This window comes from Podarcis tiliguerta, assembly GCF_965153285.1.
Source record: "Podarcis tiliguerta genome assembly, chromosome: 8".
NCBI lineage: Eukaryota > Metazoa > Chordata > Lepidosauria > Squamata > Lacertidae > Podarcis > Podarcis tiliguerta.
Window position 1 is genome coordinate 58,254,771 of NC_139541.1, and position 68,439 is coordinate 58,323,209.

Genomic DNA, 68,439 nt, shown 5'->3' on the forward strand with positions numbered 1-68,439 from the left:
CTGTTGGCATGAACGGTATCGTATTTGTGGGGAGAATAGGCCCAATAATGCTTCTATTGCTTTTCTGCTTCTGTATACCCTGCTTAATGCAATGCCTGCAACATATGATGAAAAAGATGATGTCTCGCATGATGGGACCTCGCGTGATTGCTGTAATGAGAGAATATAGACCCCTACCCCAGAACGAATCTAAGTAATAGATTGTTCAAAAGAAGAGGACGGAGTAAAGGGAGATGGGAAAGGTTTCTCTCAATATTTTATTCTGTTGCTCTCAAATATTATCTACACATAGTAAATTCCTGCACTCTGCTAGGATGGTTACACAAGCTCAAACCCAAAAATGCAGTTATTTGCAAAGTCTAAATCAGACAGGTCAGGAGGCCGTTTCCTGTCTAACCAGCTATCTGAAACTGCTGATGCTAGTTACAGGTCAGAAGGTCGTTTCCTGCCTAGCCAAAAACTGCTGTCAACTAAAAACCACTAGCAAGATGTTTCCTGCTTTGCTTCTGCTTTAAGTAATGCAAGATAAGAAGAGATACGAAGGGAATGCTTAGCTAGCGAACACGTGTACAAGGAGGTGGGAGGGAGTGCTTGGCTTAGCAGAAAGACAGGAATATCTAGCAAGCAATAAAATGTGTTAAGCAAGCAATATTTGCTAGCCGATTGGGGAAGTCTGGGGGTATAAGAAAGTCTGCTGAAGTGTCTTGCTTTACAGCCAGTGTATTTCTAGGAACTAACCAGCAGGCTGTCTCTGAGTACAGACCTTGACTCTGTGCTCAGATCTCAATAAACTCTTTTTCTCCAAAGAAGATTTTGCTTTCCTGGTACTTTTGTTCCCTCCGAGGTCCAGGGGATGGCGTGGCTAATGGATCCCTAGGTAAATAAGGCTTCATTTCCGGCTCAAAGCTTTCTTATCAAAATGCCCTTTACTACATGGTTATTAAGGGCAAGTTAGTTTTTCCTTTGTTTGGTCATTTTATATATGGTACTGTCTGCTTCCTGGGACAGTACCACTTCAGACTGCAAGTGTAAATCATATTTTAAAAAAATCCTACACATAGAAAACTAGAATTTCAGGGAGTCTGCTTCAGCTAAGAGCCTGACAGGCTTGCTTTCTATAAATTAGGCATCTTATTATGTGTAATACGGGGGAAGATGAAAACTGATGACCCCCCACCCCACCCCCATCTGAAGTGCTACAGTCCAATCCATGATTTCCACATGCATCAGAATGAGGAGCTAGAATGGACTGCTCCACTTCATACTGTAGATGAGGGGCGAGGGGCGCTTTTGTGAAAGCTCCCCATGTCAAAAACTATGCAGACAGAAAAGCAACACAAGTCTGGGTTAGAACCATGTCCCCTGATGCATTAATTTCTAAGAGAAGTTGTTTGTGTGTGTTTTAAAACGGGATAGGTGTAAACCCCCATCTTTCGCCTGAAGTAGCATGTCCCTTCTACCAACAATCTGATGCACACAGAGGAAGAGCTCTCCATTTCCGGATGTGTATTTTAGCTTTAAGAGCACATCGCCGGCTGAATAAGCTCCCAAGGGTGAGTGTGAAATTAAGTTCCTTTGAGGTTTTAAAAAGCAGATTGGGCAAGCATCTGCCAGGGAAGCTTTAAGGTATAGCATATCCCCTCTCAAGAGAATATTGGATGAGATGGTCCACTGGATTTCTTCTAGCCATGTGAGTTTATAAACTTTGGGTACAATCCAGGCTCATTAAAATCCATGGTAGGTTTCTTTCTTTATTATTCAGAGGGATGTGGATGGCACAATTTGTGAATAAACCATGCAGCTCAGCCCATTAAATTGATCCCAGATGATCTGATATCACTTAACTCATTAGTGCATATTCATTTTTAGCTGGTTCCTTTATTACATCACTTGTCATTGGTTGGCAGTGTCACATGGAGCCTTTGACCCAACGAGTTAATGAAGTCAAAAATGCTCATTTGATTAGCTTGATTGCTTAATGAGCTAATTAAACACTGCGTCGGCTTCATTGCTCAAACTTTAATTTTGTTACCAAAAAAATATATTAAAATTCCCCAAACTAATTTAACTTAATGAAGTCAAAGTTCACATGAGCATTCCCAAGCTCTTAAATCAAAGTTAAAGATTTCTTAATGAGAGCTTCAAATTCAGTTGGGGGACAAAAAATAATAATGGAAACATGGAAAAAATATTATTTGTGAATAAGCTGGTTGAATATTGAAATGGACCACCTAGAAGTATAGGCCAGGGTGTGCCACTTTTGAATTCTCTCCTGTGTCATTGTTGTCTGAGGCAGGAGGCACTCCCTGCAAACTGAAAATCAGTGCATCCAGAGTAAAGGTTTTCTACAAATACCAAATGACTTTTCAGTAAGGATGAGTGGGCTCTTCTTCTCTATTCCGAATGGCTTGACTTGAGAAAATATCACCAATCATGACAGTGGTTGAATTTACTGATTACAGGAGAGCACAGATCAACCTGCCCTAACATATTTATGGGGAAATGGTCAATATTCTGTATGTTTTGCAACGACAAATTCCATGGAAGTGCATAGCCTTACAATGCTTTAAATGTTCTTTCTTCTTCCTTTGTGTCTGAGTGTATTTATTATACAAATTACCTTTTAATTTAAAAGGTGCAAAAAATAAATAAAACAAATAATTCATTCCCCCCCACCAGTCTCTAGCTGACATTACTTCTGATCTAGTTTTGCTGGCATTGAGATTGCATGATTTATAAGCTGGGAATGAAGTGTGTGTGTTTCTATTAGTAATGAGCCTAATGATTCTGAACTGGTTAAGTTCGTTTCCAAACTTCTCTAATTTTGAAATTCATTGCCATTTACTTGCATTTATAGTGGAGGCCCACAGCCAGAAATGTTTTGCAGAGGGGACTAAAATCTGATAAAATCTAAATATTCTACATCAGAGGGCAGAAGCCAGCCATGCAAACAAATATTTGCACTAGGGTTAGATTTTTCTGAGTTTATTAAACCAGTGGTTTCCATTGCAACTGGTGTTCACTAATGTCTGATATTGCATATTGGCTGTGCAATAATGAGTTTAAAATACAGATCAGCAGCGACTGAATAATGGTGGATTAAATATCATTTGTAGAATAGCTTATATTTGTGTACATTCAACTGACTATTGAAAATAAAGTAAGAGTCACCTATCAGTTAATGCAAGATGGCAAACGTCAAGAGCCAAACATCAAAAGGCATACAAAGGCATACAATCACACTACAGAATGTCAGCAATAGTTCTCAGATGCTAAATGCCACTGCATACCGTCCCATATCACAGATTGTCAAATATCAGCTATCAAATAATGGCAGCAGACATCAGATACTACAATCAAATACCATAAAGCAAATTGAATATTAGAATCAAATCACGTTACATTTCAAATATGAACACTGAATATTTTGGCAGAAGAGGCTGGTCAATAAGAGTGCCCACTCTCCAGTTTACGTTACTTAAATGCTTTCCAGTTACAATGAATGAAAATCGAATCCGCCAACTTGTTTCTCCTCACCATCTCAAACCAGCCAATCGGCTCTTTTGAACTCCTACCCAATAGCAAACCATCATCATTGCCAGAGTCCCACCCCATGTCTCCAGGGTAGAAACTAAACACATTAATACATCAGCACAACTTGTAATCATTTAGGATTTTGCTGTTATCATTATTACAATTTCGCCCTAAGTTCTCGTGGCAAGCAAGTCACTACAATTAAAACACAACATTAATATTACAACACAATACACAATTTTTTTGGAATTTTTTTTAATTAGGAATTTCAACACAACAATTTATCAAAAATACATCATCATCTCTTCTTCCCACCCCCATTTTTCCCTCCTTCCTCCCCAGAAAAAGAAAAACCCTCAGCTCCTCTCTCTGGTTTTTTAGCACATGTTATTCTCTACATATTATAAAGTTGTAAAGATCCTTAATTTATCTATCTGTATAATACCAATAAAAAGTTTGTGAATGCTTATTCAAAACCTGCCGAGGAGTACAGTTCGTTTTGTTGTTTCTTTAAATACTTTGTAAAAGGTTCCCATTCTTCTTTAAAGTCACAGTTGTGCTTATCACATAGTTTGTGTGTCAATTTCACCAATTCCGTGTAATCCATCAGTTTCTCTTGCCACAGTTCTTTAGTCGGGATTTCCTCATTCTTCCATCCTTGTGCTATTAAGACTCTTGCCACATTTGTGGCGTACATGAAGATATTTTTTTAATTTCCTTGGCAACACAATACACAATTTTGACATATTTGATATTGCAGTATGAAGAGAATGCCTTTGCACTGAAGTTGAGGGGGATCAATTTGTTTTAGCTCTACTTGTAATTCAAGAGAGTGAGGTAACCAGGAAATTGAGAGAGGAGAGGAGAAAGAGAGTTCCATGGAGACAGCAGGGAGGGACAGGGCTAAAAAAGTTTTAGTGGAAATGGGGTGAAGGTTAGGGTGGGTTTTTTATTGTAACTTTCACTATTTCCCCATATCTCCCACTGTAACCTAAGAGGTAAAATAATAATAATAATAATAATAATAATAATAATAATAATAATAATAATAATAATAATTCTAAGTGGACCTGACAACCTTTACAGGAAAATTTCATCTTGTAGATTTCAGTATACCAGTCAGGTATTAAAAGACAGAGGAGTAGAGCCAATAAAAGAAAAGTGTCATTCCCTAATCAGAACATAAGAATGCAGGTACTGTGTTGCATTTGTACAAACAGGCAATTCTTTCCCCCAGCCCTGCTCCCTGCTTGCCTTCATACTTAAGGAAGTCACAAGCACTGACAGGCCAGAGTGTGGCTGCTAAGTTGGTCGCTCTTAGCTGCAATGTTATGATAATACTGCCATTCCATCTGCTTACATGAGAGCTTGGGCTTTAGTGGTAAAATGCATTGGCCTAAGACATCAACTGCAAGGAGTTGTGAATGCCCACTCTGAGAAATTTCAAGCTGAGCTGAAATTTCTCAGAAGACTTATATTCTAAGACATTTCTTCCTCTTTTTCATGTAATTTTCATCATACTTCCACATTGATAATGTTAAACAAGAGCCACCATTACCTGAAGTCTTCAGAGATACTTTTTCACTAATTTTTTCTGGGCAGAACATGGCAACAGTCATGTTGCAAAACTTTTCAAAACAATATGTGAAGCGAAACACAACCATCCTTTCAAATTCGCATTTCTCCAATTTTTTCAAAGCAGTTCTCCAGCCAAGTAATGTGCACAAAAATACACATACTAGGGTAAAGTGCATATAAAAATGCATGTATTCGTGAAAATAACATGAAATGAGGGGAAAATGCTTTGCAAAAATGTGTATTTTGGGCAAAATTGCACATATAAAGTGTACAACAGGAGAAATTCACACTAAAATGCTGATGAGTTTTCATGAGAATTGTGTTTTTAAAAAAATAAAAATAAAAACCCTGCAAATTGCTGCAGAAATGTAGAGAACTGAAATTTAAGATTGGAAAATTGAGACACCGAGAGAACAAAAATGGCCAGATCCTTCCATTCCTTGTGATGGGCATCAACATGGATGGCTTTGAAAGATTAGAGAAATTCAGGGAAGATAGGCTGTCAATGACTACTAACCACAATGGCTATGTTCTTCCTCCCCTGTTGGAGGCATTATGTCTCTGGATGACAGTTGCTGCGAATCCCAAGTAACAAGTCTGCTGTTACACTCGGGGCCTCCTTGTAGGTTTTCTGTAAACATCTGGTGGGTCACTGTGAGGACAGGGTGATGGACCAGATGAGTATTTGGTCTGATCCATCTGGGCTCTTGAGTTCTTGAGTTCTTGAGTTCATACTGCCATGCATTGTGAAATGGGTGGGTAGCTGTAGTCAGTTCCGCATTTCAGTTCATGTATGGTTCTGTGAAATACGAATTAGACAGTGATCACCAGAATTCAGACCTAACCAAATTCCCCCTCCCATCACCAGAAACAGCAGAGGAAGTGGAAGGGAGGCAGGTGTGAACAAGGAATCAGCATAAGGTTGTTTCAGTGGGACTTGTTTAGCCATGGCTACAGGCTTAGTTGCAGTCAGTGGCGTAGCGTGGGTTGTCAGCACCCGGGGCAAGGAAAGTAATTTGCGCCCCCTAACTCGTGGATTTGCGCCCCCTAACCCTAACCCCCAGATGTTGCGCCCGATGCGGCCGGCACCCCCTGCACCCCCCACGCTATGCCACTGACTGCTGCCCAGATGACAGCCCCCCTCTCGGCCTCACTGATGAAGGTGTTCCAGGTGCCATCCAACCATGTTGGGGACTCCACTCGGTATTTGTGTAGTGTTTACTCCTGAGCCTTTTCTTCTCTCATAGAATCACAGAGCTGGAAGGGACCCAAGGGTCATCTAGCCCAACCCCCTCAATGCAGGAATCTCAGCTAAAGCATTCATGACAGGTGGCCAACCGACCTGTTTAAAAACCTCCAAGGAAGGAAACTCCACCACTGGGAGATCTCTCCCAAGGCAGCAGATGTTTAGGATAAGAGTTTTCTTTCTCCTAGGTGGGCTGCCTTTCCAGGTGGACAAGCTCTTCTGCCCAACCAGAGGCCACTCAGGAGCAAACCACATGGAAGTTAGGGTCAATGTGGGGGGTCGGTGCCCCCTGGGACTGGTATGGCAGGAGGGAGACAAGGGGTAGGGGGGCGCCAGAGCCAAAGAGACTCCGCAGAACCAACTCAAACTAGTTTTGCCCTTCTCCGCTGAGTTCTCCGAGGGGGAAGGAAGACGCGGGCCGGCAGGCTGTAGCCGGCCGCCGGCGCCTGTCAAACCGGAGCCCCGATCGGTCCCGAGCATCGCGCCTCCTCCTGGACGGGCCCGCTCTCCTCCCGGCTTTGCTGCTCCACCTCCTCCTCCACCTCCTCCTCCCTGCTGCTGCTGCGCGGCTCTTTTCCCTCCCGCTTCCTCGAGGGGGGCCGGCCAAACGGAGACGACGATCCCTCACCCCAACCAAGCCTCGATTGCTTGTCCCTTCCCTCTGGACTTGCGCCCCCCCAAATGTTGCGCCCGGTGCGGCTCGCACCCCTGGCACCCCCCACGCTACGCCACTGGTTGCAGTAGGGACCAGGGCAGTCTTCCTCAACCTTTTGCCGCCCAGGTGTTGCTGAGCTCAAGGCAATTGAGCTGGTGCTTGTGGGAGTTGCAGTCCAATAGCATCTGGAGAGCAGCAGGCTGGGGAAGGGACTGGAGTGCCTAAACTGTGACCCTCCAGATGTTGTGGTACTCTGGTAGCCCCAGCCAGAAAAGGCATGGGAGGGGAAAAGGATGATGGGAGTGTTGTACAGCAGCATTTGGAGGGCCCTGGTTTAGGCACCCCTTAATCAGAGTGTTGTGCCAAAGGCTTCACCCTTGCTTCTCCCTAAAAGAGCCACACCTATTGATGAGTCAGAATTCCGGGAAGGAAGTATGGCATCCTTTTAAAATATGGTTTTTCAAATTGACTTATGAAAGAGAACATTGCAGATATTTGATGGTGCTATGGTGGCACCCTGTGGCCAGAAAGGGAACACTATCTTCTCCAATGATGTGCTCCTTTTGAGAGGTGGTTCTATATGTTCCGTGATGAAAGGTAAAAATACAAAGGGCATATCTGCACCAGAAACACCAACTGGGTTTTTATGCTAAGGTAGCATACACATATACCTACATCCCTAGGGATTCTACTTTGGTGAAGGTGCTGAGTGTTCTCTGCTAGAAAGCACACATTTAAGCCCTTTCAGAACTGCAGTTCCCAGCATATGCTGGAAAGAAGGAACAACTGCTAAGCCAGTTGAAGTCTGCAGTGTAAATATGTATGTCCACAGAGGCAAGAAATGGACCAGTACTAAGAGACAGCTTTGCCATGGCACTGGAAGAAAGGGACATCTTTTTTTTAAAAAAAAAAGAAGGGAAATAGCCCATTGGAAGATCTTGCAACAATTTTAGTACTGAAACAAAGCAGGCCTGGCTTCCTGGAGAAAAGCAGGATGCAAGGGTAGCAAACAATAAATTTCTCCAAAGTCATTAACTATCAATGGAGATTGGCAGATGCCTTTTTTCTGACTCATATCACCGTTGGAATAATACCCTAATGCGTATAGCCAGTGCTTTTTTTCCTGGGTGTATGCAGCGGTATGCATACCCCTAAACATTTTGTGAATCTAAGTTTGGCCTCATTGAGGGACAGTATTTCAATGAGTAGGAGAATCAGAGTACACCTAAACATTTTTTCAGAAGAAGAAAAAAGCACTGCGTATAACAACTATCCATGGTGAACTTTAGCCATACCTCATGGAGAACGTATCTAGTCTGTCCATAAAGGAGGAATAATGGGTCACATTTCCCAGTCAATATACATAATCTCCCACTAGCCTTGCATATATATATGCAGGGTTTTGTACATTCTCCAGGCATTATGCATAATCTTCAAGGTGCATTGGGGAATGAGAACATTTCAAGTGCATTTTGTACATTTTTTAAGCAATGTGCATAATCTCCAACAGGCCTTAAGGAATGTGCTACCCTGACAGGGTCCTGTGCATTTTCTGGGTAATATACATAATCTCCAAGGCACCTCAGAAAATGCCCACACATCAGCAAAATTGTACACACTGCTTGATCAATATGCATAACTGCCAAGAAAATATGCCCCTGGTCTCCAATTCTTGGTTCCTTTTTTCTTTGGCTGTATGTTTTTTGCAACTTGTGACCTGTGATGGATTTCATGCTACTTTTAGTGGTCTTTCTTTGTAGCTTCCCAGGAATGTTTCCTGTAAAACCCTGGTGTCATTTATTTAGGAAATAACAGGTGAAATTGTACATATAAACCTCTGGCCATGCTGTAGCCATTTGGTTGGACTGATGGAAGCATCAACAACTGAGTAATAGTGGAGGACTTCTAAGACCTGGCAAGATTTTCCAGGATCTCCATTTATATTTGCAGATGATAAGGCCCCAAAATTTATGCATTGAAGCATTGGAGTCTCACCACAAGTGAGTTCCTGAACTTCTCAGTTCTGCTCAGGCATCACACACTGCAGGAAGATCAGGCATCCCTGAATGCTTCACTGGCAGCCCACTACAACTCTGTCTTCCACCGCATGAGTCCTTGCATACCAGTTCTCCCTCTGATAGACCAGCTAATGGTCAGTAGACAAAGCAGCTGAGCTGCAGCAGGACTTCTGTGTCTGATACCATTATATGAGCTTAGCATCTCAAAGTCTCAAAGCAATTCAAGCTCTGCCTTCTTAAAATGCCAGGATGGGGTAATCAACCCACTTGTGGGGGCAGCTTAGGGATGAAGGGGAGCAAACTTTCCCCAGAGGACTTTGGCCATCCATGAGAGAACATGGGAAAAGCAAGCACCACTAGTCTATAGAAAAACAAGAAGCACTTTTTGTTTGTTTTTTATAAGAAGCAATGAAGATCAGAATGGCATCATTCAAATGTTAGCAGGATCTTATCAAGCACCAGGAACATTGTGAAGTTGAAAAGCAACCCATCAAACACCTCCCTGTGATGCTTGTGCATACGGAAGACGAGGATGTGGCAGAGGGAAGGACTTCCTTAAGTCAAACTGCCAACTCCCAGATCCCAGGGCTTTTGAGAGGCCATTTCAACATCATTATTTGCACCACATTCCTCCTGGGACCAATGGAGCAGCAATTACAAAGAAATGGGTACCTGAATGCTGTTAGTTGCTAGCTGAGGAATGTGTTTTGCCCTCCACTTTTGAAAGCAGCCACGGACCCCTTGCAGCAGCTTGCAGAGGCCCTCTAATGGCACCCTGGAGGCACTCTCCTAGTGGGGGACCCTTGCAACCTGTAGAGGCTGCCGCACAAGACCACCAAGAGGCTCAGTGGTTTAGACCACAGTGTGACCCAGATCCCTTACAGGACCACCAAGCACTGGCTGAGAACTGGCCTTCTGTTTTTGATGCAGAGGCAATAGGATGGAACATGGTTGCTGCACGGTGCATAAACTATACATCATATGACTTTGTTGTCTTAGATCCAGCAAGATTTGGGAGCCTATGACAACCTGTCCCACTTCTACAGCAAACACACTTCAGTTCAGAGAACAATTGCCATGTTCATCAGAAAGGTCTGGGTTAACAATGCTAGGCCAGTCACCAGACACACATCCCTAAGAATGCAAGTCCCATGGTTATTCCAGGAATGCTCAGTACTGGGTTTGCTCAAGGTGAAATTGATGCACAATAAATCACCTTATAGGAAAGTGGTCATACGTAGAGATGGGTAGAATAAATTTCCTTAGGGAGGTGTGACATGGATCATTTGCAGATAGCCTTTAAAATTTGGCCAGGATGGCATGTGTCTCAGCCACTAGGACCCTGCAGTTGGGAGAGTCGCTTGTGGAATATCCTGTGGAAGGCCTTAACCCATGACATGGGCTGCTAATCTGAACATGGTTCCAGAATTGCAGGTGGCACGTTGGTGACTCTAAATTGGGACAATCTTTCTCTCTCCATAGGTGAGTTCCCGTGGGTTGATCAGTCATTAAGTGAGAGCTTTGCTAGCTTTTGGTAATTCTGCAATTGCTTTTAAAAATGAGGGACAAATATAGAATGTAGTTTTCCTGCAGACCAGTGTCTTAAAGAGTCTTGTGGTCCCTTAAAGACTAATAAATTGGTTATGGCATATGGTTTAATGGACTACAGTCCACAAATTGAGTTACTTATTACTATTATGTATGTAATTATCACACAGAGAAATCTTTTCCAAAGCCCAAAACAGATATATGTAATGACAGCATTTCTTTATATGTGTTTATTTTAACTATTTCTATATATGTAATATTTTGGGTTGCCCCAGGCAAGATAAAGTGACTGACAAATTTAATAATATTTTTTAAAGATGTTTTAATTAGTTCATATATGCAATTATTTAACTGTTTTTATTTATGGAATTGTTTTATACAGTGGTACCTCGGGTTACATACGCTTCACGTTACAGACTCTGCTAACCCAGAAATAGTGCTTCAGGTTAAGAACTTTGCTTCAGGATAAGAACAGAAATCATGCCCCGGCAGCACAGCGGCACCAGGAGGCCCCATTAGCTAAAGTGGTGCTTCAGGTTAAGAACAGTTTCAGGTTAAGAACGGACCTCCAGAATGAATTAAGTACTTAACCTGAGGTACCACTGTATATTAATCATCATCATCATACTTTCTCTACAGTAGGCTAAGCAATAAGTTTCAGGTAGCACTCTAATTTAGATTTACATTTAATCACCATATGCAAAGTGGCTGTTGTATTACTTGCAGTGGCACTTAAATCAGATTGAATGGAAACATTACAGACCCAAGCTCTGAAAATATGTTTATGAAAATATGTTTGCTTGCAGGAGGGTTTTTTATGCTTTGTTTTTTTGAGTACTCCAAGGAAACACCTACTCCGTATTAGATTTATTAGTCTTTAACTTATTTTGCATTTATATTATTGATTTGGGAACTGCAGCTGTAAGAGTTAGAGCTTGCTCTCCCCTTCTCCTTCCCATTCCTTTTTCCTTGTGTGCCATGACTTTTTAGATGGGTCTCTTAAAACTGGTGGGTTGGGGAGGCACTTACTGTAACAACTTCATGGTGAATACCAGCACCTTTTTTCTAGGGAGGGAAAAGGCACTGCCTGTATATATTATATAATACAAAAAAGCTATAAGGGGAAAAGGGTGGTGAGCAGTTCCCCCTCCTCATATTCCGACTACATGCTGTTTAGCTGTTTGGTGAGCTACTGATATTACAATTCAAGCAGGATAAGAGATTGTCCAGAGAAGTCGCATTGAACATGGTTTTTAAAAGATGGAAGTATTTCTATAGTTATAGTAAATTGCATAGCCTCAGTTCAAGGCTTTTGTGGCAAGGGTGTTTAAAGAAACTGAAGCCAAGAATTCTGCATCTGTTAAGGCATTGCTGTGGTTAATATGAATGATAAAGTAGCAATAAAGGGCTTTGGAAATAGATGGCTTCCCCCCACTGTTTATCCTTGAATGTATTGAAGAGTGGGCTTTTGGACCTTACTAAATCTTCTTGTTACACCACTGGAATCTAAAACGATCCCACTGCAGAGGTGAGTCAAGAGCCCTGAATTATTCAAGGGGTACTTTCTGCTGGTAGTGAGTCAAGGACCCTTAATTATTCAAGGGGTACTTTCTGCTCACTTTAGCTTTTAATTAACTTCTTACCATTCTTGAATGTGGTCTGACAGCCGGTAATATTCTTAGGCTAAGTTAAACTACACCATTTATTTATTTTTTATTAGTGAATATTTTTGGCATTGTTGAGAAACACTTCCCCTTTGCAGTAATGTTTAGCGCTCCTTTTTGGCATGAAAAACTGCAGACTGTATGATGCAAATCTTTAAAAAAAAGACTTAGAAACAGCTCTCAGAGGACTGGCCAACCTGCAATGCACTTTTTCAGGCTGAGAAAAAGTTAGCAACCCCTACCATTGATGCCTTTGAGGAATTTGCACACAGAGATTTGGAGAAAGTGGAAAGCCCTCGTCCCACTTTGGCGAGAACACCAGGGTGTTTATTCGTCTCTAGAGGTAGCTACATGCAAGAACACTGCAGAACAGCCCTGGGTGAAGTGTGGCAACAGGCATGCCAGCATCTCTTCCCAAAGATCCTTAATCCGATTGGTGTGGGAAGCAGTCGTGCTGAGGTAACTCACGATGCAGTTGCCAGAGGATTAACTGGTTGCCAGATGAGTAACTGGGACCTGTCAGGCCTGTGGCTGCAGGTCTGCCCTGGCTACCATTTTGTTTCCACATGCAAGTCATTGTGCCTTGACCTATAAAGTTCTGATTGGCTCAGACCCACAGTACCTGAAGGACAAATGCAAACGTTTCCAAAGTGTGTTTAAAAGATTGCAGCAGGTGGGCTTGGGGGGGGGGTGTTCCACAGTTAGGGTGCTAGAATAGAAAAGGCCCTGACTCCATCCACCATCAACAACAGCTGGAGCATGGTCTCAGCTGAGGATCTTAATGCAGGGGGGATTTTGTGTGGGAGTAGCTGGCTGGAGACTGGAGGCATAATTGATGGGAAGGCAGGATATAAATACCATTCCTTCTAATACTGTAAGGAAGGCAACTATGCCAACATTGCTGGAACCAAAATGGGACACTGAGCAAAAAGAGGGAGATATTGGCATGGTCTGCAACACCCTCCCACTTCAAATAAACTCAATGAGGATTAAGCATGTACAGTACCTCTAGAACTCATGGAATGTGGAGTGTTAGGGTTCATCCACACTTTTGCTTGATTCATATTCTGTGTACTGATCATATTGTGTACCGATTAATTCCCCCAGGTCTGAGAGCTTTTCTTGTGGTTCTGTGATTATGCCTTGAGAAAATCCAATCTCACCCATTGAACTGAACCTCGGTTTAAGCAAAATGTCTCTTCAGATTTCTCACGCATCTGAGAAGATCTGATTCAGTGAGAAGGATCAGAGTTTTGCAAGGCACAGCTATAGAACAACAGCAAAAGCTGTCTCAGACCTGGGGGAATTAATCAGTACACAATGCAATCAAAGTATGGCTCTAGTGAAAGTTTGGATGAGCCCTTACTTGGAAAAGAGAACTGGAAAACAGGACAGGGAGTTGAATGGTCTTCTTGAACTCCTTCACATTTTATAGTATCCTGAGGTGAACTTGAATGGATGGAGCATAGAACAGGAGTGCTCCTGTTAGGGGGTGAGCGGAACACCCTGCAACATTATAGCGGCTCTTGCATGTATAATATAATAGCAAATCCCAAGTCTGTTGTGTCATTATGCCTGTTAAACACTGGGCTTGAGCCCCAGGGAGTGGAGAAGGATCTCATTTGGTCTTGCTCCAGATATGTGGACTTGAGCTGCAGCTGCCATATTCTACACTTCTCTGAATTTTGCAGTGTCTACAATAATATGACCCTTCCAGGGAAACTGCATATAAAATATGTATTTTAGACAAAAAAAAGGGTATATAAAACATAGATTTGGGGGGAATTGTGTACAAAGCTGCACACAATTTAAATGCAGGTTTCGTGTGCACTCTTTGGGGCAGAATGGACACTAAGTACCGTATTTTTCCGTGTAGGTTTTTCTGCTAAATATAATGTCAAAAATTAGGGGGTGTTTTATACATGGGACCATCTCCCCCCCCCCTCCCCATTTTCTTAAATCTGTCCCCAAAAATAGGAGCTGTCTTATACATGGGGGTGTCTTATAGACGGAAAAATATGGTGCATACAAAACTGAGACACAGCAAAAAATAAAAGACCTGCTCTGTTCATCCCTCTCTGCTCTAGCCATAGGACTGGATGCCCAAATCACATTGGTTCTCTGCTGCTTATATGGAGGCCCTTGACATTTGCATGAGTACAGCTCTCTGCTTCCAGCAGTCTTGACAGGTAGCAGCAACCGAAGGTGTGCTGGAAAGCTCCACCCCGGAATGTGCCTTTTGGAGATTCCTCCTCCTCTGCCTCGTCCTCCTCCTCCTCCTCACTCCCAGAGTACTGGGAGGAGCCTTAGAGCTTTGATGCCCTTTAATTGGGAAAAAGGCTGTCTCAATGCTCCAGAAGGCGAGAGCGGATCAGGAAAAGGCCTGCAAGGAAGCTGGAATTCCTACCAGGTAAGTGTGTTCATTTGTTTTTCCTCACCATTGTGGGCTGAACTGCAACAAGAATGCCTTTTGCAAAAGGTTTTAAAGGTGTTCACTGTAAGGTGGGGACCACAACCTGGTGGGAAGATGTTGCTGCTAGGCAGACAATACTAGGTGGACCTATGCCTCCTGACATGCCTCCCTGTGTTCCTGTGGGACATGTGCCACAAAAGTCAGGCTGACTATTAGCCAAGGTAAATCTGGGCTTCAGTGGTCGAGATCAGATTTGTAACGTTTGAAATGGCAGCCACTGACACTACCCTGAAAGCCTTCCCCTCACCGAAGAACCACAGAAGCCCCCCTTATCTCGGGAGAGGAATACAGGAGTTCGCAAACCAAAAGATGCGACTCCGAGGCAAACTCAAGCCCAGGCACCCCTTGTGCTTGAAATTAAGCACCTCCTGTAAAAGCAGAGTCTCAGGTTGCATCTGGAATTTCGTAACAAAATATGCAGGCTTAATAGTTTCATATATATAATAGGCGGGGTGAGAGAATGTTGTTGTTGTTTTTCTCATCTGTAGTGTCTATGAAGATCTCGGGCTCTTGTGAATGTTGTGCTCGCCTTGTGGGGAAGTGTTAATTCATCTTTTTAATTCATTCATGTGCAGCAGATCCCCGTGAAATTCTTGTCAAATGACAAAGTGACAACACTCAGAACCTTATGGTCCCCGGTATTTTTTCAAATGATCTTTGAGAGCTGGGAGGAGGAGCCAGTGCTTTGCTAATATATCATTTTAACATTACAGGAAATGTCAAGAGTTGGTTTTACAGCTTTAAAAAAAAAAAAAAGACTAATCAGGGAAAATAAAATGCTGCAGAGACAGAATTCATTGAGAGCAGAAATGTTGATCACAATAGTTTGAAGATCAAGTGATCACTATCTGTGCTTCCGTATGGAAGGTATATTTAAAAAACAAAGTTTGTGCAGAGCATATGGGCTGGATCCAGAATAGGTTAGTTGGACTTAGGTTCTATTGAAATCAATGCAACAAAATTCGTCATGGCTTAACCAGGCACAGCAATCTGGGGGAGTCCTGTAGCTCAGTGGACGTCATCTGTTGCATGCAGAAAATTCTCCAAGATTTCAGGAAGAGTCCAAATCCCTTCAAATTTGTGTGTAAATATAATGAGCTTCCCCCACCGCACTAGCTAACCTAAGCTGCAAGTTTCATCCTATTCTCAAGCAAATAACACCTCACTGGTAAGAGACAGAAGGATAATCACGGGGGGGGGGGGACTTCTAGCATCAAGGAAGACAAAATTGAGGTTCTTGGGGGTGCTGAAGAGCATCATTTCATGCAGGTGAGCATGGGATTTGCAGATTCCCGTGTCCTTTGAACTGGACTGTGGGATCAGGGAAATTTAGAAAGTCCATACTCCCCAGCCTTTCCTGTCTAAGGCACCCATTTCCAATAAGTTTTTGTTACTTGGAAAGGGTATGGGATGAAGTGCCAAATGGGATGTTTTTCAGTGTTTTCTACAGATACTACAAGTATTTTGAAAGAAAATGAAACAAAACAAAACAAAAAAGCAAGCCAAGAGAAGTTGGGGGGGGGGCAAACGGACACTGAAAGAAAGGGAGGGAGGGAATTCACTGCTACTACTACAAAATTTCTTTACAAGGATTGTAAAAAAAATGAAGCAGATACACAGAAGAAATGCATGCTAGTTACACAGAAACTCTATCCCAACATAATCAGATGGAGATGGGGGAGAAATTGATTCAGCTTCCATGTTAATGTGAACCTACCTAATCTGCACTTCCTGAACCAATAAGAAAAAGGCAAATGCAGCTGTCTCTTGAAATTTGCACTTATCTGAATTTTACAGTTGTTCAACAGCCAAAAACAGCATGCACAAGGTACACACAAAATTCCATATGTTAGTGAAAATAGCTTACAAACATGCATCATATTTGGGGGAATGGTTTGCAAAAATGTGGACATTAGAGAAAATTGCATACAAAAATGAGGACATTTAGAGAAATGTGGATGAAATTATACAGGGATTTTTCACACACGCATACATACACACTGCTGCAGAAATTAGCCATACTACAACTATAAAAATGAGGAACTAGGAAAAACCAAAATGGACAGATTTGCCCATCCTATCATAAGGGCAGATTAACAGCATCACGCCCTAAGCACCCAGGGGGCTAATCTTGGCTGTGGTTAGAAACAAAATTATAAAAATGGAAAGTTTGTCTGATCTAGCATGGCAACTCTTGTGCTGTGCTTTTAGTGCTAGGTCTGTGATGAATTAGTAAACCTTGGCCAATCGTACAGATTAAAGATGAATCATCTTTGTGTCAGTGTTCCTGCAAAGACATTTTTTGTTCCAGTTTCTCAGTCTCCATTTGGCTTTCTAGAAGAGATGCTTGAGAAAGGGGAGCATCAGACAGCATGTTAATGCTCTTATAAACTTTAATCAGCCTCCCTCTCTACTCCTCCACCTTGAATCCATCCCAAAGGCACCTGGACCCATTCCCTCTAGGCTGCTCTAAATGCCTTACTTTCTTCAGTACAGGCTTTCAGTTCACATGCAGCTCTTTGAGGACTTCAAAGAGCAGCAGCTGTTCAGAAAGTGTGATTTAAGTAGGTATAGCTTTAAATGCAAATAGAACCAAATTTCTCCTTGACCCCTATGTTCAACCCTAAGTTCATGTATTAGTAGTTTGGCCATATCTTCTCTACAAAGCTGTCTAGTCAAAGAAGATGAAGAAACCCCAAGGAGGGGGGGGGATAAGGGCCTTGAATTTGCCCATCTATAATATTTGTTCAGCAGCCACATAAGTTTCCTAGTCCCAAGTCTTCCACACAATGGTGCAATGTATTGTATTCCTGATTAATTATTTGCATCTATGTAAACTGGTGATTTCCCATCTGATGTTGTGTTTCCTCTTTTTTGGCATTGCGTAAGTTGCCATCATAGGAGATGGCAGGTCTCCGTCATTTCAAAAGCAAATGGAGACGCTCTTGAGAACTCGCAGCACCCCAGTCTCATACCAGAGTTCACCACCGGGCATCTTCCTTGCACACACAAACACACACACACACTTTATTTACTGCAGCAGTTAGCAGTTCTTGCCCCTTTGGGAGATGAGGGCAGGGTGGATAGATTGTGGTTTCTTTCTAGCCTGTACGGACATGTTGCTAGCTTAGGCAAAACATATGACATCCATATGGGGGAGAGGCATATGGTGTGGGGGTGGGGAAAAGTATTGGGTGTTTAAATTGCTATGCATGTTTTCTAACCTTGGCTCTTTAATCATTTGTAATCTGTGGTGAGGGGAGTGGCACAGCTGAACCCAAAAAGTTTATTTTATTTGCATATCCATTTCATTTATATACAAGCTTTTTGCCAAGGCACCCAAGGCAATTTACAGTTTTAAAGGACTAGAGCAAATTATATTCTAAGTGTTGTAAGTAGCTGGGCCAAATCCCCTCAGTTTCCTCGATCATCCATTCATTTCCACAGAAACTTCATCCAAGATTCTTCAGCAGGGGTGGGAGAATCTTGTTGCTTTTTTGATGAAGTCATTGAAGAGTTGGGAAAGGCTCAGAAAAGTACCACCAAAATGATCAAGGGGAGGGAATGACTTCCCTGTGAAGAAATGTTGCAGTGTCTTGAACAGGGCCAGATTTAGGTTTGATGAGGCCCTAAGCTACTGAAGGTAATGGAGCCCTTTATATGTCAACAACTAATTGTGGCTGGTTTTTGTGTTGGATATATGCTATATGGTAATTTATGGACCTAACAGGTATCTAAAGCCATTTGCACATAACAAAATATGTATTTTATCAAAGTAATTGTCTTTTTCCCCCTTTAATTTTTTTTCAGGGGCCCAAGAGAGTGGGGCCCTAAACTATAGCTTGTTTAGCTTATACATAGATCCAGCACTGGTCTTGAACTTCTTAGTTTAGTGAAAAAAGCAAATAAGAAGTGGTATGATAGAAGTTTAGAAAAACCGTGCATGGCATGGAGAAAGTGGATAGACAAAAGTTTTTATTCCTCTCTCATAACACCGGAACTCATGGACATCCAGCAAAGCTGTATGTTGGAAGATTTAGGACAGATAAAAGAAAGTCCCTCTTCACACAGTGCATAGTTAAACTATGGCACTAGCTCCTCCAGAAGGCAGTGAAGTCCAACAACTGGGATGGCTTTAAAAGAGGATTAGACAGATTCATGGAGGAAAGGGCTACTAGCCATTATGGCTAAGCTCTACCTCCACAGCTGGATGCTGTAATGCTTCTGGATACCAGCTGCTGGAAACTACAGGAGGGGAGAGTTCTCTTGTGCTCATATTTCGCTTGCCGGTTTCACACAGGCATCTGGTTGGCCACTGCAAGAACAGGATGCTGGGTCACTGGTTCACTGATCCAGTGGGCTGTTCTTATAGGGGATTTAAGCAAACATCGTCCTTAACTAGAAATAATGGTCCTAAACATAATCATCAACTTTATGGTGGGGGTCTTAGGGGTAGCACTTACTCTGCCTCCCAATTCAGTTTGGGAGGCAGAGGAAACCCCAATCCCATGATCCCCAGCAGGTGATGAAGCTCATCAGCAAGCACTAGAGTGATACTCTCTGCAGCCTCTATCAAGCACTCTCTGTCACCAGGACCAATTCTTCTTCTCAAGGTTGAGAGGTATGGCTGGCAACAGGTCAGTGTGGACAAGAAGCAGCAGTAAATACTAGTCCCAAACGATATGGGAGAAATTGGAGCAGTTTGTGACAGGCCATCAAAGTCCCCCAATTCCACACTTACCCCATTGTTAGTTGTAACATGTTGCTGAATTTGGAAGTAAAGCTTTTATCTCAAACAGCTATGAACCTTCATGGTAGATGATCAAACCTAGCAGGCATTGCAGAATGGGTCTAGAAAGATAGCCTGCAGATGAAATGGTTTGAGAGTAATCCTGAAGGGGGAGGGGAGGGGCTTAGGTTATTTTGGTTCCATGCAGCGAATCAGGTCTAGGGGTGAGGTGTTGTTGACAACCTATCTATACGGTGTTTCTTTATACTCATACAGGCAACATCAGGGTGTTACAATATTTCTATCTTCTCATGTCTTTTCAGGAACTGGAAGTAGAAACCAGAGGCCATGAACTGGGGAAGCTTTCAAGGGCTCCTGACCGGAGTGAATAAATATTCCACAGCCTTTGGACGTATTTGGCTCTCAGTGGTCTTCATCTTCCGGCTTCTAGTCTACATAGTGGCAGCTGAGAAGGTTTGGGGAGATGACCAGAAGGATTTTGACTGCAACACTAAGCAGCCAGGCTGCCCAAATGTCTGCTATGACCATTACTTCCCAATCTCCCACATCCGCCTCTGGGCCCTACAGCTCATTCTGGTTACCTGTCCTTCCCTGCTGGTAATCATGCATGTTGCCTACCTGGAAGCCAAACTAGAAAAACATAAGAAGAAGGTTGGGGCAGACTATGCACTGCGCTATCCTCCTGGCAAGAAGCGTGGAGGCTTGTGGTGGACCTATTTCTTGAGCCTCATTTTCAAGTCTGCTGTGGACATTATATTCCTCTACATCTTCTACCATGTGTTCCCAAACTACACACTCCCCAATGTGGTGAAATGCTCCCTTGATCCTTGTCCCAACACTGTAGACTGCTACATAGCTAAGCCCACAGAGAAGAACATCTTCACCCTTTTCATGATCAGCACAGCCTGCGTTTGCATCCTCCTCAGCCTCCTTGAAGCCTTCTACCTCGTTGGGAAACGATGTAAGGAGCACCTCCAAGCCAGGAGTGAAAGCCACAGGAGGCAGGACAGTGAAGTATTCATTATGAAGAAAGACCCTTCCTCCCTGCCCCCCGGTAAACATAACCCAAATGAAATAGGTCTGGAGGCATTCAATAGTACCGACTATAAGCCTTCTCCCTTCAACTTCACATCCTGCCCACCTCAGACAGCTCTGACCTCTAAAACAGCACCATCATAAGCAACCCTTAAATCCTGGGGAACTGGGTAATGGAAACCTTATACAGAACTAATATTACCTACTTTTCATATCAGCACTTTCTTTTAGGCAGGACATGGATGTGATGTATGAGAGGGAGAGAGGGATGGCCTTTGTCCGACACTCACCTAATTCAGACTGTTCAGTTTTCTGATATACGTACTGATCAAAGAAGTCTATATTAAATGGTCATATCCAAATTCCCTGGTTCTTGCAATTAATTCGATCTAAACCACTTACTGTTTGCATATTGTGGACGTGTACTACTTACACGTTGCAGATTGCACTATTTCTGTCCAGTCCAGTTTTCAAAAACCTACCCACCACCACAACTGAAGGTGGCTGGCACACTTGGTCTTGACTGCTGAGATTCACACACACACAGAGAGAGAGAGAGAGAGAGAGAGGGAACCAAGTCAGTTCAAAGACAGGGATGAGTTTCTTCCAGCCATCATGCCAAAGTAACAAGATGTACTGAGTGTAAAGCTGTCAGTCAAAACTATCCCCAAGTGCCTGACAGAATAAGTGCATTTGACCAGTTTCCTGGAATGACGAAGTTTCATAGCCTGGTGAACTCCCTGGAAAGTGAAATCCCTTCTCAGCTATGAAGTTTACTGTGTAACCTTGATTCTTCCTGTCACTCTCTCTCAGTCCAAACTACCTTGCTGCATTGTTGAGGAGATAAAATGTGAGACTTGCTTCCCTGAGCACCTTAGAGGAAAGGTGAGATAAAACTGAACACAAATCATATCCCCCAAAGCAGGGGGAGGGAGAGAGAGAACGATAAGGGGAAAGGTGACTACAGGATGAATACAGAACTCAAGCCTATAAAATGAAAATGCTGATATTTGAAGCACAGGTGCCCATATCCATAGATTAGTGAGAATTACCACAGATTCAGAATAAAATTGGATTAGGTGGGGTTTGTTTTTTTTCTTGTTTCCCTTTGTTTCATCAAGCATTGATTTGAAATCAATAAGCGGTATTCAACAAAGTTTTATGCAAAATAGACCTACTGAAATTAATGGACCTGAGGAACATCGTGTTTATTAATCTCAGTGGTCTACTCTGAGAAAGACTGAGTTCAATGCCACCTGATTTGAGTCTTGGGAGATTCTCATTCATATTTGGATATGCCCATCTGTGTCCAGGAATGGCTGACATGATAGAGTGGTGCCCAACGACCAACCTACCAACAGTGGCATTGCTGCCCCTTACCTGCACTGTATAGAGATGGACCAGGGTGGCAGTGAGACTGGGGTTGTGTGGGCAGAAGCGCCAGATTGGCACCATCAATACACCTGAACTGCCCCAACCTTGCTGCCCCCGTGCCTCATCCAGGTAAGCAGAGCAACCCCGATGTTGGAACGGTGGCTCCATGGCACCACCCCACCATCTGAGCCATTCATGATTTATCGTTTTGTTATTGCACTATTGTTGTAAATGCTGGTTGGGGAGGTGAAAGGGGTAATAGCTTTTTCTTTTCCTGCCTATCTTCCATGTCACATCTTATCTCCAGATTCTGTACCGCACAATACAGCTGTGACTTTTGAATGTAGACAGACAAGTGCCTTATCAGTTAAAATGCAAGCAGAACAAAGAGGTGGGGGAAAAGGTGTATGTGTTATATTGAGATGTTCAATAAAATGTGAATAATAATTTTAAAAATTCCCGTTGGGCATTTTATTTATTGATGTGTTGCATTTATACCTCAGCAGAACTCAAGGTAGTATGCGTGGGTCTCCCAGCAGTGGTGTGGGGCATGAAATTTCCTATTTCATAAATTGATTAGTATTAATGAAAGCACTTTGTTATGCAGCTCATAGCTAAACTATGGAATACACTCTTACAAGAGGCCACCAACTTGGATGACTAAAAGATTAGACATTCATGGTGGATGAGGCAATTGATGGCTATTAGCCCTGGTGGCTATTTCCTACCTCCTGTGTTGGAGGCAGCATGCCTCTGAATATCAGCAGCATAGAATCACAGGTGGACCAAGAGCTGCTACACTCAGGTTCTGAATGTGGGCTTCCCATAGGCTTCTGACTGGCTACTGCAAGAACAGGACGCAGGTGCAAATGGGCTTCTGGCCTCAGCCAGCTGCTTTTTCCTTTGTGTGAGTTCCTAGGCCAGTTGAAGACCTAGTATTAGGCAAGCTTGGTAGTATAAAAGTTGTAATTAATGTTTTTCAGGTAGTTATCCCTAGCAAGTGTGTCAGGTAATACGTGTATGTCCTTCATTTGCATTTGTAAATGGTGGGGTGGGGGAATAGAAATTACATATATATAATTTTACAACATCAGGGTTAGATGTCATTAGGATCCATGTTGGGCATCAAGGGCCCTTGACATGGTATCACAGAAGGGCCCACACTCTCCAGCACACATCTTCTTCTTTGGCGATCACTCATAGTCGAGTAAGGTTGTCTTCCACTAACACGGTCTTAGCGGTGTGTCTGTAGGTGACTGTGGAGGCCAATTCTGGATCCACACAACCTTCCACATTGAGGACTTAGGTTTCCAGGTGGGAGCTGATCATGGTGAGAGTTTGCCAAATGTGCCTTCCTCTTAGCTCATTTCTCCCTTTTGTCCTGAGTTTGAGTGTCTTCAAAGTCCATGACACCTTTGGTAAAGGCTGTTCTCCAATAGGAGCGCTCGCAGGCCAGTGTTTCTCAATCGCCGGTGTTTATACCACATTTTGTTAGATTTGCCTTGAGAGAGACTTTAAACCTCTTTTGCTGACCCCTCCCCTAATGCAGTTGCACTGGGTCACTGGGATGCTGCTGCTGCTGCTGCTGGTGGTGGTGGTGGTAGCAACACCATTCACCATCCTCACTGTTGGGTCCTGGGCAAGCAATTTAGCAGTGGGTGAATGACAAAACTACTTCTGAAAGGCCGAAAACAGCAGTACCGCCCATGGCTACAACTCCTGACAAGGGCCCCAGTGGGGAAGGGTAGGGAGCTTTGGCACTCATTCCTTTGGAATGCATGGGAAGCCCCTCCCACTTTTGGAGGGGAACACAGAGGTGTTTGTGCATCCCCGGAAGTAGCTACACCCCAGAACATTCCCCAACAGTGTTGTTGAAGTGAGGATGTGCAGTGTGGGAGAATAGGGTGCTGGTGGCTCCTCCCAGATAATCTCAAAATTGATATGGGAAGCAGTTGTGTGGAGATACATTGACATACAGTTGTGAAGTTCTTGACTAAGCTACTACAGTGGTACCTCAGGTTAAGAACTTAATTCATTCTGGAGGTCCGTTCTTAACCTGAAACTGTTCTTAATCTGAGGTACCACTTTAGCTAATGGGGCCTCCCGCTGCCACCTCGGCACAATTTCTGTTCTCATCCTGAAGCAAAGTTCTTAACCTGAGGTACTATTTCTGTGTTAGCGGAGTCTGTAACCTGAAGCGTCTGTAACCAGAGGTACCACTGTATTTCCTTTACCATAAGCAAGTCAAAGTGTGGGTCTTAACCTTTAAAGCTCTAGTGTGCTTGTTTATTTAACAAAATGTATGTACCGCTTGTTCTCTCAATGATAATTTTTTCATTTAAAAGACAGCAACATAGCTGCCTAACAAATGAGGCTGGGGAAGGGAGAGGGCTCCACAGCCTTGGTGTCAGTGTAGAAAAGGCCCTGACTCCACCTGCCATTCTTAACGTGAGAGAACCTGCAGATTGGCCTCAGCCAAAGATCTTAACACAGGGGCTGTTTCATATGTGAACAGGTGATCCCTTGGAAACCTTGACCCCAGGCCATTTAGAGCTTTATATATCAAACAAGCCAGCAGCTTGAATTGCATGTTTGCTTGGTTGCTGTTGCTGTTCTTGTTGTAACTATTTGCTATAGGCTGCTGTGATGGCAGGGTCAATGCTAATGGAAAAGCAGGATATAAACCCCAGTCCTCCTAATGCTGAAAAGGAGGCACCTGTGCCAACCTGAACCAAAACAGGTCACAGAGAAACAAGAGAGAGATATCAGCATCTCAGGGAAACTCCAAGGTTCACAGAGATACAAAATGACGACACCTCCTTGAAATAAACCCAATGAGGATTGAGCATGCTCAGTGGTCTCTAGAACCCAGGGCCTGTGGAGTGTTAGTTAGAAAAGAAAACTGGGAAACAGGGCGGGGAGTTAAATGCTCTTCTTGAACCCCTTCAAGATTTATAGTATGCTGGAGGTAAGCATGGATGGAACAGGAGTTGTCCTGTTAGGTGAGAAGAATGCATTGTAACATTTTGTGGCAGCTCCCAATTGTATTAAACAATAGCCAGTCCCGAGTTTGTCCAGTGTTCACAATATTTGAACACTGAACTTGCACCCCAGGAGTGGAGGATTCCTTTGGGTCCATATTTTAAAGTAAACAGACCTAGTTTGCTGTTCTTCGAAATATACCCATTTTGAAGTCACTTAAATTGGAGAGTGTGCTTTTCTGAATTTTGCAATGCTTACCCCAAAAATGTGTTTGGAGGAAAAGGCATGATAAAATGTGCATTTTGTGAGGTGGGGGGATTGTACAAGTTAGGGAAACGTTTGCGAAAGTAGTGAAATCTTGGGTCTCTTTTAGGGGACTGAATGGACTAACCATCAAATCCCTACCTCCTGCAATCATGGGACTGGCTGCTTAGATCACTCAGATAGATTCTGCACTGCTGTTCTGATGGGGGCCCTTGTTGTTTACCTGGTACAGCTCTCTGCTTTCCCCAGCCTTGACAGCTAGCAACCAAGAGAGTGCTAGAAAGCTCCACCCATGAAATGTTTCTTTTGGAGATTCCTCCTCCTCTGCCTTGTCCTCACTCCCAGAGTGCCGGGAGGAGCCTCTGAGCTCTGATGGCTCTTAACTGGCGAAAATATTTTTTTGATGCTTCGGAAGGAAGTGGCAGACTGGGAAAAGGCCCGTGAGGAAGCCAGGACTCTTACCAGGTAAGCGTGTTTGTGGTTTTCCCCTGTCACCACTGTAGGGTGAAATGTAAACTAGCCAGTTGAGAAAAGTTTGAGCTGCTGGGAGGGGGGCAGGAAAAGCAGAACAGGGAAAGGTTGTAGTGTAGGTTTAAAGCGTATGTTTTGCTTGCAGGATGTCTCAAGTTTCACCCTCAGCAACTCAAGTTACAGCTGGAAAAGAGACCCCCCCACACACACACACACCTCTGAAATCCCTGAGACCTGCTGCCACTCAGTGTATGGACAATGCAAGTCGGACCAATAAGCTGACTCAGTATGAAGTGGTTTCCTGTGTTCCTAAGGAATGACTCTTCAGGGCTTCAGGACTGGTGCTAAGATTTGCAATGTGGGACCAGGCTGCCACTGAGGCTGCCCTGAAAACTTTCCCCTCTTTGGAGAGCCTGAGAAGCTCCACATATCTCAGGAGAGGGGAACTGGACTTTGCAAACTCTAGTCCCCTCATGCTTTAATTTACACTGGCTGTAAAGGTATCAACATGCAAACGGCAAAGAGTCTCATCCGGATTTTTGCAAACAAACATGCATGAGTAATATTCTCTTCTGTAAGCTGGGTGGGTGTGGTGGAATGTCTTCCATGTTTGCAGTGCTTGTGGATGCTTGTGGGGACCTTGTGGGGAAGTGTAGATCTTGTTCATTAGTGCCTAGCAGATCCCAGTGGAATTCTGGTCAGAAAACAAAAGCACAACATTCAAAACCATAGGGCCGCTCATAACTGTTCAAATGGCATGCTCCTTTCATGCTGGGAAGCGTGGGACTTGTCGTCTACTCGGCAACTTGAGTTGGAAAGTAGGGGAAACAGCAAATTTTGCACACGCCACCCTTTCCCACCTCCAGATCCTCACGATGAGTCTTTCACTGTTTGTGAAAGGTGTGCAGTGTGAATGGTGAGGTGGGCTGCTTCCACCTTTTATTAAAAAAAAATGCTTCTCCACAGTAATAAGAAAAGTATTCTTAAGAAAATATTAAAAGGGAAAACGCCATGCAAGCCAAAGAGAGTTACATCATGCCAGAAATATTCAACAATGGAAAGGAAAGAATGAAGGAAGGTCTGAACTGCCACAGACCCATCATGCCTCACTAGCTGGCTCACCCCAAACCCTACCTCTCACTCTCTCCTCACCTTCAGCGTCATCCTACATGCTCCAACGCTCCTTATTTACAAGGGACGGTCCCAGTTTTCTGTTACTTATGCCTGAGAAATCACTGTCGGTTTTAAGGGGTGCCTTATTCAAATCTTGCAAGTGAGAATTGCTAGCGTTGTGCCAGTGCTTGGAAAGTTCATACTTAAAAGGAACTGGTTCCTTTTTTTTTACAAAGCAAGCTATTCAGTTCAGCTGTATTCCAATGAACTATCTAGATCTTAAAAACTTCATCCTCAACATTCGGAATATTACAAGGTGCTGTGCTGAAGTACAGGGTCCAAAAGTAAGTCAGGGGCCACAAGATGTCTGATAGACAGAATGTCAACAGGTGAAGTGTTCTTTATTATTGTATTTCCATAGAAGAAAAGGCTTGCCCTGTTTAACTGGTGCCAGCCACACCGCTGTTAAAGGCACATGGCATCATTCTCTTTGTTCCTGTACCTGTATTTTTCTGTGCAAGGTGCTCCTGTTGGAAGAGAGTGGATCTCTCCAGCAGGGAAGATACAGGAAGTGCCTTACATTCCTTCCTTCTGATTGTTTAGCAACAGTGATTAAATGACTAAACATCCTTAACAACAGCAGCACCTGTATAGCTGCCTAATAAGCCCTAAAATGTTGCCTCAATGTTTTGCTTTCTAACTTTATCAATATCTGATTTACTTACTGTTTTTAAAATGAAAAATAAGAGTCCAGACCTCCTGCTGCTGGGGGAAAAGCATGAACATGAAGATGAAGTAGAAATCATTCAAAGGTCTGCCCCAAAATGAATTTAATTGACATTTCGTTCACCGATGTATTACCTTCAGGTGTAGTCCAGAGATTTTTGAACTGCGAACTTTGTTCAGCTGAACTAGTTTGTTCCAAGCACTGGGTTGTCCTCTTTCACAATTCAGCTTCCTCCCCTGAGCTAAATATTGGAGTGTAAAGGTGAATGAATCTCTGTTGCACATGTATATAAATGCATGTGCATGAACATTAAGTCAGTGTGCTATGCACAAACAGCTGTATCCCACATGCAGTCACTAGGGCAGGCTTCTTTGGCCTCCAGATGCTGTTAACTAAAATTCCTTCTTCCCTGGCCATTGGCCATGCTAGCTGAGGCTGCTGGGAGTTGGAGTCCAACAACATCTGGGGGGATAACAGGTCCCCATCCCTGCACTAAGGTGTATTTTTTACTTTTTGTAACAGATAGAAGACAAATAAATGTCTTTGAAGAAAATTTTAAGGGTAAGAGCAACTGTTCTCCCTATACATAATTTGATGCAAAATGGGGCTATGGCTGAGTTAAGAAATAAAGTGTACAAATGCTTCAGTAATGTACAAAAGAGTATCCTGGCCTTGGTATGAGATTAGGGATGTGACTCACATGCAGCTCTCTATTGTCATATGTGAAGTGTTAGACGGTATCTCACCTTTGTTTCTATCAGCTATAATGGTTCACCACTCCTGTCCTTATTTCCTTCCAAAACTTAGCATGCACAATGTATGTGGGGCTTCCCTTGCGCTTGGACCAGAATCTGCAGTCAGTGCAGAATGCTGCAATGTGATTGCGGAGAGTAGTGAGATCCTACAAACATGCTACACCTCTTCTCAAAGATCTACACTGGCTGCCGATCTGTAACCACCATGGCCGAGTGGGGTTTTGAACCCAGGTCTCCAAGGTCCTAGTCCTCTAACCACTGCACCACACTATCTCTTCTACTGTAACAGGAGGGTCTGAATAATGGCCAGCATGTAGGTTCTGCCATGGCAATACACCTTTCCAATCTCCAATGTTTCTTGCAAGTACCAGCTCCATCTGAATGTTCTTTCTACTGCTGTGTACCACATGGTAGGGTCTGGAGTGCCCAGATTCCACTATTTCCATCCACCCCATATCTATTTCCCCTCAAATAATGTGATAGGTAATGCAGGGTGAAGGCCTATGTGCTGTTTTCCACAAAGCACACCTGTTCCTCCCCAAACACATGGCAGCACCATTTTGCCCACAGGGCACCTTGAGGAAATGACAAGAAGACGGGTGCTAGAACTGTCCAGACTTGAGATGGGTACTTAAAATCTCGTGTCACCTCTTTTGCCTCCCAGAATATGTCACTTCCCATCCTTCAGGGAATGGCCTCCTGGATTGAAAAGCTGAATCAGCCATGCAGGAAACTTCATCCTTGCCTTAATTGCATTCCGCCTACATATTGTACAAAAAGGTGACTGGAATTTGGGGTGCTCAAATATTTCACTATATGCATTTTAAGCAAAACAACGTAATTTACACTGTCCAGGTTAATATATGGATCAGAAATCAGCCATCCTGAGGTTTTCACAATTCTCAAAGTTTTGGGACACAGTTCTTGACTTAAGAAAAGTAGCAAAATGCATACAAAAGTTCATGTTTTAGGTTAAAATGCGTATTTTACTGTAAAATGTGTACAGCTTCCTTATTTACATCCCAACTTTACACCAAGAAGCTCAAGATGACATAAATGGTTTCCCCCTCCCCATTTAATATTTACAACAGCCCTGTGTGGTTGGTTAGGCTAAGAGATAAAGTAGCTGACCCAAAGTCACCCTGTGAGCTCCACAGCTGGGGGGAGATTTGAATTCTGGTCTCCCAAGTATGACACTCTAACTACTACACTATACTGGCCCATCTCCCTGAATATACAAAAGTACAGTGGTGCCCCGCAAGACGAATGCCTCGCAAGACGGAAAACCCGCTAGACGAAAGGGTTTTCCGTTTTGGAGGTGCTTCGCAGGACGAATTTCTCTATGGGCTTGCTTCGCAAGACGAAAATGTCTTGCGATTCCTGGGTTGTTTTTTTCGCTCCCCACCCCCTTTTTCTAAGGCACTAAGCTGCTAATAGCCTTTTAGCAGCTAATCTGCTAATCCCTTAAGCCTTTAATAGCCTTTAATAGCCGCTAAACCGCTAATAGCGCTAATCCGCTAATCCGCTAATGGGCTTGCTTCGCAAGACGAAAAAACCGCTAGACGAAGAGACTCACGGAACGGATTCTTTTCGTCTTGCGAGGCACCACTGTAAAGTGAACTTTTATGCACTTTATTGAAAAAGTTGTAGGTTGGTGTAGAAAACACAAGCATTCTTCAAAAATTGCACATTATTTTGCAATTCAGTTCTCCGGCCAAATAATTTTCTGCCCCTTCAGTTTTGCTGGTGTTCAATTATGAGCCTGTCATGTGCCATTTTGTGAGGATTTCTTTTTTGAAGGCTGCCTGAAGAGTCCACATTCAAACTGTATGCATTTTGTTCTCACTTTTAATGTAAGATGCACTTTACCCATCAAGCACCCATTTCCCAATGCTTTTCACGGCATTTCCCATGAAACACACATTTTGTACACTTTTTCCAATGTAAAAATGAGAAATTTATGGGTCATTTTGAGCACACTGAAGTTACACTTCAAAATTGTAGGCAAGTGTGTTGTGACCCACACACAGCTTCAGGAGTCTCAAGTCAACTCTTATCTGCTGAAGAAAGGGGACTTGAATAAATCTCTCCATCATCTCTCACTACAACCCTGTTTGCTGAAGGACCACAGAAGCTTTGTGTAGTCACAAGGTCCCTTCCAACTCTACAAGTCTTTGATTCTATGATCTACCAGTTCACCACTACACTCAAGTACACTTAACACAATGTTTGTATCTCGAGTTGGGAGTGACTCTGAATTAGCCAACCACTCCCTCCTCTTCCTTCTATAACTAGGCACTGCGTAACTAAATGTTGTTGCGAAATGGGAGCACCCAGTTTGCTTGGAAGACTGTGCCCAGGACTTACGATTCTTTCCCTTCACCCCATTCCAGGATGTGATCTTTGCTTCTTTTATAATGCATCCTGCTGCTTCGCTTCTGTTTGTTGATTCTTGCAAAGAATGCTCATTGCAGACGACTGTTTGTTTGTTTGATTGATTGATTGATTGATTGACAGTAATTATATACTGCTTTTCAGGCAGGCCTCATAAAGCAGTTTATATAAGATTATCACAACAATAAGCATCCTTTTTTGTTTTGTTTTTAAAGTTACAATAGAACAGAAAAGACAAGTTGTTTAGAAGAAGCTGTTACTGCTTCTTCTCATTCCCCTAAGGGCTCATTCTCCTCAGGGCTCGATTGTCCTATGCTGGTAATTCAGGAGGGCAGAGGCCACTAAATGGTGGCTATTGCTCAGGCTTCTGTCTTTTCCCAAATGTGAACATTTGGGGAGAAATTTGATTCAGTTATCATTTAAAGGCAAACTCGTTTGCACTTTCTGAAACAATATGCAAACTGGAATGCAGCCGTCCTTTGAAATTCACACTTCTGCCGATTTTGCAGCACCATGTAATGCATGTGCTAAAGTAAAGTGTGCATAGAAATCTACATATTAATATATATATATACCTGGACGCCGGTGGCGCTGTGGTGTAAACCACTGAGCCTAGGGCTTGCCGATTGGAAGGTCAGCGGTTCGAATCCCCGCGATGGGGTGAGTTCCCATTGCTCAGTCCCTGCTCCTGCCGACCTAGCAGTTCGAAAGCACGTCAAAGTGCAAGTAGATAAATAGGTACCACTCTGGTGGGAAGGTAATCGGCGTTTCCATGCGCTGCTCTGGTTTCGCCAGAAGTGGCTCAGTCATGCTGGCCACATGACCTGGAAAAACTGTCTGCGGACAAATGTCAGCTCCCTCAGTCAGTAAAGCGAGATGAACGCCGCAACCCCAGAGTCGTGAGGATTTTTTAAATTTAAAAATAATAATATATTGCAAACTGATGAGGAAATGTGGAGAACTTGGGAAACTGAGAAATAGAAATGGGAAGCTTGGTCTAACTACAGGACTTTTGGTTGTTATGGTTTATCACTAATATTTTGTTTCTTGGCCCAGAGAGGGACATGGAGGGATCCTGACCTGAAGAGCCTGTTGGTTCATCTGATTCACCTACTGTGGGAAGAGTAGGAGGGGATGCTGACCCAGATGATGCAGACAGAGTGCATGACTCATTCCCACTGCCACCTCGTTCCATTAATTGTGGTTGTTAGGCTGTACCTGGCAACTACTCGCCTTTGTCTGATGAAACTATTTGCAAAAGAAGGAAATAGATTTGGATAGGACCATAGTCATGAAACTGCACGTCTTATGTCCTCAGCACAATCTCTCAAGGCACATCCTTCAGGACTGAGTGTGCAAAAATGGCCATCCAGTTGATGTTGGACTCCAGTTCCCATCAGCCCCGGCAAGCATGTCCAGGGGTCATGGATAATGGGAGTTGTAGTCCATCAACATCAGGAGGGCTAGAGATTCCCCACACCTGATCTAACCAGTTAACAGTCAATTTTGGCATCTAAAGTATTTGTGAAGGGGCAAAAGAAGAGATGCACACAATTTTGCCTAGTATGTGCATTTTCACAAGTAATTTTCTTTAAATTTCCTCTGTTTTTGTATGTTGTTTTCATTACTGCACTCTTTAGTCTTCTTTTGTGATAATATGCACATTTTTAATGCATTGTTTGTTTGGAGTTCTGAATCAATATAAGGAGAAGTGCAATTTTTGAAGGGGAGAACTGTATTCCAGTTTGCATATTATTTCAGATGCGCATTAACATGTGAACAGTTTTTTCTACCATCCCTTCATGCAAGCAATCTTGCGTTCTTGGATAAGAGAGGCATAGCGTCATGTAATAGCACAGAAGAAGTTGTAGAGTTGGACTGGGATGCAAACACACAAAGAAAAGCCTGATAGGGCTGGAGGGCGATGAAGATGGCAGTCAAGTCTCTTAAGCTTTAAAAAAGTGTGTAAGGCAAATAGGGAGGCGAGAGAGGGTGGGATCTTCAGTAAAACGGCTTTCACAAAGTAAAGCAGAATGGACAACTTAGGTGTTTCATAAATAAATTGGCCATTTGGCCATTTGGGTGTGATCCAGCAGGATTCTTCTCATGTTATTTAACAAGATTAATTAATCAACAGAAACCTTTAATCAACAGAAACCACTAATTAATCAACAGAAACCTCAGAATGGTTTACATAAAACAAAATAAAAAATTAATGGGGAAATACTGATAAAAGCAAACTTTACAAAGCAAGTAAAATAAGATTTTATTAAAATATAGATAAAATCGGTTTAAAAAAAAGAAATGTACCTAATAACATTATGTGTCAGGGTAAGCTTGCCCAAACAAGAAAAGTGTTTATCATGCATTGAAACCACTACAGCTGAAGATGCCTGCCTAATATATTAAGAGGCAGGGAGTTGCAGGGAGTAGGTGCTACCGCACTGGAATATTCATTATGTTCTTAGTGATTACATATAAATCACCAAACGTAGGTGCCTTATAAATGTTGTATAATTATTATGATTATGATTATTTTATTAAATTTCTATGCCACCCTTCATCCAAAGATCACAGGGTGGTTTACAATAGAAAAACACAAAAATGCATACTGCAATAACAAACAAAAACAATAACACATACACACACACCCCACGCAGTTTAAAAGGCCATGTCTAATTAGCCAAAGGCCTGGGAATGGAGGAATGTTTTTTTGCCTGGTGTCCAAAGATGAGAGTGAACAAAGTGATCACACAGAGATCACACAACAGCAATTCCAAGCAATGACCACACACACACCTTTCTCTCTCCGCCAAAGTCCTCCCAGGTCTTCTTCTGATTCTTCCATGGCCATTATTTTTCTCCTTAATCATCTACCACAGGAGTGGGGAAAGTAGTGTCCTCTGGGTGTTGCTAGACTGACCATTCTTGACCATTGGCCATGCTGGGGCTGACGGAAGTTGTGGTTCAGCAATATCTGAAAGGCCACATGCTCCCCAGCCTTGATGTAACCAATTGCCCTGTATTGTATCATTCATTCATTCATTCATTCATTCGTTCGTTCATTTGCAAAGCATGAGAGTCTGAAGCTGGTTATGAACTTTGCCCCAGGGTGCGAACAGAAATCGCACGCCAGAAGCGCGTGCACAGCAGGAGGCCCCATCAGAGAAAGCGCGCCTCAGGATAAGAACGGTTTCAGCTTAAGAACAGACCTCCAGAACAAATTAAGTTCATAACCAGTATTGTCTACCAGTGTATTGTCTACCCTGAGTAACAGCAGTTATCTTAAGGTTTAAGCCACGAATCTGCCCAGCCCTGTTTTGGGACACCAGAGATGTCTGACATCAAAGCATATGCTTTTCCACTGAGTTTTACAGTATAACACATTTGATATAAAGCAGATTAGACAGAATCACAGAAGAGAGGTCTATTGATGCGTAACATGCATGGTAGTTCCAGGGAACCGCTATCTGGAGTAATAACTCTGAATAGTGAAGCACATCAGGTAGAGATTAGGGCTGGGCGATATTAGGTTTTCAAAATTGCAGTGGATCACCAGCCAAACATCGCAGTTTGGTGATATGCCACAATGTTGAAAAAAGCTGCATTGGCCCCAGCCCTTGTGGTGCTGGGTGAAACTGCTGCAGCTCTCACTGTGTGAGCTGAGGCTCTTTCACCCCAGTGCCTTTTTAAGTTGGGGCCAATGAAGCTGGACCAAGATGGAGGGAGTCCTGCAATGGAGCCTGGTAGGCTCTGTCAGCAGGACTCCCTTCCCCTTCGCTGGCCAAGGGGAAGGGGGGTGGCAAGCAACCTCCTCCTTGGAGAAAGAGGCCTCTTGCTCATTGCCGCCCCTCCCCTTCCCCACTGTGGGAGCCCAAATCTTTTTCTCGCTTGTATGCTAGCAGGAGAAGGATTGGGGCTGCTCAGCAGGGGAGCAGAAAGTGCCCTGCCCCCAACTGAGTGAGCCCAGATCCTCCTGCTGCTCTCATGCAAGCAGAAGAAGGATTGGGGCTTCCTCAGCTGGGGAGTGGGAGCAGCTTAACAGTGTCCCCAGCCCCCCTTGGCACACTGAGTGCTGGGGGTCTCAAGAGCGGTGGTGGTTTTGCCAGCGATATACCGCTGAGTGAAACCGCCATCACAGTCTGCCCTTCAGACTGGGCAATATATCGATAACTCACCCAGCCCTAGTAGAGATGCAGGAGAAGGTCATTCAGCACCTACCCAATTTGCACTTCCAGAACCAATATGTGAAGGAAAACATAGATATTCTTTCTGAATTTTGTGATGTAGCTCTTGTACCCACCCACGCAAAAATGTACAAAAATGCATTATATTAGAGAAACTTGTTTGTAATAAGGTGTGCAGTGGGAAAATCACATTTAAAAATCAGTATATTAAGAGACGTGAACCTAAAACTACAGATGTTTATGTGGATATATAGATTGTTACACACCACCCCAATCTCCAAGCGGCACAAGATTCCAGGGGTTCTAGGCACTTACCCAGAGACTGTGTTTCCTTTTGGGAATGAGGCATAGCAGAGAGTCTGGTGCCTTTATGATATATGGTTTATTTAAACATATACTGTATGCAACCTGAACCTACAATGCAGAGGCTCACAGCATCAACCAAAAAGGTTTTGTTTCTCTCATAGCTGCGGCATTGGATTCAAACAGAAATCAAGCATAGATCTGCCTCTCTGGCTTTCCAGCTTGCTGATTAAGTTCAAATCCCTGCACACATGAAGCCTCATCCCTGGCTTTTGTCCTTCTCATCCTTTGTAAATTGAGCGAGGGGCCCCACCCTTTTGCCATCTACCACAGAGCCTCTTAATCCCCCTTAATGGCTCATCACCCAGGCTATCACCTCATGAGGAAGCTAGCCCGGCTTAATTAGATTTTAACACTTGCTGGATCTGGGGATTAGAGGAGTCTGGCACTCCAAACTCATAACAATATTATCAACTGATGCAGAAATGGGGCGAACTGAGAGAAGCCAAAATCAACAGATTTGTCCCTCGTAACATGAGGGCAGAAAACCACCATCACACCCTCTTTTGAGCATCCGGAGGCCTAAGCTTGGCTGTGGTTGGAAACAAGTTCTTGAAATGGAAATTCTGTTTGCTCTAGCATGGAAATTCTTATGCTGTGGTCTTTGTGCTAGGTCTGTGATGAATTAGTAAACCTTGGCTGATTTTATGGATTAAAGATGAATCATTTTGTAAAGACATATTTTGTTTCCACTTCCCGGTCTCTCACCCTGTGATTTTCTATAAGGGATTCTTAAAGGAGAGGGAAGCATCGGTTTTAATTTTATCTTCTCATTTACTGAGGTGGTAAGTAGAGTTGTGTCGTGACCACAACATTCACCTTGTATCTAAATCTGTAGCATTCGTTAGCAGCCCAATCTTTTTCAGATCAAACAAGTGAATCTTTTCACATATGTGGGTGAAATTTACAATCAAAGGAGCCCCTCCAGAGTGGATTAAGCCTGCCAATTGTCATGCAGATCTAGTCAGGAGTTTTTATGCAGGGAAACTTTGGTTGTTGTTGGTTTTTTGTTGGTTTTTTAAGTCTCTACATTGTTTATTTTCTGCCAGAATTGGATGCAGATAGCAGACATGGTCTCCCCTTCTGAAGGGATGAAGCTTGCCAAATTTCAGAAAGATAGGTGAGTGGTTCTCCTGTCAGGACAGGCATTGGAGGAAGGAACAGAAATCACACACAGCCCTAGTTTTGGGGGGAGGGGCACTCAGTTTGAGGGACATGTGGGAGGTGCCTCTGCATTAGATACCCACCAAAACTCTGACAAATAGTTCCAGGGACAATCACAGAACTGTAGAATTGGAAGGGACCACGAGGGTCATCTAGTCCAATACAGGAATCCTTCACCCACCATGGGGTTCAAACCCATGACTTTGAGATTAAGAGTCTCATTCTGTACCAACTAAGCTATCCTAGCTCAGAGTTATTGCACTGGGTGATTATTGCACTGGGTGATTTTACCTTCATTATTTTTTTAAAAAATGGAAAAGTCAACATTTTCTCACTGTGACTAAAATAGAGTTCTGTTATTTTAATTGTTAGAGAGAGAGAAATGATTCAGTAACTACCAGGCCACCCAAGTAGTTTACCTGCACAGCATCTTCCCTACTTTAACAGCTAAAATTCATGTTCACTTAACACACATCCAATTATTCTGATTGGAGTTCACCAGGAATATAATTCACTGTGACTAAAAGCTAGAGCTTTCTGTCAAAGTGAAAGATTCCCCGCACCTCTCCAGTCCTGCCCTCTCAAGCTCTCATTGTTCAGCTTGGCTTTGTTTCTCAGAAAATACAGGGGAAACCTGAAGCAAGAGAGATACTCCAGCAGGCGGGGAGTCCCCCATTTTGTCCAACATTGAAATGTGAAATAATTCCCCAACTCTGCCTCATTAATTGAGATATACACAGAGCTGAAACACACCCCTGGTGGCAAACTTAATTTTTGTTTGTATCAGTTGATGTGAGATGTCATATGGTGGTACTCCTCCACTACATATAGGCACATACATTCATGAGAGAAGACTCAGATGCAACTCTTCCCTGCGCGTTCTGCCAAAATCTGTTGGGTTCCACCTCAGTTTCACCAAAAATCAATGGACTCTGCCCCCGGCTTCTCTTCCAGATAACTGCCCTGTACCAGAACACTTCTATTAAGGATCCAGAAATTGTCAGCCCCATGTTCCTGAGATGATAATGTTGCCACGTGTCCTAACATTATAGAGGACATCCCCAGTTTGAAGGGCTACCTAGTCCAAGTCCAAGTAACGAAACCCTAAGAAGGGAAAACAAAGGTCTTGAAGTTGCCCATCAATAGTGAGGAGGCAGACAGTCGATTGAGTAGACATACAGGTCACTTAGTCACAGCCTTCCTTTGTTGTTGTTGTTTAGTTGTTTAGTTGTTTTGTCATGTCCGACTCTTCGTGACCCCATGGACCAGAGCACACCAGGCACTCCTGTCTTCCACTGCCTCCCGCAGTTTGGTCAGACTCATGCTGGTAGCTTTGAGAACACTGTCCAACCATCTCATCCTCTGTCGTCCCCTTCTCCTTGTGCCCTCAATCTTTCCCAGCATCAGGGTCTTTTCCAGGGAGTCTTCTCATGAGGTGGCCAAAGTATTGGAGCCTCAGCTTCACGATCTGCCCTTCCAGCGAGCACTCAGGGCTGATTTCCTTCAGAATGGATAGGCTTGATCTTCTTGCAGACCATGGGACTCTGAAGAGTCTCCTCCAGCACCATAATATATGGCAAAGTACTTCTGCTTAATTGTACTTCTTCCTATATTTGCATCAAACTATGTAAATCGCCATATATTGCAAACCATCTATGTAAATCAGTGCCCTGTGAGATGCCAAGTACCCAACGTTTCACAGCAGAACGAAATGGAGACACTCTTGAGAACTTGCAACCCCATTATTCTCATCAATGATCAATGTTAGGCACCTTCATCACACACATACACCTGTTACACATTGCAGAAACCTGGAGACTCTTTCCTTCCAGTAGCACTTCTTACTTCTTAGGGAGATGAGGGCAGGGTGGGTTGTATATGGATTATTTCCTGGCCTGTAAGAACATGTAGCAAGATTGGTTGAAACATGCAACCCTCTGGGTGAGAGGCACATAGTGTGGGAGTAGTAGAATGAATGGATTTCGAAAACTATTGTTGTTGTTTAGTCGTTTAGTTGTGTCTGGCTCTTCATGACCCCATGGACCAGAGAAAACTATTAGGTCCAAAAATTGCTATAGGTGTTTTCTAGCCCTGGATCTTAAATCAATTGTGCTTTGTGGTGAGGAGAGGGGTACAGCTGAACCCAGAAAGTTCTACATGCTATGATTAGTGGTGGGACAAGTTCCCTCAGCTTGCCTTACAAGCCATTCATTTCTTCTGAACTTTTCTGGGAAATATTCACAATGCAGTCTTATTTGTTTGTTTTTCTGAGAAAGCTTGGGGGGGAAACAACTAGGTGAAGCTCATGGACACACACTTTTCAAGCAAGGGTAACTGGTGGCAGATACAAGAGAGACAATAATCCTGCTTTTTTTCGTAGCAGGCATTTAACTGGTCTGATTTTATAATTTAAACTGATGTTCCTCTTCATTCTGTTGCTGTAAGGTCTGTACGCCACTTAAGAGATGATCATAATTCAGCACATCCAAAGTCCCTGATTGCAAGTTCACACCATTATAGTTGATATATAGATATAGATATAGATGATATAGATATAGATGATATAGATATAGATATAGATGATATAGATATAGATGATATAGATATAGATGATATAGATATAGATATAGATGGAATTATGACTTTTACTGTGACCTGATATGAACCTTCAGGAGGGGAGATCAAATACGGTAGGCATGGCAGAATGGATACGGAAAGACAATGGAGCTTGTACATGAAATGGCAAGACTGAAAGTTAAGGGAAGCATCAGTTCTTTTTGGTTCTTTCCATCTCTTTGATGTGATTCAGGACTAGCAGCAAGGTGTTGTTGACAACTTCAAAAAGGTGTGGGGAACCTTTGACCCTTCAGATGTTGCTATAACTCCCATCAGCCGCAGCAACCATGGCCAATGGGCAGGAATTATGGGGGTTGTAGTTCAGCAACACAGGTTCCACACACCTGATTTAGAGGTTGCTTTCCTAGACATACATAGACATATATAGCATTTCTAACTCCATCATCTTATTTCTTTTCAGGTATTTTAAGTAGAAACCAGAGGCCATGAACTGGGGAGTCTTTCAAGGGCTCCTGAGCGGGGCAAACAAATATTCCACAGCCTTTGGACGTATTTGGCTCTCAGTGGTCTTCATCTTCCGGCTTCTAGTCTACATAGTGGCAGCAGAGAAGGTTTGGGGAGATGACCAGAAGGACTTTGACTGCAATACTGAGCAACCAGGCTGCCCAAACGTCTGTTATGACCATTACTTCCCAGTCTCCCACATCCGTCTCTGGGCCCTACAGCTCATTCTAGTTACCTGTCCTTCCCTGCTGGTAATCATGCATGTTGCCTACCGAGAAGCCAAACTGGAGAAATATAGGAAGAAGGTTGGAGCAGACTATGCACTGCGCTATCCTCCTGGCAAGAAGCGTGGAGGCTTGTGGTGGACCTATTTCTTCAGTCTCATTTTCAAGTCTGCTGTGGACATTATATTCCTCTTTATCTTCCACCACGTGTACCCAAACTACACACTCCCCAGTGTGGTGAAATGCTCCCTCGAACCTTGTCCCAATGTTGTAGACTGCTTCATAGCCAGGCCCACAGAGAAGAACATCTTCACCCTTTTCATGGTCATCACTACCTGTGTTTGCATCCTCCTCGGCCTTGTTGAAGCCTTCTACCTTGTTGGAAAACGATGTACAGAGTGTCTTGAGCCCAGAAATGAAAGCCACAGGAGGCAGGGCAGTGAATGGATGAGAAGAGAGGACACTTGCTCTCTGCCCAACAGCAAGCATGACCCAAATGAAGTGGGTGTGCAGGTGTTCCATGGTGCAGATTACAAACCATCTACCTCCATCATCAAGGCTGCTCCACCTTCCCAGAGAACTCTAAGCACATAAACTACCGGGTCAAAATTAAATCCTGGGAAATTTGGTAATGGAAACCTTATGAAAAAAAACAATATGACTTCATTCTCAAAATGAACAGTGCCTGCTGCTAGGCAGGACATCTGCATGATGTGCCAGAAGGCATGTCAGAGTCTTCCAATAAAAACAGTAGACATTGCTGGTGCACACTTATTCATCCCATGCCTGGGAAGAAAATCACTGCAGAAAATTTGTCATTGTCGTTTTCAGTCCACAAATGATATGCGATGATATGTAACTGATGGTGTTTTCTCCCCCCACCCCCCAAAAGAGTATTATGGTTCCTTTTAATTGAAATGAATAGGGAAGAATGACATGATTAATTACATAAGATTGTGCCACAGTGAGATGACTAATGCCGTTTTCTGTCAGAAGCCAAAGTGCAGCAGGAGGGAAACAGAGTTGCATCTGGAAAATATGTGATGGAACAGAAAATAGTGCTTTCTTGCATCCCTTTGTGCAAGATGGAGATGGTGAAAGGAATGGTCTATATCAGGCCCCAACCCAGCTCAGGCTGTTCGATTTTCTGATGTCCATATTTGATCCAAGAATAGTGTATTAAATAGTCAATTCCAAATTCACTGGTTCCCTCAGCTCATTCCTTCTAAACCACTTACATTGTGTACTGTCCCATAACTCATCCAGTCAAATTTTTAAAGACCTCCCCACCACCAGCAGCAAAAGGTGGCTGGAATACTTGGTACTGAGATCTCAGGAGTGAAAAGCAATATTGAAATAAAGATCTCTAATGGAGAAGAAATGGTGTTGGTCTAGTCCTGTTGCAGCATTGCAGTTCTTCTTCTGAAAAATATACACATTTTCTTTTTCTTTTTTTATTAATATTATTTGTCGAGAGAGAGAGAGTCATATACTGTATAACATACACAATAAATGGGATGCGGGTGGCGCTGTGGTCTAAATCACTGAACCTCTTGGCCCTTGCCGATCAGAATGTCGGCAGTTTGAATCCCCACGATGGGGTGAGCTCCCGTTGCTCTGTCCCAGCTCCTGCTGACCTCGCATTTCAAAAGCACACCAGTGCAAGTAGATAAATACTATGGCAAGAAGGTAAACAGTGTTTCTGTGCGCTCTGGTTTCCATCACGGTGTTCCATTGCGCCAGAAGTGGTTTAGTCATGCTGGCCACATGACCCAGAAAGCTGTCTGTGGACAAACTCCCTCGGTCTGAAAGCGAGATGAGTGCCACAACCCCATTGTCACCTTTGACTGGACTTAACTGTCCAGGCATCCTTTACCTTTACACAATAAATGTATACATACATATGAATGTATACAAAACTCTGGGTGAGAGCCAATGTAGCACAAGCAGACAGCTCTGTGCACAAAGCGGGGTTTCTCCTCCCTCTCCTCCCCACTATAGGTCACCGTGTGACCCCAGTTCCAAATTGTTGGGCAGACTCTCCACAGCAGTCCCCTTGCACAAGGAGCTTTCCATTACACAGGCAGGCAGACATCACTGAATGTTGCCTACTAAATCTAACTGCTGAACATAAAATGTAGAATTATTTTTTTTTTAAAGATCATATATGTGGGTGGATATGGGTGTGTGAGAGAGGGAACTGAATCAGTCCCTGCCCGTTATTTCCAACTCTGTTTTCACATATTCCACTACAAGATTCCAACTATTTCATGTCATAAACTCTTAGCATTATTGTCAGTTTAATGATCCCCAGCTGTACTCAAAATTCCCAACTAATGCTGCAACCCTAACCTCACTTACCTGGGAGTAAGCCTCATTGAATCCAATACAGATTATTTCTGAGTAGACACAGACAACACTGCACTTCCTTCCTGGGTTTGTGATTTACCTTCCCAGCTTTTTTAAAAAAATGGTTTTTATTAAAGTTTTTTGGGGTTACAAAACAAACAGATGAAGAGGGAAAGGCACGTCTGTTGTCTACACTTTCAATTGAATAAAAAAATCTTGCTAAGTTGACATATAGAAAACCTCTGAATCTGTTGTGGTCGTTGGTATCCATCTGTCATGAGAGACAATGGAGTGCACCTCTGGACGTGAAGTCAAACCACTGCGTTAGCAGCAGCAAAGTGACCTCCCTGGGGTGCAAGCCTGGGCAGTGTGTATGAAGGTCCTGGGCTGCCCAGAAAACAAGACCCATTCTCAGCCTCACTGATATGGTCCAAAGGAAAGGAAAGCCATATGTTTGACACCAGCTTGGCTGCTGGAGTTGCCAGAAGGAAGTGTACAAGGTGCCATCCAACCATTTTAGGGACTCCACTCCGGATTTGTGTAGGGTTTACTCCTTAGCCTTTTCTTCTTCTGAAAATATCCCAGAAGCCAGTGGAGGTTTAGGATCAGTGTTTTCCTTTTCTAAGGTGGGCTCCCTTCCCAGGTTGATGAGCCCCATCTGCTCCGCACTTCCCCTCTGCAGCACATGCAGAAACAGCCTTCTTAACCGTTGGACCCACTATTGGTCTCATCCTCTCAATCCTCCAGAGCCTGTCTTTGCATACAGAGGAAGTCCCTAACTCACCGAGGGTTTGAGACCCACTGGCTACCCTCACCTGGTTTAACTAGCCAGTCGAAGCCATTTCCCAGTGTGTGGCCACTGTCGCATGCTGGCAGCTACTGGGAGCCACAGGTGAGAGCTGAGTGCAGGGAGGGGGCAAATGGTGAACTATCCCAGAAGGAGCACAAGTTGTCCCCCACCAGAGGTAGTACCTGCTCCTCTAACACCCCAATTTGTTGTGGTACTGTCTGGTTATCTACAATAAAATAATTAATGGCTGAAATCACCATAAACCGATATTTCCAGCACTTCCAGCATAATAAGCACATTTCAGTTGTGGGGGTAGTGAACAGAATAGCAACCCAAAACTTCAGAAGGGGTCATCAGACTTGTGGTGGTCAGTGATACGCAACTGGCAGGATGTGTTCAGTTTGGTGGGGTACGCTTGCAACCTGCCCAGGCCTCATTACACACAAAAGCTTTGGGTTCTGGAAAACCAAATGTAGGAACATAGAAAGCGGCCTCAGACTAAGTCAGATGTTTGGTCCATTTTACTCAGTTTTGTCCACATTGATAGGTGGCACTTCCCTGGGGTTGCAGGAAGGAATCTTTACCAGTCCTACCTGGAGATGCTAAATCTGGGGCCTTCTGCACATGAAGCATGCACTCTATCACTTGCCTTGCCTTCTTGGGGTTTCATCTGACTAAGTTTTACTCAAAGTAGAACCATAGAATTGTAGAGTTGGAAGGGACCATGAGGATCACCTAGTCCAACCCCCTGCAATGCAGGACTGTTTCACACAACATGGGATTCAAACCCACAACCCTGAGATTCTCTACCAACTGAGCTATCAATCTCATTGAAATGAATGGACCTAGCTTAATCATGCTCATTCATTTCAATTTCTCCTCTGAAGAGAACTAGCACTGGATACAGCCCTTGCTTCCCTCTTGGTTCAGGAGAAGAACCAAGTTTGCAACAGGGCAAGAGGCATCATAAGGCTCAGCCAAGTTCTTGCACAACATTTATGCTTAAGTTCCACCTGGCCATTTCTCATTTGAGTCTTGTTCTTCTTGTTGAGCCACAACTTAGTCCTTCTTCCAAATTTGATTGGAACTCTGCAAGCAGTGGCAAAATCCACCACTCCCTTTGCAACCTTCTCCAGTGGCTACTTAACTGCTATTGATGGGGCAATTGCCATTAAGGAGGTGGCATAGATCCCCTGTCACCTGCTTTTTGTGAACCTGTGGCATATTTGGCATCTTGAGAAACTGACTTCAGTTCTCCCTTTCTCGGTTGCTACCTGTGAAAGAAGCTTTCCCAAAGTGGAAATGGATGCCTATCTACTGTGCCAAGGCTGCCTGGTTTGTTTTTGTTTGTTTGTTTTCAAATGCTATCCTGTATTTCCACTCAAAGTGCATAAGTCACCGCATCGTAATAAGTTAATACAGAAGGGCCATGGATTATGTGAAGTATTGCAGAGAAGATTATGAAGAGAGTTATAAATTAAGGATAATTAAAAGCAATAGAGAAATTAAGAAATGTAGATTAAGTGATAAAGATTGAAAAAATCTTCAGATGCTTGATGGAAGTTCAAAACATTGTATAAGAAAAGAAAGTATGTTATATGATTTTTGGAAGTTATTTGTAAAAATCAATAAAAACATATTTTTTAAAAAATAGCAGAAGGGCCACAGCTCAGTGGCAGAGCATCTGCTTTGCATGCAGAAGGTCCCAAGTTCTATCCCTGGCATGCTGCAAAAAATTCTGGGATGGAAACCCTGGAAAGCTACTGCCAGTCAGCACAGACATTACTGAGCTAGATGGACCAGTGGGTTTGACTCAGTATAAGGCTATATTCCTATATTCCTATGAAAGGGGCCATAGGTCAGTGGTTCTGCACATGCATAGCATGAAATACATCCCAAGTTCAAGCCATGGTATCTCTAGAGTTGGGAATGTCCCCAAGTCTGAAACCCTGGAGAGCCTTCTGCTATGGACAACCCTGTGCTAAATAGGCCAAGGGTCTGACTTGGTATAAGGCAGCTTCCTATGTTACAGGAAGTTGTCTGATAATGGTCTGCTGGGCCATGTAGCCCAGAACTGTCCAAAGTGAATGGCAGTGGTTCTCCATGCACTCAGAAAGGAGTCATTCAATTCCAGCCATGCAGGGAGATGCTGGGAACTGAACCTGGGATCTTCTGTGTGCCAAAGTGCACTACACAGTGTTGTATCATAATCACAAGGATTACACTGTGAGCCTTAACCCACTTGCTAGGCAGGAAGTTTCCCTGTCTTTAGTCAAAGCATTTATGTACCACTTTCCATCATGAACAATCTTAAAGGAAAACAAACAATACTAAATAATACATAAAACAATTAAAAAATTGTATATTTTGAAAATGGTATTGTCAGGGGTTCAGGAGCAGAGGCACAGGAAAGGGAGGAAATGGAGAGCGAGGGGGAGGAGTCCGAAGGAAAGGTCAGCGATGACAGCGGGCCGAGGTCTCTGAGTCTTTCCAGTGAATCGGAAGATTCACAGAAAGGGGCTCCCATGGTCAGGGCAAGGGGGGTGCCTAGGGGGACACCCCAGGAAGAAGGGGCCAGAGGGGACTCAGAGAGCAGCAGTTGGAAATCAGGACCAGCGTCCACACCAGAGTGCAGTAGGGGGGAGGAGTCCCAGGCATCGGGATCAGGCGGCGCACTGCCAGCGGGAGGACATGAGGCAGGACTGGCCACGCCTCCATCGGGGAGCGAGGAAACGGTCGAGAGGAAGGTTGAAGGCTGGGCGCGCGCGCCAAGTTCAAATGTACGGGAGGGCGGCGCAGTTGGCAGCCCGGATAGGGAGCCAGGTCCTAAAGCCCGCCGAAGAGAGCGGGAGGAGTCAGGGGGGTCAACGTCTGCGTCGGAAGAATCCAGGAAGGAAGGGACCCCGGGGGGTAGCAGGACCCAGAGGAGAAAGGAGAGACGGAAGAGGTGGAGTAAGGCTAGAATCTTAAACTGGTGTACAGGGGGCGGAGATTCAGATGGAGCTTCGCCGGTCTAAACCCTAGACGTAGAGCTGGGGCGCTCCGGCTTGAAAATGGAAACAGTACTTCAATAAAGACTTTTGTACATTACTACCGGCTAGCGTTGGTCCTCTGTGAGCTGGGACCTGGAGCCAGCTCTGACAGGTATATTATAGTGAGTCAGACAATTGGTCTATCTAGTTCAGAATTGTCTACACTGACTGGCAGCTCTCCATGGTTTTGGGCAGGAGGTGCTTCCCCCCATACCTAGAGGTGCTGCGGGTTGAACCTGGGGCCTTCTGCATGTAAAGCAGATGTTCTGTTACTGAGCTACGACCCTTTCTCTAATTTGCTTAGTTATTTCATTTGTAGATTATTACCCATGAAACATCCTGAAGCGATTTGACAATAAAACAGATAAATCAAAACTCGTAAAATAGGATTTCCCTCACTTACTAGCCACATAAATTCCAAACCCACTAAAACACCCTTACCTCAACAGGTCCATCTGTCATACTCTGATGAGACCTGTTAAAATCAATGGACTTAAGTCTGTTGATTTTAATGGGTTTAACACAGAGTATGATTTAGTTGGATATCGCCCAAAGTTTTGTAGTCCTGTGATTTCCCTGGAAAGGGAAATCTCAGCTGAGCCACAAAGTTCATTGTGTAACCTTAGGAACATAGGAAGAGCACTGCTGGATCAGGCCAAAGTCCCACCAAATCCAACATCCTGCTCTCACAGGATCCTGCTCTCACAGTGCTCAACCTGATTCCTGTGAGAAGCCCACAAGCAGGAACTGTGTGCTGTAGTACTCTTCCCCACTTGTGCACCCCGGCCAAGTAGTATTCAGAGGCATATTACCTCCAATAGTGGCAGGAGAACTTAACCATCATGTCCTTTTGTTCACTCCAGGAGCTAGTATTACAAGAGATGACTATCCACTTTCTCCACACTGCAGAATTTTATATGCCCCTATCATGTCCCCACTTACCTTCTTTTTCTAGAGTAAGAAATTGTAACCATTCCTCATGGGGGAGTTGCTCCAGCCTCTTGATCATTTTCTGAACCTTCTCCAGCTCTACAGCATCTTGGCTGAGATGCAGCAACCTGAACTGTGCACAGTATTTGGAGGGATATACCCAGCCTCATATAACCAACAGGTTAAATTAACGCATGAAGGGGTTACAACCATAAAGTAAGCTGCCCTGCCAAGCTTAGTTAGACCACATCCCCCTCACTTGGGATGAACAGCTACCAAATTCTCCAGCTTCCAACCATATGACCCCTACCAGAAAACCCTGGCTCTTCTGTGCCATGAGGTATATGGTTGTCCAACTGCACCGGCACCTTCTAGTGCCTGCATTCCCTGGAACTTGGAGGTAATTTGACACACACACACACACACACACACACACACACACACCGTTATTCCACAGGTGAGTTGGCTGCCCCAAGTTCAGCAGGAACCTTGTCCACGTGTCCTTCACATCTTCTGCTGTGTATGGGCTTGGCATTGCTCCTTCTGAGATGCTGGAGGTGTCTGGGGTAGCACTGGAGTCGGGATTTGGGGGTATTTAGGTAAACAGTGGAAGACAGGAGTGCCTGGCATGCTCTGGTCCATGGGGTCACGAAGAGTCGGACATGACTAAATGACTAAACAACAACAACAGGTAAAGAGGACTAATCCTGACTTGAGTCTGGATTAGGCATGACAATCAGTTACTGATCCATAAGTGTACCTGTCATCTTATTCCATGACTGTTAAGCTTATTGAGGAGCCTTGGAACCTTCTGTTGCTCTGTCTCGCTCTCTCTCTCGCGCGCGCGCTCTCTCTCTCTCTCACACACACACACACAGCCTAACCTACCTCACTGGGTTGTTGAGCTGATGAAATGTAGGGGGTGGCTGTGTATGCTGCCCTGAGTTCCTTGGAGGGAGGATTCCAGATACAGTGGTGCCTCGCAAGACGAAATTAATTCATTCTGCGAGTTTTTTCGTTCTACGAGTTTTTTCGTCTTGCGAAGCACCACTGTGTATTGACGGTTTCCCATAGGAATGCATTGGCAGTTTAAAAAAAAAAGGCGCAAGACGTTTCGTCTTGCGAAGCAAGCCCATAGGGAAATCCGTCTTGCGAAGCAACTCAGAAAACAAAAAACTCTTTCGTCTTGCGAGTTTTTCGTCTTCCGAGGCATTCGTCTTGCGAGGTACCACTGTATGGTGCTATTGCTAGGAAAATGTGCCTTCAATGTACCTTCAAGTCCACAGGAGTAAACATAAGCGAAAATAATGTGCTTCTCTCTAGAAAAGGGGCACTTTGAGAAAGAACATCAGATCAAAAAAGAAATCTTAAACCCAACTGTGAATTAAAAAAAAAAATGATGTAAGGGAAAATAAGTTCGCAAACTTAAATTAGAAGTGGTTCACCCAGTAGAGTCAAGCACAAGTTTCCCTGAAGCAGGTTTACTGCTTCTTTCCTGGAGAAGGGTGAGTCAACAAGTGGTGTACGTGTACCATGCTCAGGTCTCTGGTCAGAGAGAAGCTATGAATCTTCCCCTCTCACTCTGATAAGACTGCTGGGATGCTGGCATTTCAATCCCCCGCCTTCCTGCACTGGGCAAGCCACTTAAGTTTTTAATCCAAGAGATGCAATTAAAATTATCAGTTCAGCAAATTATTAAGTGGCAGGAACCTGATTCAAGATTCATACGGAGCAGCAGAAATCCAAGAATCAAATAAGAATTACATGTGAGGAGCAAAAGAAAGGAAGATTGAAAATTCCAAATTTCAATCCACACAGCTAATTATATTTTATAAACACAAGTTATAATATTCTGTGCTATAAGCAAGTTATTAAAATTATCTACTATCAAATCTGCGAAACGTCTGTGAGCCCTTCAAAAGATTATTGAGTCCAAGCCCTTCTTGATTAATATCAGTCCTTGACAATTTAAACACAAAGGGGATAAATGGCTTTGGAACCTGGAAAATGCATCATCAGTGTGAGAGAAGGAGAACAGATGAAAAGCAAGTATATATTCCAAACTGGAAAATATAACTCTACTCTTAAAAATAAATAAATGCTGGTGTTCAAAATTTTGGATTTTTTGACACAGGTATCCATATCCAAATGTGAGTGAGAATTCAAAATAAAATCAGTTTAATTTTAAGTCATTGCCTTCTTTCCTATCTTTCCTTATTTTATTATTATTATTATTACTACTACTACTACTACTACTATTATTATTATTTGCTTCACACTGATTTGTCCTTCCGTTATTACATTATTTCTATAAATGCTGGTTGGGAGTGAAATGCTGGTTTCTCCCTGCATGTCCCCCATGTCGCATCTTATCTCCTGATGCTGTACTTTGTAATAAAAGGGTGGAGAACCTTTTCCAGTCTGGGGGCCACATTCCCATCTTGGTCACCTTTCGAGGGCCACATCCCAATGGTGGGTGGGGCCAGACACAAAAGTGGGCAGGAACCAAAAAACGTATTTTTTTTTAAAAAAAGATAGAAATATTCAAAGTTTTTTTTAATAATATAGAATAATATAAATATACAATGGTGTTCTAAATGTAAAGAAATGTTACCATTGTACAGTAGGCTAGTTTCTATGTACAGGCTCACATACCAATCTCTGTCCTCCATCCAGACATGAAAGAGGCATTAAGAAGAGTTCAAGGACATATTCCAACCAGGCAAAAAACACCCGAGGTGTGAAGCAAAGTCACAGAGGGGTGGGGTTTGGGGAGTTTTGTGAGGCATGGAGGGCCGCATTTGACCCACAAGTCTGAGGTTCCCCATCCATGCTGCAGTACACCTGTGGTTTCTGAATGCTGATCACACAACAAGGTAGCATAAGCTAGAGCACAAGGGAGTCCAAGTGGGGGAAGGTTTGTAAAGACAGAACGAAAGAAAATGCTCGATAAAATGCAAATAACAAGTCCCACGGGATAGTTTATGTATGCATTGCATTTCAATCACACATTCGTTCTGTGATGGAACTCACACGTGGGGTCCCCAGGTAGTCTCTCCTGCAGGTACGGGCAAGACCCAGGTGGGCTTTGATGCAGCAAGACAACTGCATCATGCATCGTCCCCTTGTGTGCTGAAAGTAAGTCTCTGGTTCAAGGCCACCATCCTTCTTTCTCCAAAGCCAGCAATCAAAGATGGGGACCAGTGGCTAACCCGATCCAAAACGCCCACCCACCCCACTCACACATGAAAACAAGACCACCACAACCAACCACAAATGAACAACCACACCCTAGGCCAACCCCAACCTCTCTCACCACCAAAGGAACACAAGTGAACAGCAAAGAACCTGCACAAGCAACACTGACACCAAACCCTACATATAGTAAGTAAAATAGAATCATCATCACCCCACCCCACCCCACCCTTCCCCACCCCCACCTCTTTCCCCCTTTTCTTCCTAATGTCTCAAAAAATGAAAGTGATTTATAAAAATGTTACATGGGGGAAAAAACAAGAGAGAGACATTCCACATACTTTTGTAAATCAAGAAAATCTTTAATAAAAATACATTTTAAAAAAAGAAAAGATGGGGACCAGCATTTCCTCACTAAAGCTTGAACCTGGGCCATCCCCCCTTGTCAGTTTAATTTGTTTTCTCTGGTTTGTGAACCATGAGCATTACAATGGGTCATTGAGCCCACTGGCAGGAGCCAGAGGCACACCCAATGTCAAGACGCCCTGCCGCCCCGTCATCAAAGTCAGAGGAGACTTGGGGACAGTCACGTTCGTAGGGAAAGTGATCCGGAGTCAGCAAAATGTTCTGCCTTCAGGTAAGAGTCGGGTTTCTTCTAGGGCTCTTCCTTCTCTGTGCTAAGCACTTTTTGAATTTTGCTGCAGGGTAACCTAAGAATGCCTATGGAGCGCTTAATTTTGCAGATCAGCGGGAACATGCATTTTAAAACAGGGATTTTGGCAATAAATAAGTATATCCTGTTGGAGTGGGGAGTGCTCCCTGCTCCAAATTGCAGCAGCTCCATCTCTTTCTTCTCCCACTCATTTCTCCATATTGCCCCCCCCCCACACCACACAACTGTCAATCAGCATTGCATGGTCACTGAGCATGCCCAGTCCTCATTTTGCTGTTTTAGTCCCACCTCCCCATCAAGAATGTGTTTTTCTCCCTTTTTTAAATTTAGGGGTTCCCTGAGCCTGCTCCTACCTTCTCCCTTATGTGTGAAATGAGCTTCCTTTGGCTACATAAGGACCAGCGCTTGTGGGCTTTTATTGGGGCATCTATCTGGCCACCTTGAGAACAGAATGCAGAACTAGATGGGTTCCCTTTGGGAAAACTCTGTTTTAATTGTTGGTTCTGAACGTCTTTTGATGTATTTTAATTCTTGTTTTTAACTGGTTGTTTTTATCACTTTGCATTTTACAATGTTGTTTTTAAATGTTGTAAGCCATCTTGAATCCCAGCTTAGGAAAAGGCGGAATAGAAACACACTAAATAATAATAATCTGACAGACAGACTCTTCTCAGCCCCGGAAGTTCTTCCTTCTTGTTTTGTAGTTCCCTGTTGCACATAAAGATCATTTTATTGATAATGAAGAGGGTGTGCCTCATTCTCCCAGCAGATCAGAGGTCCAGTTGCTCTCAGTTTTCCACAGCAGAGGGGATTAGGGCAAAATAGTAGCTTCTGACCCCACTTTGTTCCAGTTGCCTTGTTCCACCCCTTCAGGGTAATGCAGCTGGTGGGTCAGTATAATCAACCCTGCTATCCACCTGTCTATGTACAAAGTGGAAAGGAAGGTGTTTCCTTCTGTTTTCCTCATGAGATTCTTTTTCGCACCCAAACTGTGACTGTCATGCTAGATCAAGTTGCCTGGGTGCATCTTTCTACTGCGCCTGGAGGCAACACTCCAGGTGAGTCATGCTCTTATTTTCCCAGGAAGATACACCCAATTTGTTAAACACATGCGTTTGCAGGTTGTGCAAAGACCTGGAGGGGCTAAGTGAGCTAAACAAACTGGGACAAGCAGCAGCTCACTTAGGAGGAACTGACCCTTTTAAAGATGGATAAGAACAGTAATTGCTTTAGTGACCACTACTTGTTTTGCAAAGGCCAAATTGCCAAAGGATACCTCTGGTCCACCAGGTATTTGGACCTAGAACATATTTGGACCTAGTAGCAGTGAACCTCCAACCCACGGACCCCATTTGACCCACCAGACCATTTTGGCTTAGGCACACCCACCTGCCTTATGCCTGATGTAAGATATATGGGGCAGGTAGGAGCTTTCAAAGATATGATGTCAAGAGGGGGACACATGAAGATGTGGCTGAGCCCAAAGCAGTCTTGCACCTGCAGTTCCTGAGGAACAGCTGCACAAGGCCTGCAAAGCACGGTGCATGGGGCTTTCCAAGATCGCTGGGACTGGCAAAGCATGATGCCTTTGGCCACACAGGTTGATTTCAAACGCCATAGGCAAAAACAGGCTGTCTGATTCTGTGTTGCTATCAGGTGATTGGCTGGTGCGTGGAAGATAAGGACTATCCAGTTACCAATCCTAGCCTAGATGAAAGCCCAGGGGCAGCAGCATCACCCAGGCATGACCCTATGAACTTAGGAAGCTGCCTCGATATAAGACAGAACCATTGGTTTATCTAGCTCAATATTTTCTGCACTGACTGGCAGCAGCTCTCCAGGGTTCCAGGCAAGCCTTTTTCCCACCCTCACCTGGAGATGCCAGGGATTGAGCTGTCCACTATTACATGCAGAAGCTGCCCCGATATAAGTCAGAACCATTAGTCTCCACTATTATAACAGTGTCCCCCAAAGTAGCCCTCATCCAGTCCATCCCCAAGGCCAGTCACCTGTCTATCACATCCACTGCCACACCTGCCAGTGTAAAGAAGAAACGGGGTTGCATGCCATCTGCATATTGATGACAATGAATTCCAAATCCCCAGATGACCCCGCTCAGCATGTACATGTTAAACACAATGGGAATAAAACTGAACCATGTGGCACCTGACATTGGAGGGGGAAGAGTAGCATCTCCCCCCCCCCAGCACCACTTTCTGAAGACAGCGATGCAAGCAGTACCAGAACCACTTCTAGCTCAGGTTACCCCATCTTGGTTAGCTAGTTTGCTAGTTACAGAATTAACCCTTAAGTTACAAACAGGGTGATCTCTGCTGTTGCACGTCCAACACATACATGGTGCGAGCTTGCAGGGCTTCAATCAAGGCCATCCCGCTCATTCCTGTTTCATTTATTTCCTTTTCCAGCTCTTGTCGCCCTAGCCTCAAGTTGAGAAAATGAACTGGGCTTCATTCCAAGAACTTGTGAGTGGTGTGAACAAGTATTCCACAGGTCTGGGGCGTGTGTGGCTCACGGTGGTCTTCATCTTCCGTTTCCTTGTCTACTCAGTGGCAGCTGAGAATGTCTGGTCCGATGACCAGCAGGACTTCATGTGCAACACACGTCAGCCTGGCTGCACCAATGTCTGCTATAACCAGTCCTTTCCCATCTCTCACATACGTTTCTGGGCCTTCCAGCTTATCCTGGTGACATGCCCTTCTCTTTTCGTCCTCATGCATGTGGCCTATCAGGAAAGCAAGGGGCAGAAGTGCCTGGAAGGGGCAAGAGAACGCTTCCATCCACAGTACCCCAACCCTGGGAAGAAGTGTGGAGGCCTGTGGTGGACCTACCTACTCAGCCTCCTCGCCAAGGCAACTGTGGATCTCACCTTCCTCTACATCTTCCACTGCCTATATCCCAACTTTGATCTTCCAAGGGTGGTGAAGTGTGCTGTGGTTCCCTGTCCCAATGTGGTTGACTGTTTCATTGCTCGGCCTACAGAGAAGAAGCTCTTCACTTATTTCATGGTAGCCACTGCCATGCTATGTGTCATTCTCAACCTCTGTGAGATGGCCTACCTTGTAAGCAAGAGTTGCAAGAAGCCTGCAGCATCAGCAAACCTGAGACAGAAGCTCACATTACATTTCAATAACACAGGAAAACCACTCCCATTAACAAGTCAATGAGACTAATTGGATCTGTATCAAGAGTGGGGAATCCTCACGGCTGGATTAAGTCATTTAGAGGCTCTAAGCACTGAAAATATTATGGTGTGCAGGGGTCTCCCCCTCGTACTTCAAAATAAAGTCTTATTTTTCAAAACTAAGACAGCTTCTTTCTAGATTTTTCTAACTGCAAAAATTCTGGAAAATTTTACAGACGCTGACTCCACAAAGTATGTCCGCTTCTGTACACAGCAGGGAAAATGAATCATGTCCGTCCTGATACATATGTTGTTGTCTCAGATGTTTTTTATTCTTCTCAGCTCAGAAAAAGAGCATTTTGCCAAGCAGCTGGCAATAATCAAAGTTAGAAAAATGCATCGGGTGATATCTACATTTGGAAATACACATTGTACTCCACCTTTCATGAAGCTCAGTGTGACTGAATTTCATTTTTCTTGTTTCATTAAACTTTGCACATGTAGAACAGTGGAACTGCCTTAGTTCTCCCCAGAGATTCCTGTTCAAGCCAACAGGGTATGTATGAGTCAACTAGCTTTTGGGAACCTTGGGATTTTTCTCATCAGATATCATGTAGAAAAGAAAATCAGGCTTGTGCTTTTTAGTGTACTTCACCTCTCCTCTTCATATTAGCCACAAGTGTATCAATTATAGCAGAGTAAGCAAATAGTGAAATCTGTCTCTTGGTGTGCTGCCATCAACTGCTTATTTCTTTCCTGGTTCTCTTGTGGGCTTCTTTGTAGTCGACATCAGGCAAGATACATTTTGATGTTTTCAAATCTTTTGAAATCATTCTTCAAAGTGTGTAAGTGGTCGCTAATGATTGACAGATGTCTGCACATATTTTCATAACCATCTTTTTTCCTTGGAGAGCTTGGCTTGTGCAGTGAGAGCGTGGTAAAATTTCACATGGTCATCATGAATACAAACATGAGTTCTTGCATGTGCCTCTGCATGTGCCTCCCAGCAAGTATTGGGAAGATATTTCGAAACATGATCATTGCCCAGATATTTTTACAGGCTACCCATCAGCGTGTTGAAGCAGAGAAAAAATGTATAAAGTAACTGGACTGTTGAGGAAACAAATTGCTGCCATCAGACAACTAAGAAAGTGTACAGCACATAGTATGACACCCCTGGTTTAGATGGGGATAAGTAATTAAAAGAGAACAGAAACATGGGGAGGAAGAGTGTGTAGTGAAGCCAAAAAAAGCCCAACAACTTTTCTGTCCAGATTTCCACTGCTTGAAATATGGCACCCCTAGGTAGAAGCTGGCTTTATGTACAAAAGCAAACTTTTCATTCACCACTCCACCTCTTTTTGCTTCTGGCTCTGCCCACCATTGTCACGTGGTCCTTGGAAGGTAACGTGACCAGGCTGAATAGGGTTCCCCAACCCCTGATTTAAATTTATAAAGCTCCAAGCTCAGATGAACTGGTAAAGAAGGCAAGCATAAAATATTGGCTTGCATTCTGAAGGAGCAGAAATGACTTAACCTCAAGTTAAGTACTTAATTCGTTCCGGAGGTCCGTTCTTAACCTGAAACTGTTCTTAACCTGAAGCACCACTTTAGCTAATGGGGCCTCCTGCTGCTGCTGTGCCGCCAGAGCACGATTTCTGTTCTCATCCTGAAGCAAAGTTCTTAACCTGAAGCACTATTTCTGGGTTAGCAGAGTCTGTAACCTGAAGTATATGTAACCTGAAGCGTATGTAACCCGAGGTACCACTGTACAGTTCAATAAACTTTCCTGTCGCTGGTCCCAGAGAGAGATCCTAAGCAACTTGCTTGTTCAGCAGTGCTGAACTGAGCCACTGCTGGTGGTGGTGGTGGTTCTATTGACTGACTTAAATGCTGAGTTCTTAGGTTTCATCAACCGGCTGTGAGAGATCACTCGGGTTTACAGCAATGGGTCAAACCTCTCTTGCCTAATGCAAACTTCTCTACATAAGTTTCCAAACACAGACAACAAATAAATCAATGAATCAATAGAAACGAAGAAGAAGAAGAAGAAGAAGAAGAAGAAGAAGAAGAAGAAGAAGAAGAAGAAGAAGAAGAAGAAACGGTTTACAATTATACCCAAATTAAAATAACTGCCAGTCCCAACTAAACATTTAACCAACACCAACCCGGCAAAAACAAAACAGAGGAACCAAAATTAGAACTGTTTAAAACATTTAAAAACATTTTAGCCAGTTGCTGCAACCCAAGAGTTGTTCCAGCAATATCCCTCCAGCCTCTCAGAAGCCTCCTTTAGATGTTCAAGGTGAGTCTAGACTCCACCCCCTAGGCCAGGTGGAAAAAGGCCTTGCAGCAGGGACAGCAGGAGCTCCAATTTGCCCTTCTTTCACATCATGCAGTTGCATTCCATTCTTTGCAAAGTGGGCGCTCATTAGAATTTGCAGCCCTCCTTCCTGTGCCTGAAAGAGAGGGAGACCATCCTGCTCTCCCTTATCCACTGGAAGGCTGGGCCAGTACGGCTGGTAGTGAGTGGTACAAGCCTGCTCTATTAGACCCACGTCCACCTTGTCCAAAGAATTGACCAGGCTACCCCTGGCCAAACAGAAATCCAATACTTTATGGATCGGGATGGCAGCTCTTTAAAGTGTTGGTGGCTGTCCTCTCCCTGCCTGTATTTAATCTCTTAGTTAATGAACCGATTGGACGTGACAAGAGCGAGATGGATGGGGCTTATGAAAACCACCATGGCCCAGTGTATTCTTAATGAAATGCCTGCTCATTGCTTTGGTGTATTTAAGTCGTGTTAAGACAGGCTGAATTACTGAAACGTGCTCAGGTTACATAAAGAACTAATTGGCTGCATTTGCTCTTTCCCAGCTGCCCTGGACAAACCTGTTCTGGGGATTAAATGCAGAGTTTCAGCCAATTCCCACCTTTGAGAGACTGCAATGCAGAAAATTGGAAGAAGGGTTATTAGAGACGTTCTCTTCCCCCAGCCCCCCAAAATGATTACATTACAAAACCTGCCAAATGCATTTCCTTGCGATGGGAAAAATATGTTCAGCATTTCGCCTTCAGAAGGGAGGGAAAGGATCGAAATGCACGTACGTCAGCCTAGAGCAGACCAAGGGACGCGATGCGTGTGCCAGGTTACAACTTTACAACAGGGGTGGGGTACATGCCTAATCCATTCATCATGAGTAAGTGGCTGGCAACCACCTGGAAAAAAATCTCTGGCAGAATCGCATGCATGTAAAAGAAGGGGGGGTGGAATGTACTCAGGGATTATTTTGAGGATCTTTAAAGACAGCAGAAAAACAAAAACTACCCACAGTAGATTCTGAAACCAGGAAGCTTCAGCAATGCAACTAGGATACAGTGTAGAAACAAAAAAGCATAACAAGAGCCCTTCCGGAACAGGCCAGAGGCCCTGTTGTCAGAATCATAGAGTTGTAGAGTTGGAAGGGACCGCTAGGGTCATCTACCCCAGTCCCCTGCAGCGCAGGAGTCGCAGCTAAAATGTCCAGAGGTAGCATTATTATCAATTTACGATGGGGTGGAAGGTTTGCAGGCTATGTAGGACTTGCTCACAAATTCATTGACAGCTGCACGAGTTATTATAGCTAGGAAGTGGAAGGGGCAAGATGAATATAAAATGGAAGAATGGTATAAAGAGGTGTGGGAGTATAGCTATTAATGATAAATTAACATATGCCATTAAGGTAAGACGGGGGATATGCAGCAGAAACGATTTTGAGGAGATATGGAAGGTATTTGTAGAATTTGTACTGTTAAAACGGAAAGGGGTCAAACCATTGCGAGAGGTGTTGAAATTTTGGGAGGTTGGATAGTTACAATGGAATGGTCTTAGTAGTGGGGTGCACGTTTTTATTCTTATTTATTTATGATTATTAATTTGTCAAAATTAAAGAAATGTAGGAGAAGGAAAAGAAAGATAACCTAGTGCAAAGCATCCAGACAATAAAAAAGGAGTCACAGCTAAAGAATCTCTAACAGATGGCCGTCCAACTGCTATTTAAAAACCTCCAATGAAGGAAGGTCCACCATTTTCCGAGGGTGTCCATTTTACTGTCAAATGGCTCTTACTCTGAGAAGGTTCTTTCTAATGTTTAATTGTGGCACAGAAATGGAAACAAGAAGAATTACCGATGAAAGAAGAATGGCAGACGAAATTAATGGACTATGCAGAAACCTGCGGGACCAGAGATTCTCAGAGGACTGGAGTAAATATTTGAACTATTTGAAAAGCAATTGCAATAAACAGATTACACTAGTAGGGCTGCAAGAAGTTTTGTAAGGAGGATTATGCGAAATATTGCAGAGAAGATTATGAAGAGAGTTATTAGTTAAGGACAATTAAAAGTAATAGAGAAATTAAGAAATGTAGATTAAGTGATAAAGATGGAAAAATCTTCAGATGCGGTTGATGGAAGTCCAAAAACATTGTATAAGATAAAAAAGTATGTGATATGATTTTCGGAAATTATTTGTAAAACTCAATAAAAATATTTTTTTAAAAAAAAATGTTTAATTGTAATCTCTTTTTCTGTAATTTGAATCCATTGGTTCAGGTTCTACCCTCCAGAGCAGCAGAAAACAACCTTGTTCCATCTTCGGTAAAGCTAAAGGGACCCCTGACCGTTAGGTCCAGTCGCGGACAACTCTGGGGTTGCGGCGCTCATCTCGCTTTATTGGCTGAGGGAGCCGACCTACAGCTTCCAGGTCATGTGGGCAGCATGACTAAGCCGCTTCTGGCGAACCAGAGCAGCGCACAGAAACACCGTTTACCTTCCCGCTGCAGCGGTACCTATTTATCTACTTGCACTTCGTGTCTATCTAGCTACCAAGCTAGCTATGTATTTGTTAAATTTATATACCACCCTTCATCATGATATCTCAGGGCAGTTCACAATATAAAAATACAAGGTAAAAGCACAAACAAATAGTTAAAACGAAAACAACAAAACAATAAGCCCCCTCCCACACACACATTTAAAAAGCTGTAGAATATTAATCAGCCAAAGGCTTGGTTGAAGGGAAACGTTATCTCTTGGCCCAATAGCCACAAAGGGACCGTCTCTATCTGTGTGAAGGCACAGCAACAATGGTAGGAAATCAGAGTGTTTTATAAATGGATGTAAGAAAAGGAAACCGTTCTGAGGAATCCCAGCAGATAAGCTGAATTTCAGAGCACCGGTCAATTTGAGTGCAGGTGTTCTAAGGGCTGCATGAAGTTAAATGAAGTTTTCGCACTCTCCTCTTGTTGCATCATTTGACAAAAAAATTGCCACAGCAAATATGGCATGTTGAACTTTCCCTGCATGCAAGGTGGGTCAGTGCGTAACGACTCATTTCTGGTAAATAATTGGATGTCCTTTTCCCTGTCTCACTTTGCTCTGAGTCAGCAGACAAACCTCAAGCAAAGAGATGATGAGACGCAAAGGTGACTGGAGCAGAGATGGGCAAATCTGCCTCTTTCATACATCTCCCATAACTCCGTTCTGTTCCATTTCCACACTAATCTGAGAATTAAAACAAATACTCCCCATAAAAATATTTAAAGTGCAGGGCAAAACTGCAACTGGGTTTCTCTTGATTTCTGTTTTTTTTTTTTCCATTTTATATTCAGTTCTCCATTTTTCCACACCAGTTTGCAATTTTTAAAAGTCCTCATGAAAATGCATCAGCATTTTAATCAAATTTCTCCCAATTTACACATATTTGTATGTGCATACGCAATTTTTCCTAATATACACATTTTCCTGAATATACAGTGGTACCTCAGGTTAAGTACTTAATTTGTTCCGGAGGTCCATTCTTAACCTGAAACTGTTCGTAACCTGAAGCACCACTTTAGCTAATGGGGCCTCCTGCTGCCACCGTGCCGCCAGAGCACGATTTCTGTTCCCATCCTGAAGCAAAGTTCTTAACCTGAAGCACTATTTCTGGATTAGCGGAGTCTGTAGCCTAAGGCGTATGTAACCTGAAGCGTATGTAACCTGAGGTACCACTGTAATGAATATTTGTATGTCATTTTCACAAATACAATCTATGTATTTTTAAACTACTTTCCAGTTTCATTGCCATCAAGCAAGTGTGAACTGCCTTGATTATTTTTTTAAAAGAAACATTGGTTTAAAAATATCTTCATGAACAAGGTATTACTGTTGTGAACTAAATAGCTAAATAACTAAATAAATCTTATGGACACTTTAGTTGGCTGGAAAAGTGCATTGCAAAATTTATAAAAGGTTCTGGTTCTTGTTTCAGTTCTCATTGTTTTGCAAAATGTGAATTATATTGTTTGCCTATAAGTGACAACTGAACTGAATTTATCCCCCATCCTTAAATATATATTTACATGTCAATTTTGATACATTTCCTGACACCCGCAAAGTTCTTGAGCTTTTTTTTAGGAGGATCCCAAAATTGTCAAGCCTTTTTTGGGAACAAACCCAAATTGTTCAGACCTCCCACAAAAATAGTGATTTTAAGCTTTTGGAGCTGTTTCCGCCATACATCCAGGTTTTCCCTGACATTTTGCCAGTTCAGCAAAAATTCCCCCCATGCCATTTTTACACCCAAAAACCAGAACATGTCAGGAATTTTCCTGATGTATGGCAAGCCTACATTTAAACTGACAAGAGGTGTGTCACAACATTCGCAGAAACATAAAATTTAGCTAGACAGTGTCTGATATACTAGCCAGAACCTGGTTGTTCCGATCAGGTGCAAATCAGCTTGTTGTGTACAAAAAAATCACAAAGATTCAACTCCTTAAGCATCTTCAGGTGCAACCCTCCACCCACCTTCACCCCAACCCTGCCACTGCCTCTTCTCTTCTGCCTGACCAAGGGATGGGGGAGAAATTTGGTTTGCTTGACATCTTAATGTAAATCTACCTAATGCTGATCGCCGAAGAATTGACGCTTTTGAATTATGGTGCTGGAGGAAACTCTTGAGAGTCCCATGGACTGCAAGAAGATCAAACGCATCCATTCTTAAGGAAATCAGCCCTGAGTGCTCACTGGAAGGACAGATCGTGAAGCTGAGGCTCCAATACTTTGGCCACCTCATGAGAAGAGAAGACTCACTGGAAAAGACCCTGATGTTGGGAAAGATGGAGGGCACAAGGAGAAGGGGACGACAGAGGACGAGATGGTTAGACAGTGTTCTTGAAGCTACAAACATGAATCTGACCAAACTGCAGGTAGCAGTAGAAGACAGGAGTGCCTGGCGTGCTCTGGTCCATGGGGTCACGAAGAGTCGGACACGACTGAACGACTAAACAACAACAACAACAACACCTAATTCACTCTTCCCAAAAGAATGCAGCTATCCTTCAAAATTCACACCTGTGTCAGTTTTGTGATACTGTTCTCCAGCCCCAAAAGTGCACATTTGAAGAAAGTGTGCATGTAAATGGATATATGTTAATGAAAATAGCATACAAAAATGCATTACATGGGGGGGGGGATGCTTGCAAAAATGTGTTTATCATGAAAAAATGAAACATGCATATTATGTGAAATGTGCACTAAAATGCTGATAAATTATCACGAAGAGGGTCTGTTGTGGGGGGACTGAGAAATGTCCCTGTTTTCATCTGAGGAACAAATATTGGAGGGCATGCATGCCAGCCTGAATAGAGAGGCAAGGCTTTATATGGTATGGCATGAAATGTGAAACTAGGACTGAAGCAGAAGTAAGGTCTGCAATCGTGAGTTCCTTAGGGCTGTGTAAAGTCACTTTTAGACAATAAGAGAGCTACTATTAATCTACCGCAGTCTCTGGCATTCATTAAACATGGTGCCAGAAGTCACAGAGGATCGAGGGAGGAAGAAAGGCTCTGGCATAGCTCAAAGGAATGAGACCTAAAATGGAATGAGTCTCTGCACCAGTGGCATTCAATTTTGACAGGCTTGCTGGATGGCCAGAATGGATGCAGACAGATTGAATACAGTACAGAAGATGGAGAAATCCAAGCAGGTTCCCAAATTTATGCCTTGAGACCACAAGCAGAACAGATACTTAAAAATTTTGTACTCGCTTTTGTACTTGTGTTTTGTACTTGCATGGAGATGCTTTTACCTTATGCTGGTTATGACCGTAATAAAGATTTGGATTGGATTGTACTTGCTGGTGGAATGGGACATTGCAATTCCCCTGCAATGAGTATTTTGTGCCACAGATGAACCTTATTCATGAAAGGACCTGCTTTCACCAAAGGAATCAGAGACCAGGAGGAATCTGCTGAGACCGATATAAGATGACTACATGAGAAAGCCAATGGCAGTGAGTTTGGAGGCAGATGGGGAGAGGGCATTCTAGAAAAAGATTGTGATGGAGTCTGGAGATGGAAAGTAACCTCATTTTGGGAGGAGCAGCATGGAGAATAAGAAACTCAGAATGGATCAAAGGCCAGGTTCGAAACCAAGAGAGCAAGAGAACCAAGGGAAAATCAGAGAGCAGGACAAATTGGACAAATCAGGAAACAAGAGAGATTGGGCAAATTAGTTCTTTCCTTTGCTTCTCTTTTGCTGATTGGCTGCAGCCATTTCAGGAAGAAACCATGGAGAGAGCGGGGGGGGGGCAGGTGAATCCCGCATTAAAAATCTTTCCATAGGAAACAATGGAAATCATGGACTCGTTATGTGAACACTCACCTAGCAAACAATTTCTGGGGAGCACATTGTGTTCATAGAGCAGACCTGCGTCCAGTTGCTTTTAGTGGATGTATTGGTCTGCTGTACAAAAGGACCAAATTAACCCTCTGTATACCTATGTGCACCCCTTGGTGGGCTTCAACCAATAACCTTCTGTGCCAGACACACTGACCATTGCACTACAGGAACAATTGGGAATTCAAATTTGAGGTAGCCTTGGTGAACGTTCTGACAGCGCAGTCTTGATTTCAAATTAGTTAATCCAGAACAAGTTTTGTTTTTGATTCTGCCCACACTGCCAACATCTGGCCACAGCAGATCAACCCTGATACAGCCCATCAACAGGAAAAGGCTTGCCCACTTCTTCCCTAGTTCTTTGCACAGCGCATAATTAACTGCTGGAACTTACTATCACAAGACGTCCACCAGTGCATGATAAACCTGTATGCCTGAACCACATCTTAAGTGCCATATGACTATTATAATATATAATATTATAATAATATAATTAAGTACTGTTATGAAAATCCTGCAATGGTATGTAATTTACTTTTTTCAGTAATTCTTCATTCTCTCCCTTGCTCCTTCCCACTCTGTCTCCAATTTCTTATTTATTTCCTCCTTCCCTTTCTTCTTTCTGTTTCTCCTTCCACCTTGCCTTCCTCCCTCCCCATCTCAATTCTAAGGTCAAAACCTCCCTTTAATCTAATCTGATCTCTGCACTTAATTCCAGTGCTTTGCGCAAAACACTCTGTACCAACTCCCTGCACATTGCCAGCGTTCCTCCCGGCTTTGATGCAAATGAAAAAGGGATTAAAAACCCACATTCCTTTGAGGGAGAATTAACTCCCACCTCCTCCCTCAGCAATCTCTACCCACATGGATTTGGCTCTGGGTTTCCGTGAAGAACAGGAAGGTATACGTGAAATTATGTCTGGGAATGTGTCAGCAACTTTGCACCAGGGCATTTGAGAAATAGGTAAAGGTTCCTGCCTGGTTTTTGCACGTAGTCAAATCTAGCAGTGGCAGGAGTTGTCGGAGCCAAAGCACTATGGGAGGGCCCACCTGAGACCCTGGACCCTGTTTTTCATTACATTCAACTGCATTTTAACCTTTTTCTCCCTTATGCATCTACAAGTGGCTTCAGATCACTATTGTGAATTTCCCCCCAGTGCCCCATACATTATGTTATTAAAGAGTACCATGTGGGGGGCTTCTATGTTTTGGGGGGAAGCCACTCCCCACCTTTTTTACTCTGCAGTGACACAGCTTCTGATGCATTTCAGGTCAACTCCAACATGGTGGTTAGAAGTCGCTCAGTGAATAAGTTTCTTTGTTTTGTTTTGTTTTGTTTTGTTTTGTTTTGTTTTGTTTTGTTTTGTTTTGTCATAAGTTTGAAAGATACATTGATAGCCTTAACCTCCATGATTTTGTCTAATCCCCTTTTAAAGGCATCCAAATTGGTGGCCTTCACAACACCCTGTGAGAGCCATTTCCACAACTTAACTATACACTGAATAAAGAAGTACTTCTCTTTGTCTATCCTGAATCTTCCAACATTCAGCCTCATTGGGGAGCCCTGAATTCTGATATTCTGAAAGTGGGGGTGGGGGGACATTTTTCTATCCCCTTCTTCTTTAATACCATATTAAATAATAATAATAATAATAATACCTTAGTCATATACCCCTTTAGCTATATTTTCCCCAACCTAAAAAGCTTCAACTGGCTTAATCTTCCCCAATATGGGTACTGCTCCATCCCCTTGATCAATTTGGTACCTTTTTCCTAGCTCTACAATATTCCTTTTTTAGGTGGGCGTCCAGAACTGCCCACAGTATTTCAAATATGGTTGCAAATTTGATTAGTAAAACAGCAACTTAGTGTTGTCATTTTTGTGCTCAATCCCTTTCCTGTTTATTCCTAGCATGGAATCTGCCCCTGCCAAGACACATACAGCTGTTGCACACTGACATTCAAATAAAACTTTTGCGAGGGGCTAAGTCAAATCCTTGTCTGAGTTGCCATCTCCCCCATCTTGTGGCAATGAATTCCATAGACTTCACGGTACAGCAAAGATACAGGGGTGGGAGACTGTGCCCTAAGAAAATAACCAAACATTATTTAGCTGTCTCTTTCTTTGTTTTCCCCAACGGAGAAGAAAGCAAGCCACATGTAAACGATTCCTGCCAAAAGTGCTGAGCAATCTCTTCCGTCGATGAGTAAGGAGGAGGAGTGGAGTGCTGGAGAAGAACAACTTGCGGGTGTTTCTAAGGATACACAGCAGCTTGCCATGAAAAGGAATGCCACGCTGACAAAGTGGGCCTTTGCCTGCTCCGTCTTTGCACTGTGGGAGAAGGCAAACAACAACAATCTCCTGGAAATCTCCCAGGCACTCCACCCGCCCCAAGCGTGCATCTGTTTGAACATGCATGGGGCTCCTGTCTCTGGAGGAAAGGCTGATGTACTGAGCAGTCCCGGGGAAGCGTTATGTAAGATGATGTTTGGCGCAGCAGAAACCCCTCGGGGAACTGATTAGGCAAGAGACGCAAAATTAAGAGCATCAGTGTTGCGGTGCCTTTATGCAAATCTCGTGGGCAACAGCCACACTTTAAGGAATAAGGAAGCTTACAAGGAGTCAGACCCTCTCCCCATCTTGCCCAGGATTATCTACATCAGGGATGGGCAGCCCAGATCTTCGTCTCCCCACCAGGCCAGATTTTGAGTTGGTGCTTAGGGGTGGGGAGGGAGATAAGTCAGTCTGACTTGCTGCAGGGTTCAGGCACACTAGCCATATCTCAGCAGGAACTCACACCTGTCTGAACCATGCAACCATGTCTCTTCCTGCTCCATACCTGACATCAGGTGTGGGGTAATTGGGCATAGTTTCAGGAAAGTAGCCTCACGGGCCAAATGGGGAGGCTCGGCAGGCCAACTTTGGCCCACAAGGTGGATATTCTTCTCCCCTGGTCTATGTCGACTGGCAGCAGCTCTTCAGGGCTTTAGACAGGAATCTTTCCCTGCCCTGCCTGGAGATGCCCAGGACCCTCTGCTTGCAAAGCAAGGCCTCTGCAACTGAGCTATGGGCCTCCGGTGTGCACTTGGAATACTGTTTATAGTTCTGGTCACCCATCTCAAAAAAAGATACTGAAGAGCAGGAAAATGGTCAGGGGTGTGTGTGTCTGTGTGTGTGTGTGTGTGTGTGTTTAATACAAGTTCCTAGTTATTTTGGTTGCCGATACAGTGATACCTCAGGTTACATAGGCTTCAGGTTACCAACTCCACTAACCCAGAAATAGTGCTTCAGGTTAAGAACTTTGCTTCAGGATGAGAACAGAAATCGTGCTCAGGCGGCACAGCAGCAGCAGGAGGCCCCATTAGCTAAAGTGGTGCTTCAGGTTAAAAACAGTTTCAGGTTAAGAATGGACCTCTGGAACAAAATAAGTACTTAACCCAAGGTACCACTGTATAGGCTTTGCAAGTGTGTGGGAAATGGCTGACGAAATATCAAAAGATTTAATTATATATTTGGGGTGTGAAGTGGAGCTAAAGTTTAGGGTTCAGTGCCCACCATAGCATCTTGCCTTCATCTCCTGGCTGAAGAGGAATACTGGGATTCATTTTTTTTAAAAAAAAAGAACTGTGAAAATATTTATTCCTTTATTTATTTATTTTGTAAAATATGGAATTAATATTTCCAAGACAGTTAACATTTTCAGAACGCATTTGGCAAATGAAAATAAATGATGCAAATTTGCTCCGATTGTGTAAAGTAGGCAACACAGTGATCAAATTTTGCCAAGTAAGAGAAGCTGAGCAAAGCTGCCCAGTTTGCATAATGGATATAGGGGGAAAGATTTATTTATTTTCTAAGCATTTGTAAGTATTTGCACAATCCCCGTTTGAGGTTACATGGTGAAATATGCAGGGAATTTTCATAATCATGAGTTTCATATAACTGTGGTTTGGATAATGCAATTCAATCAGCTGTGCCTTCCAGAGGACCATCTAGTCTGGGGTTCATCAGTGAATTTCTGTGCCCCAAACACATTCCTGGTTCCAAATATATAGTCAAGCATGCAGGCAGGGGAGTAATGTGGATTGCTATGGGTTTCTTCAGGGGTTCCCTCCACCCAGTGGACCCAGAGATAACTTGCTGGCATATATGAAAGAGATAAAATCTCAGAACAGTGTAATTAGGATGCAAGAGAACAGGGAGTTGCTTTGGGGCAAGAGAGAGTTTCATAATACACAGTGGAAAATGACTGCAGTGGAGGTGGGGAAGCTGGGGCAAATCCAAGGTTAAAGGGAAATAGATTTGTATCCTGCACTTTCCAGATGAGTAGGGAGTTTGAGGGCAGTCAGTTCACAACAAGGGTGGTCAGACTCCAAGCTTGAACAAAGCACTCAGAGGCCGCCTACATACTGTCTGCATTTTGCAGGAGGAAATCAAGTGCATACAGGGAAAATTTAGGCTTACGTAACTGGAGCGGATTAAGGTGCCCTGTTGGCCTTGTGCAACAAACCCACTTTGGAAAAAGAAACAGGACTTTTTTGCAGTTAGGAAAGTGACAGGGAAATGTATGGGACTGACAAATGACTAACGGGAAGCAAAACAGGAGGAGTGCAGGATAAGTGCTCATTATCATTTAACTGCCCTGCAAACAAATCACAATGGATGCTTGACAAAGTCAAGATATAATCTGACTTCTGTGCAAGTTCTGTGTGAGGAAATTAGGGTGGCTGCTAAATTAGCAGGTCATCTGGAGAAGGCCAGAGGTGTTTCCCCTCCACCCAGCCTGAGGAGTCCTAAGGTCCACCAGCGAGAGTCAAGTTCAAAATAGTGACTGGAATTGGGGAGCCAAAAATGGTGGATCAGAGGGAAGTGTGTTACCTATAGCACCCCATGAGCCCCACGCTGCAATTATGTGCATATATAAAGTATAAATTTGCAGGTAGGGGAGCAATCGTCTGCACAGGAGGTTGGTACTAAGCAAGCTGGTATAAGTTAAGACAGCAAAATGTTGCACCAGATCTAAACCCTCTCTCTCTCTGGTCCTCCCTCTGCCATGCCCCCATCAGGGGCGTTCCAAGGGGGGGCGGGCGGCAGTCCACCCCGGGTACCATTCCAAGTGGGGGTGAAAAAATGCCGGGCCCCAATCAGCAGCACCCCCCGGGACAAATGCCAGGCCCCTTGGGACATGTGCCGCTCTGGGTACTGGAGCACATTGCTTCACCTCTGGCCCCCATAACATCCCTTTTTTGAAACTTACACTGTCCTTGGCTCATCCACCTTTAGCTCAGCAGGCTGAGCCAGGATGAGCAAGTTATACAGTGGTACCTTGGGTTACAGACGCTTCAGGTTACAAACGCTTCAGGTTACGAACTCCACTAACCCGGAAGTAGTACCTCAGGTTAAGAACTTTGCCCCAGGATGAGATCAGAAATCGTGCGCCGGTGGTGTGGTGGCAGTGGGAGGCCCCATTAGCTAAAGTGGTACCTCAGGTTAAGAATGGTTTCAGGTTAAGAACGGACCTCCAGAACAAATTAAGTTCGTAACCTGAGGTACCACTGTACTGGTGTATTTCTGGCTGAGCCAAGGCTGGGGTGCCGCCTGAGCCCTTCAAGCAGAGGACTGTCATCTGTGAAAGTAGAAAACATGGCTGGCATCATAAAACCTGGTTGTATGCCACAAACAGAATAGGTGACGGGACCATTGAAATGGAGATAGTTTGGGTGGGAATAGGATGAGCTCTCTCATTGACACCATGGCTAGACCTTTCCCCTCAGGCACTGGGTTGCCAGCCAATCAGGGTGGGGTGGGGAACTGGTGGGGCTTGCATCCTATTGGCAGAAACCACCGTGATGGCTATGCATGATAATGCAGCTAACGTTTGAAAATCAAGCTCTTCTTAAAACTGAGGACCAGGAGATGATAAAAGATAGAAGCATAGCAAGGCGGTCCATTGTAGCTCAGTATTATCAACAATGACTGGCAGTGCTTCTCCAGGATTTCAGACAAGGGTCTCTCCCAGCCTTAC

The 68,439-nt window shown here is 43.6% G+C and overlaps 3 protein-coding genes across 4 annotated transcripts; all 3 read left to right on the forward strand.

The window, feature by feature from the left end:
* Positions 1-14,518: 14,518 nt before the first annotated feature.
* LOC310683383 (gap junction beta-5 protein-like) lies at positions 14,519-22,331 on the forward strand. The gene is made up of 2 exons (XM_083453277.1): positions 14,519-14,653; positions 19,769-22,331. Exon 2 carries the CDS (start codon positions 19,794-19,796, stop codon positions 20,643-20,645), a length of 852 nt encoding a protein of 283 aa, XP_083309403.1. The 5' UTR covers positions 14,519-14,653; positions 19,769-19,793; the 3' UTR covers positions 20,646-22,331.
* A 3,102-nt stretch (positions 22,332-25,433) lies between these two features.
* LOC310683384 (gap junction beta-5 protein-like) lies at positions 25,434-40,981 on the forward strand. Of its 2 annotated transcripts, XM_083453279.1 has the most exons (3): positions 25,442-25,586; positions 36,181-36,251; positions 39,333-40,981. In XM_083453279.1, the coding sequence occupies exon 3, from the start codon at positions 39,358-39,360 to the stop codon at positions 40,192-40,194; it is 837 nt and encodes a 278-aa protein (XP_083309405.1). In that variant the 5' UTR covers positions 25,442-25,586; positions 36,181-36,251; positions 39,333-39,357; the 3' UTR covers positions 40,195-40,981. The 2 variants fall into 2 exon arrangements, with proteins under 2 accessions (XP_083309404.1, XP_083309405.1); XM_083453278.1 differs by lacking the exon at positions 36,181-36,251 and having other exon boundaries at positions 25,434-25,586.
* Positions 40,982-50,382: 9,401 nt separating this feature from the next.
* LOC310684087 (gap junction beta-4 protein-like) lies at positions 50,383-53,754 on the forward strand (the record flags this gene model as incomplete). Its single annotated transcript, XM_083454550.1, has 2 exons — positions 50,383-50,533; positions 52,996-53,754. Exon 2 carries the CDS (start codon positions 53,026-53,028, stop codon positions 53,752-53,754), a length of 729 nt encoding a protein of 242 aa, XP_083310676.1. The 5' UTR covers positions 50,383-50,533; positions 52,996-53,025.
* Positions 53,755-68,439: the final 14,685 nt, after the last annotated feature.

Excerpts from the sequence above, each read along its gene's own strand:
- LOC310683383 (XM_083453277.1), top strand. The coding sequence starts at position 19,794 with ATGAACTGGGGAAGCTTTCAAGGGCTCCTGACCGGAGTGAATAAATAT.
- LOC310683384 (XM_083453278.1), top strand. The coding sequence starts at position 39,358 with ATGAACTGGGGAGTCTTTCAAGGGCTCCTGAGCGGGGCAAACAAATAT.